This window comes from Rhizophagus irregularis, chromosome 1 (genome assembly GCF_026210795.1).
Source record: "Rhizophagus irregularis chromosome 1, complete sequence".
Lineage (NCBI taxonomy): Eukaryota > Fungi > Glomeromycota > Glomeromycetes > Glomerales > Glomeraceae > Rhizophagus > Rhizophagus irregularis.
Window position 1 is genome coordinate 7087016 of NC_089429.1, and position 72089 is coordinate 7159104.

At 27.2% G+C, this 72089-nt stretch overlaps 13 protein-coding genes across 14 annotated transcripts; 6 read left to right on the plus strand and 7 right to left on the minus strand.

Annotated features, from left to right (window-relative positions):
• Positions 1-1267: 1267 nt before the first annotated feature.
• On the plus strand, positions 1268-4723 carry OCT59_001425 (uncharacterized protein; the record flags this gene model as incomplete). The annotated part of the gene is made up of 3 exons (XM_025315766.2): positions 1268-1506; positions 1589-3856; positions 3956-4723. 3 exons carry the CDS (start codon positions 1268-1270, stop codon positions 4620-4622), a joined length of 3174 nt encoding a protein of 1057 aa, XP_025182094.2. The 3' UTR covers positions 4623-4723.
• Positions 4724-15269: 10546 nt separating this feature from the next.
• OCT59_001426 (uncharacterized protein) lies at positions 15270-17046 on the plus strand (the record flags this gene model as incomplete). The annotated part of the gene is made up of 4 exons (XM_066139556.1): positions 15270-15450; positions 15706-15783; positions 16012-16213; positions 16345-17046. The coding sequence occupies 3 exons, from the start codon at positions 15270-15272 to the stop codon at positions 16146-16148; spliced, it is 396 nt and encodes a 131-aa protein (XP_065988952.1). The 3' UTR covers positions 16149-16213; positions 16345-17046.
• Positions 17047-21370: 4324 nt separating this feature from the next.
• OCT59_001427 (uncharacterized protein) lies at positions 21371-21834 on the minus strand (the record flags this gene model as incomplete). The annotated part of the gene is made up of 4 exons (XM_066139557.1): positions 21371-21519; positions 21598-21620; positions 21706-21730; positions 21813-21834. The coding sequence occupies 4 exons, from the start codon at positions 21832-21834 to the stop codon at positions 21371-21373; spliced, it is 219 nt and encodes a 72-aa protein (XP_065988953.1).
• A 9266-nt stretch (positions 21835-31100) lies between these two features.
• OCT59_001428 (uncharacterized protein) lies at positions 31101-31638 on the minus strand (the record flags this gene model as incomplete). Its single annotated transcript, XM_066139558.1, has 2 exons — positions 31101-31227; positions 31451-31638. 2 exons carry the CDS (start codon positions 31636-31638, stop codon positions 31101-31103), a joined length of 315 nt encoding a protein of 104 aa, XP_065988954.1.
• A 9047-nt stretch (positions 31639-40685) lies between these two features.
• On the plus strand, positions 40686-42238 carry OCT59_001429 (uncharacterized protein; the record flags this gene model as incomplete). Its single annotated transcript, XM_066139559.1, has 3 exons — positions 40686-40704; positions 40772-41835; positions 41908-42238. The coding sequence occupies 3 exons, from the start codon at positions 40686-40688 to the stop codon at positions 41968-41970; spliced, it is 1146 nt and encodes a 381-aa protein (XP_065988955.1). The 3' UTR covers positions 41971-42238.
• Positions 42239-46989: 4751 nt separating this feature from the next.
• On the minus strand, positions 46990-47697 carry OCT59_001430 (uncharacterized protein; the record flags this gene model as incomplete). The annotated part of the gene is made up of 1 exon (XM_025325245.1): positions 46990-47697. The coding sequence occupies one exon, from the start codon at positions 47695-47697 to the stop codon at positions 46990-46992; it is 708 nt and encodes a 235-aa protein (XP_025182087.1).
• A 2865-nt stretch (positions 47698-50562) lies between these two features.
• Positions 50563-51179, plus strand: OCT59_001431 (uncharacterized protein; the record flags this gene model as incomplete). Its single annotated transcript, XM_066139560.1, has 3 exons — positions 50563-50681; positions 50836-51088; positions 51168-51179. 3 exons carry the CDS (start codon positions 50563-50565, stop codon positions 51177-51179), a joined length of 384 nt encoding a protein of 127 aa, XP_065988956.1.
• A 6334-nt stretch (positions 51180-57513) lies between these two features.
• On the minus strand, positions 57514-57821 carry OCT59_001432 (uncharacterized protein; the record flags this gene model as incomplete). Of its 2 annotated transcripts, none has more annotated exons than XM_066139561.1 (2): positions 57514-57574; positions 57664-57821. In XM_066139561.1, 2 exons carry the CDS (start codon positions 57819-57821, stop codon positions 57514-57516), a joined length of 219 nt encoding a protein of 72 aa, XP_065988957.1. The 2 variants fall into 2 exon arrangements, with proteins under 2 accessions (XP_065988957.1, XP_065988958.1); XM_066139562.1 differs by having other exon boundaries at positions 57522-57574; positions 57668-57821.
• A 906-nt stretch (positions 57822-58727) lies between these two features.
• OCT59_001433 (uncharacterized protein) lies at positions 58728-60299 on the plus strand (the record flags this gene model as incomplete). The annotated part of the gene is made up of 1 exon (XM_025315760.2): positions 58728-60299. One exon carries the CDS (start codon positions 58728-58730, stop codon positions 60297-60299), a length of 1572 nt encoding a protein of 523 aa, XP_025182085.2.
• Positions 60300-63267: 2968 nt separating this feature from the next.
• Positions 63268-64165, minus strand: OCT59_001434 (uncharacterized protein; the record flags this gene model as incomplete). The annotated part of the gene is made up of 7 exons (XM_066139564.1): positions 63268-63348; positions 63442-63464; positions 63621-63656; positions 63725-63744; positions 63881-63957; positions 64037-64061; positions 64152-64165. The coding sequence occupies 7 exons, from the start codon at positions 64163-64165 to the stop codon at positions 63268-63270; spliced, it is 276 nt and encodes a 91-aa protein (XP_065988959.1).
• Positions 64166-64939: 774 nt separating this feature from the next.
• OCT59_001435 (uncharacterized protein) lies at positions 64940-65595 on the minus strand (the record flags this gene model as incomplete). The annotated part of the gene is made up of 4 exons (XM_066139565.1): positions 64940-64960; positions 65040-65075; positions 65155-65295; positions 65593-65595. 4 exons carry the CDS (start codon positions 65593-65595, stop codon positions 64940-64942), a joined length of 201 nt encoding a protein of 66 aa, XP_065988960.1.
• Positions 65596-67118: 1523 nt separating this feature from the next.
• Positions 67119-68391, plus strand: OCT59_001436 (uncharacterized protein). The gene is made up of 3 exons (XM_025315759.2): positions 67119-67535; positions 67596-67842; positions 67908-68391. Exons 1-3 carry the CDS (start codon positions 67212-67214, stop codon positions 68213-68215), a joined length of 879 nt encoding a protein of 292 aa, XP_025182083.1. The 5' UTR covers positions 67119-67211; the 3' UTR covers positions 68216-68391.
• OCT59_001437 (uncharacterized protein) lies at positions 68328-68965 on the minus strand (the record flags this gene model as incomplete). The annotated part of the gene is made up of 2 exons (XM_066139566.1): positions 68328-68617; positions 68854-68965. 2 exons carry the CDS (start codon positions 68963-68965, stop codon positions 68328-68330), a joined length of 402 nt encoding a protein of 133 aa, XP_065988961.1.
• Positions 68966-72089: the final 3124 nt, after the last annotated feature.

The following is a 72089-nucleotide window of genomic DNA, read 5'->3' on the forward strand; positions in this document are numbered from 1 at the left end:
ATATTTATTTTCGGTACAAAAAAAAGAGAATTAAAGGAAAAAATATTTATGGCAAATAGATTGATAAAAATTCTGACTATGGATACAAATCGGGACACTGACTCTTTTACTCATGGGTACGTATTAAAACGTAACATCCGACCAATAAACCCTTTTTTTTGTGTCATTATCAAGTACTTGACGAATCCTATTTATTTCAAAAGTACTGTAAAACTATAGTATGAAAAAAAATGTATCTATCGTATAATTAATTTTACAAATTTTATGTTATGAAATCTCTATAGAAGATGCGGTAATTGTTTTTTATAATCGGTTCCGATACCGGGAAATTTTGCCACATTTAACAAGAAATAAAGCTACCGACAGTTACAAAATTGCAATGTTTCTTTCGTGATTAATAAATTTTAATTAAAAATATTATAATAAGTTTTATATTTTTAAAAAGAAAATAAAAAAGAAAGTATAAATAAGTAAACCCAAAATTTGTGTATAAAACATAAATAAAAAAAACGGTGGCTTAGTTGTGCCGTTGTGCCACTGATTTGGCTTCCTGATGGGGCTTGTAGGCAATTCAAAAAAATCACAATCATAGCCGATCAGCGGCTCATAGCCACGTTATTCTTTTTATTATGAATTATCTAAAAAACATACTGTATATATTACACAATCAAATAAAATTGCACATCACAAAGTTACATCAAAGCCAATGGGCTGAAAAAAAAATTTTTTTTGGATTGTAATTTAATTTAACGAAAAAAAAAAATTCATAATTAATTAATGTAAGAAGTTTCTGTCATTTTTTTTTAAATAAAAAAAATTTTTTTTCATTTGATATTTAATAAAAAGATCTAAATTTTTTTTTTATTTCAGTTTTTTTTTCGATAATTTCTATAATAAATAAAGGAGGTTAATCGATCTTTATTTGTTATTTCAGCCACATCATCTGCGTAACATCCGTTTTTAAAGGAGCTTGCAATTTAACATGGGGAAAAAAATCGATTTTTATTTGTTATTTCAGCCACATCAACTGCGTAACATCCGTTTTTATTTTGTGTTTTGATGATCGTTTACCTGTTTATTATTATGATTATAAAATATTTTTTATTATTTATTAATTAGTGCCTGTTCAAATATAAAAGAAACCTGAGATCAGGGTATTGAAGAATACCAACGAATTATTTGTTCATTTACTATATTGAATTTCTTATATTGACAAACAATAAAATTTTGAACAAAAATTCCTATCAAAAATTACTTCTTTAAAATAATGAATAAAAAAAACCCGAGAATTTCCTCTCGTACAGGAATTAAACCTCCTAGCGATTGGAAAACCTTTTTTGAAATAGGATTCAAAGTTAGTAATATTCACACTGAAGTTACTGTAGGTGAAATAAAGGGGGTTTTTGCTACTTATGGTAGTGTTTATAGAGCAAAAATTGTGACCAGAGAAGTTGATGACTCTGAAAATCCTGAACGTTCAACTGGAACTGCTTATATCTTATTCAAGTACGTATTTTTATACATTTATTCTTTTTCAACCCTTTAAATTATCATTTACTTATCCCTTTAAAAATATTTATTTAATTAGACCTGTACCCCCTCGTCCTTTCTGGAATGAATCGTTACGCCTTCATGGAAGGGTTTTACGGATTGATTACCGTAATGACTTTCGTAGTTCTGATTCTTTTTATTCCTATCCTGCTGAAAGTTTAGAATTGGGTGATTATATACTACCTAATATATTTGTATCTGAGGCTAAATTTACTCAATCGGTAAAATTTTTTATAAGTTATCAAAATCGAAAAATAATTGTGGAATTGAAATATGGAGAGCCGATGTACACCTTTAAGCTTGAATTCAATTTTGATGATATAATTAATGATATTTATTCTGAGCTTGACGTTTCTCAACAAAGATCTCATGGTTCAATTACTATAGAAAATAAATATCCCGCAAAATGTTGGGTATTACATAAGTGTCAAAAACCAAAAGATAAATTTAATTGGTGTATTGATAATTTTTGGAACCGTATTACAAAAAATGATAAAATGCCTCATTTTCATAAAGATAATGATCAACCTGGTAAATGGCTCGTCTTTAGAATAACTTTTGATTTGGATCAAATTGGAGGTCTTAATCGTTTTAAAAAATTAATTAAGAAGGCCGGTAAATATAATTTGGTTCCTAGAACTTCAAGCATTAGTAATTTTCCATTAAAAATTATTAATGGAACTGAATTATGTAAACATTTTGTGAACCGTAAAATGTTAAACTTTAAAGTTAATTATATGCTCGAATGTAATATTTCTTTTAATTACCTTAATGAATATAACCTTTGTAAAGAATTCTATTCTTTATTATCTCAACAACCTACTAAAGTCTCTCTTAATATTTTGGAAGGTATTCATTCAAAGAAGAAAAGGATCTATAAACCTTTACCATATTTACGTTCAGAATTGGAGAAGTTAAAATATAAATTGGTTAATGAATCTACATATATACCATATTATTGTGTTATGGTGCGTAAAGTTATTGTAACTCCCACTACAAGTTATATTTTAACTCCAACCATGGAAACTTCTAATAGGGTGATCCGTCATTTTCTTGATAAGAAAGATCATTTTTTACGTGTCAAATTTGTAGATGAGGCTTTGAGTAAAGTTAGTTGTTCACCTAATGGTGTTACTAATGATACTCCTAACCTTGCTTTATATAATAGAGTTTATTATACTTTATGTCATGGTATCACTATTGGTGGTAGGAAATACGAATTCTTGGCTTTCTCTGAGAGTCAATTAAGAGATCATAGTTGTTGGTTTTTTTCATCAATTGGTGATTTAACTGCTGATAAGGTTAGAACAGAGATGGGGATTTTTTCAACAAATAAAAGTGTAGCAAAATATATTGCTCAAATGGATCAGTGTTTTTCGAGTACTCGTAATATTCAAATGGATCAAATGGATCGGTGTTTTTCGAGTACTCGTAATATTAAAAAGCCACCTATTGTTAAAATTAAAGAAATTCCTGATATAGTTAGAAATGGTTTCACTTTTTCAGATGGGGTAGGGAATATCTCTTTTTCATTAGCAAAGAAGATTGCTTATGATTTCAAATTAAAAACTATTCCAAGTGCAATTCAATTTAGAATGGCTGGGTATAAGGGTGTTTTATGTCAGTCAAATAATGTGAAAGATAATGAAGTTCAAGTTCGTCCTAGTCAACATAAATTTGAATCACATCATAATGACTTGGAAGTTATCAGAGGCTCTACGTTCATCTCAGCATATCTCAATCATCAGGCAATTACATTCTTGTCCGCATTAGGAATTCCTGATAAAGTATTTATTGAATTAAAAGATTTACAAGTTAGGGAATTGGATAAAATGCTTGAAAATGAACATACGGCGTTGAATATTTTACAAAGGAATGTCGATGAATATGGAATTTCAATCTCACTTGCTGAACTTGTCAAAGCGGGATTTTTAAGAAATAAAGATCGTTATTTGATGAATTTGATTTCATTATTTCGTACCAAGATGTTAAGAGACATTAAGAAAAAGGCAAAAATTCGCGTTGATAAAGGGGCATTCTTATTAGGCGTCTTGGATGTTACCGAAACTTTACAAGAGAATCAAATTTATTGTTGTGTATCTGATCCATGTAACCCATCCAGTAGAAAGATAATAACTGGAAGGTGTATTGTATTTCGAAATCCTTGCTTTCACCCAGGAGATATACGTATAGTTACAGCTGTAGAATGTAAGGCTTTAAGTCATTTAGTAGATGTAGTAGTATTTCCAGCAGTTGGATATCGTGATATTCCTAGCGGTGGTGATTTGGATGGTGATGATTTCACGTATGTATCTTTATTTCTCATTGTTTAAGTATTTAAGTTGTTTAAGTTATTGACAATTTTTTTTTTTAAAAAAAATAATAATAATAATTTTTAATTTAGTGTAATATATGATGAACGTTTGATTCCTCCCAAAATGTGCGAGCCTATGGATTATCAGCAGGCTCAAATACCAAGAATAGTTGACATCGAGGATATAAAGAAATTTTTCGCGAATTATATCTTTTCTAACAAAATTGATATGATCGCGAAAAATTATTTATCGATAGCAGATTCCTTCAAGGTTGGTGCATTACACGGGCAATGTAGACGTATTGCCCAAATATATTCTAATGCCGTGAATTTTCCGGACGCACCACCAGTATTTCCATCTGAACTTCGTGCTATCGATTTCCCAGATTTTATGGAAGAATCTGGTGAAGAATCCTATAAATCTCGAAAAGTTCTTGGTATCTTATATCGTTCTATTAATGTATCAGAAGAGTATACCCCACAAACCAATTTAAATGTTGATCAAAGATTATATGAGGGGTTTTTAGATTATGTACGGAAGTTACTAAAACGAGAGTACGATGCAAGCATTTATTATTTTTCTGAAACATTCCCTTGGATTGCGAATGATATTTTATGTGACATTGCCGATAGAAATGAAAGTAATCGAAGAGCACTAATGGATTTATTGGGACCTTGTGACACTAACTTGAATATTTTTTCAAACGGCAATCAGAATCAAAATTATAATGATGATCAAGATTTAATTGAATTATGATGAGCTGATGGCCGGAGGGGTATTAATTTAGTTATGTATTTTGGGAATTTTTTTTATTTTTTAAATATTTTAGATTTTTAAAATAAATTTTATAATTTTTCAAAAAAATTTCTTAATTTTTTAAATATTTTATATCTTAAGTTCGCGATCATAATTAAACTCTGTTCAATAATGCCGGCCTCAAATTTTTGTCGGAGTTTGACGCTAACGTAAGGGTAGGTGATAATGGTTACAGTACGATTTCCTGAATGCCTTTTTCCTGAATATATCTTTTCCCGAAGTCATTTGCCTGAATGCCAATTTTCTGAACTGAACATTTGCCTGAAATATACAATTTCCCGAATCCTTATTTCCCGAATCCCTCCCAATATCCTGAATCCCAATATCCCGAATTCAAATATCCTTAATTCTAATATTCCGAATTCTAATATTCCGAATGGATAATTTCTTGAATTATATAATAAATTGTATATTTTCGTATGATTTATAAATAAACTATATAATAAATTTAAAAATAAAGAACTATTGATAACTATAAGTTTTATTATTCAAATATACAGTATTTATAAGCAGATATAATGTTAACAATTGTAAAAATTTTTTAAAGTACTGATTATTAAAAACTGTTAAAATTCGATTTTCACGATCTATTAGATGCTTGCGTTGTATGGTAAAGGTTCTCCACGAAGAATACTTTCTGCTAGCAAATAAGTTTGATATTGCTCTTTGCGCACCTCTGCTATAATTGTATAAACGCCAACATGTTATATATAATTTGGGGAGTGGCTTTTTCAAGCATCCCTTGCCTGTACAAGTATTACGATCAATTGAAGTAAATATGAAGTAAACATAAGGCAATATACAATCAATTAGGAAATATTACATTTTTAGCTAATAAAATTTTTCTCCAACCCACTGAGTTTAAGTGCTTGATAATATTTACCTAAACATCAAGTAAATATAATTAATTTACATTTTAGGAGAAAAAGATTGGTGCAGGTACAAATTTCAAACAGATACTTTGATTGAATAATAAAATCTGCTCGTTTTTGCATTATTTATTTTAAGTATTTGTTTTAATATAAGTTAGTTTATTACATATTATATTTATATACATTATATATAATTTATTGATTAGTATACTAAATAAAATAAAGGTTGAGTTTATGAAATTAATAATTCTAATTTATGATGTAAAATTATACAAAATAATATTAAATTCAGTAAAATGTCCATTCAGAATAGGGTTCATGATATTGGAATTTGGGATAAAATAATTCAGGATAAAATAATTCAGGATAAAAGAATTCGGGAAATTGGATGTTTCATATAATTCCAGAAATTGAGATTCAGGAAATTGGCATTCGGTAAAATGGAGTTTCAGGAAATGATCAATTTCTGGAAATAGGCATTCAGAAAATTGGATTCGGGAAAAGGTATATTCAGGAAAATGGTATTCAGAAAATGGTCCGACAAGGGGTGATAATAACTATACGTAGGGTTTTACACTAAATCTCCGACTTTTCCATAGGTAAAAAATCCTCAGGTCATAATGCAAATCAAACTTTAAAACATAACATGATGCAACATATAATTCTAATACAGATAATATGACGGTAATTAATCACCTAGCTGAGTTTATATGATTTAGCAAAAATACTCTTTTTAAAAATAATTGAAAATTTTACGATATTTGTTCATCCTTTTCATTTATCCATTTCTTTAATTTGAAATATTTGTATTAGTACATTATATTATAACTATCAAATCAAAGTTTTCCTCGTAAAGAAAATATAATTACCTATAAAAAATTCATACAATTCAAATGAGCATTCCAGGTTAGTTTTTCCAACTCCATCACATTGATACAATAAAATATATTCTTTTAAAAAATTTCTTAATTTATAAAAGAAAATTACATTCATGATTCAATATTACAGTCAAATTTTAATCATAGAAGTATTCGTGATGATCTTTACTATGTAAAGAATTGGTACGATCAACAAGCTGTGGAGAACTGCGGCTAGGGATGGAGATGACTCTATCGGTTCGGTTTCGGTTCTACGAACCAGAACGAGTCGTGACGAGTCGAATTGATGGAACTGACTCCAAAAATCGGTTTGGAACGGAGTTTGGAACCGAACCGACCAAAACCGGTTCTGATACGGTTTTTATAATATAATTCTTCTTATTATTATTTAATTTAAAACAAATTAGTTCAAAAAAAACGATATTTAAGATAATAAATTTTATTAAATGTTATCTTTATTATTATTAAATGTTCAATAATATGATTTAATTATCCGTTAAAGTAAATTACTTGAAATTTTTATTAAAAGGTCTTTAGAATAAATTTATTAATGTTCGCTATTTAACATGATTATTATCAGTTATTCGCTATTTATACTAATATCATTATTAAGTTTTATTTTACTGTTCAATCATTTACGGTTATAGAATAAAATTTTTATGATTAAAGAACTTTACCATACCCTTATCTATTCAACTTTTCGCACATGAACTTTCCTCGCCGTTTCTGATAATAAGTCTTTGTAATCCCATTTCCGGCGATCGAAAGCGCTTGCTCTGATGCGACGCTCCGTCGTTGCTTGTATTTTTAGATAGTCTCGGAGCCATCTTACTTAAAACTGAAAACGAGCTTGCCATCACAAAAGAGGTTCAGCCTCTTCATCAACTGGTTGTTTGAGATAATGACTTAACTCCGTTTCTATTTCCGTTTCTATATTGACAAGTATACGGTTACATTTTAAATTTTATTGTTTGGTAAAATAAGACGAACAAAACCGGTTTCAAACTGACTTTCAGAGTCGACTCTCATAGAACCGTTCGTTCCGCTCAAAATGGTTCTGACATTCGGTTCCCGACTCAAGTCACTCTCCATTTGGAACTTTTTCCATCCCTAACTGCGGCACAGCAACTTCACATTTTCCAAATTATTCCATTTTTGAATTTGAAAAGAATGATCATTTTTTCCAACAAACGCTTTGATATATTAATTCATGAAGGAAATTTTTTGAAAAACTTAAATTTAAAGGAATATATATTTTTTTTACAATCTATTTTTAAAAATGGTTTTCTTAAATTTTATAATTCAAATACTATGTAAGTTCTTATATATATTTGAGCCATGCTACCCGATATTAAGTTACTAAATTAAGCCAATTTACTCTATATCAATTCTTATTTTATTTTTATTTTTATTTTTATTTTTTTTTAAATGTAGACAAACAATTTCTTTTATCAATAACTAGTTAAGTTATCGCGTCCCCTCAGTCATGTGATACTACTAATTTTACATGTGATTGGTTCGGAATACAGTATACTGTACATACCATTTTAATCCACAATTAAGCAGAGATTACATTTATCCAACGAAGTGTTTAACCTTCATTATTCAAATGTAGCCAATCTATTCGTGATAGTGTTACGCAGTAAAATGTTGCGCAGCAATCATGTGATATAACTGGACCCGTGATGCCGATCAATGTAGCAAATGTCGAATATGTTTGACATGTTCGATATGTTGCATATGTCCGATATGTAGAATATATAGAATATATGGAACATGTAGCATATATGAGATATATAGAACATGTAGCATATATGGGATATATAGAACATATGGAATATATAGAACATATAGCATATATAGGATATATAGCATATGTAGCATATGTTAAACATTTTTAGTTTGGAAATTTATGTATATATAGACCTCTAATTAGACCTGTAATTAAAGAATTCAATATAAGAACGTGTGTGAAGAATTTAATTAATAAAATGTTTACCCTTTAGTATACACCTTAATTTTAAGTTTGGTTTTATATGGTTAATCTGCCTTCCCTTATTTGTGTCTGATTGTATGCGCCAGTGTGAAGCGATACTCTATTCACATCTGATTGGATTGATTTTAACATATACGTTGATCCTTAAAATTACCTTCTGCTTTATTAAATATAAACATTTTTTAATGTATAGCTTAGTATTTTTAAGCTTATAAGAACTGACCTCTAACAATAGGTCTGATAGCAGCGCTGTTCTTGAGTTCGTATTATTATTAAGAAAAACAATTCTTTTGGAAAATATCAGATGATAATGATTTTTTTTTAGAAAGGATGCAACACTTCTTGATTTTATGGTTCACACTTGGATCATTAATTTTAACTAACGGAAACAACAATACATTACTTCTCTTTCATTAGCGATCGTTGTTTCATTTTCTGATAAAATAAAGTTCACAGACTAAACGTTACGATGCATATGCACCGTATAAAAAATTTTATATAATGTTATCCATATAATTGAAATGATATATCAAAAAGGATAAACTTTCATCATATATATCTACTAGTAAGTAGTAAAGGTACCGATTCTAATTGTTCCATTTATATACTATGAATAAACAGCTTTAAAAAAAGTGAAAATCTTTAAAGTGTGTAGCAAACTTTGAAAATCGAATTAATAAATTAATAAAATCAAATTTAGTAAAACTAATATTATCGGTTTGATGGGACCATTCATGCAATTTTTATAATAAACTTCCGTTATTACCCAATAATTTTATTATTATGCTAATACATAGTAATATGAGATAATCGACCTATATAACAATTATGTAAAATCTGCATGAACTTATGAGGATAACTGATAATATAGTATATTACTTTCTTTTTTTGTATTGTCATTTATTTCTCCCTTGAATTGTATATTTTGTGATTAAAATAAATTGATTAATTTTTATACGTTTGCCATCAAATATTAAATACATTCATCGTAACAATTCCTCTACCATCATAGTACCCTCCTAGTATAACGTGGCGGTGGCGTGGGTACTGGTGATATATTTATACAAACAAAAAATTTCGACTCTTGATATACAAAAAAGAAAATTTTTTTATTTATGATCCAAATGGAGTAGAAATCCTAAACAGATTGGGTATTTTAAACTCATGGTAAAAAATAACATGATTTACTTTTAAAAGAATTGTAGGACAATGCGCAGGAAATACAAAATAGGAAAACATATCAAGTTTTTTATGAGTGATGCAAGGTGCATAAATTCGAATGAGAAAATATTTTTTTGTTATTTTAATTAATGTAAGAAGTTTCTTTATTAAGTTATAATTTTCTAAAAGAATATATGAGAGTGGATTTTTTTATTAGTCATTCTTGTATCCCAGAAAAAAGTCATTTTTTTAATAAAAAAAAAAAGATCTAAATTTTTTTATTTCAGTTTTTTTCCAATAATTTCGATAATAAAATAAAGGGAGGTTGCAATTTAACATGGGAAAAAAAATCTATTTTGAGATTAGATTTCGCCCCTGATGTCAGAAAAGGAGATGGCTGTTAGACAGAAATCAGGTATAAATATACCTTCTGCCAACTCACCGATAGAAGTACGGTAGTAGTGTTAATTAGTTTAATATTAAGTAATATACCACTATCAGTTTTTATCGTTTCGTTGTAAAACCTATAGTCCTATGTTTATTCAATAAAATCGTCGTACTTCGGTAGTATTGAAAAAGAATCTCATTGGTAATTGTGTGTTTATACATTATAATATCACTAGCTATACGGCTCTTAATTACCGATATAACTGGTTAGCAAAATGATCTGCTTGCCAAGATTCTCACACATCCCAAGTATCGAAAGAAGGATATCACTACAAATATTCGTCAGATATTACCTTTAATCAAGGTTTGCAAATATGTTTCACAAGTCTTATCATAGTAAGGATGGCCATCGGTCCTAAAAGACCGTGGTCCTACGGTCTTGCATCTTAAAAAGATGGACCAGTCCTAATAATCATGATCTAAACAGGTAAACGATCATCAAAACACAAAATAAAAACGGATGTTACGCAGATGATGTGGCTGAAATAACAAATAAAAATCGATTAACCTCCTTTTTATTAAATATCAATGAAAAAAAATTTTTTTATTAAAAAAAATGACAGAAACTTCTTACATTAATTATGAAATTTTTTTTTCGTTAAATTAAATTACAATCCAAAAAAAAATTTTTTTTTTTTCAGCCCATTGGCTTTGATGTAACTTTTTGATGTGCAATTTTATTTGATTGTGTAATATATATACAGTATGTTTTTTAGATAATTCATAATAAAAAGAATAACGTGGCTATGAGCCGCTGATCGGCTATGATTGTGATTTTTTTGAATTGATGGTAACCCCTACAAGCCCCATCAGGAAGCCAAATCAGTGGCACAACTAAGCCACCGTTTTTTTTATTTGGGTTTACTTATTTATACTTTCTTTTTTATTTTCTTTTTAAAAATATAAAACTTATTATAATATTTTTAATTAAAATTTATTAATCACGAAAGAAACATTGCAATTCCCTATAAAAAATTTTTATCCGAATATTTCCATTATTTCTCCGTGTCTTCCGTAAAAATTCCGTGAAAATGATACATTCACGGATATCCGTGTTAGCGAGATGAAAATTTCCATGATTTAAGGCTATAAATTCCATTAAAATAATACATTCGCGGAAAAAACATGGAAAAATAAAACACGGATCAGATTTTTTACAGGGATTTTGTAACTGTCAGTAGCTTTATTTCTTGTTAAATGTGGCAAAATTTCCCGGTATCGGAACGATCATAAAAAACAATTACCGCATCTTCTATAGAGATTTCATAACATAAAAATTTGTAAAATTAATTATACGATAGATACATTTTTTTTCATACTATAGTTGTACAGTACTTTTGAAATAAATAGGATTCGTCAAGTACCTGATAATGACACAAAAAAAGGGTGTTACGTTTTAATACGTACCCATGAGTAAAAGGGTCAGTGTCCCGATTTGTATCCATAGTCAGAATTTTTATCAATCTATTTGCCATAAATGTAGAACAAGATGAGAAAATCATATTTTGTAATATTTTTTCTCTTTTTTTTTTGTACCGAAAATATATATAACAAATTTCAAGAATACTTACATTATAACTTTCGATAAATAGTGTATATTGCTCCTTCAAAAATTTTTACAAACAATTTGAACGTTTCTTTCAATAATTAAAAATATTTGAACATGTACTTTCGTACTGTAAATAGTATTTGTAATTGCCAAAATTAGAGACAATACAATATTTTTTAATTACCAAGTCATTAATTACTGTAATACTTGGATCGGGTACAAACGCTGTACAAACGAGTATTACACCAGTTATTTCCTTATCCGTAAAAAAGGCCGTAAAAAAGGCTTATTTTGTGTGAAAAATTTCAATAAATGATTACTGATTAAATTTTATTGATATAACAAATATTATGAAAGTATAAAGGAAATATTCCACAACTACTCCACATCAAAATCAATAGATTGATAAATCAGTCGGCATTACAAACCAAATCATATATGGCAATCTATTATGACACATCGATAGACGATCAATAAAGTTTTTAAATAATAAAAAGCGTTCGTTCTTTATAATAAAATTCTACAATCGCTCGAAAAAACTGTCATTAGATCATCCTCAAGCGTTAATATATATATTGAAAATTTTCTATCATTTCGAACGTTTTAAACATTGAACGTGTTCACATGGAAAAACATATTTCCAAATTGGAATATGCAAGCCATCAAGCCCCTAAAGCCCTAATAAAATAAATTATTGTTTTGATCACCAGATATTACAGTATAAACTAAATCCATTTTAAAGTTATTTCTTTTTATTTCTTACATTTTATTTTTGTTTTAGGAACGTTACCAACGTTACTAACATGTCCTTATTTTTTTTAGGAACAGCTTTACAGAAACTTCAAGATCGTAGCGATGGCTTAATGCGCAGTAACTGCGTTATAAATACAAAGTGACCACATTATGTAATCGTAAAGAAATTACATATATGCAGTTACTGCGCATTAAGCCATCGCTACGATCTTGAAGTTTCTGTAAAGAGCCTTTTAAACTTTGAAATTGGGTGAAATGGAGGTATTTTCTTTATTTTTTTACATTTTATTTTTGTTTTAAAAACATTTCTAATGTTTTTTTTTCTTTGTTTTTTAACGACCTCCATTTCGCCCATTAAAGTTCAAAAGGCTGTTCTAATAAAATAAAGAAAAAGGAATGTTTACCTAAAACGAAAAAATAAAAATATAAAAAAGAACATGACCACGTAAACTTCAGATGTGAATCATTGACATTTATGTAAATTTACACAAGTTCACGTAAATTTTCATAAGAAAATTGTATCTACACATATTTACGTAAGTTTACACTCCCGTCGCATGGTTACGCCTAAAAAATTTCCTGACGTTCATCAGTGCTAGCTTTATTTCCTTTTTTATAAGATTTTTAATTATACTAATTTATTTTTTATTAAAAGATTCCTTTACCAAATCCCCTCCAATAAATAATGATTACTCTGATTGCTAAATTACATTTTAAAATTTATTATATAAATTAATTCACAGTTTGAGCTACGTCATCTATCATTAGTACGTTCTATTATTGAGTTTTAATTACAGCAACAAATACTTTTAAGGTCGACTTAATTGCCCAAAATTACCAAGATTAACCATAGGTATTGATATTATGCACAATTTATGACTCATTCATGAGAAACACTACAAATAATATGAACAATATTAATTTCAAACTAGTTCACAGTACATTAAAATTTAATTTCAGCGCGAAAACTGGTTATATCGATTAATTTAGATTAAACTCTTTTTTATTAATCAAAGTTTTTCGAGAGTATTAGAAATAAAATTTTTTTCCTAAAAAGATTTTAGATTCCGTAGTGATATTTAAATAAGGATATAAAGTTTAATTTACTCATAGGATTATCGAAATTATTGGTTTTATCAGAAAGATTCGTGGAATAAAAATTTATTTCGTACAAAATGTATCAATGTAGCGCGACATATTCTAAATTAGCCATTGATAGTTTACAAAATAATAGACACTATTAATAAAAAAATATCTTTTTAAAGAAAAATACAAAAATATTAATTTGCATTTACATATACAGAAAGTTCAGTTTTAATAGGCAATTGTAAAGATTATTTAGTCTAGGCGCAGTATATAGTTAAATCATAAGATATTTGTGAAAAAGATGTTAACAGTCGACCCTTTATAATCACATCATTTACTAAGTGTGACTATAAAGAATAGTAAGATATAGTCACATGGATAGATAATATATTTTTAAATAAAATATTAATAAATTTAATAAATTTATTTTTTAAGTTATCATATATTATTAACGTGTAGATTTAATTTATTACCTTTTAATGAATCTTTGATTGTAATAATTGAATGAAAATTCATGAAATTTTGTTATAACTGAAATCATTGTTAACTTTCAATAATAAATGCATGAAAAAAACTTTAAATTTTCCACCCGTATGCAAAAAAAACACGTACAACGGATGTGTTAGGTGTAATTACACCACGGTTAACCAAATTATAAATGAAGCATTTGAGACACATTGGAAAAAAAAGATATTAAAATAGATCTTTGAATATATACTTTAGAATTATTTGAAATTATGAACGACAAATCAATGATGATTTTTAATGGAAGAGTATTTCATAAAGCGATAAAAGGTCTTGTCAATAAACGCTTATTTTGTGGATTTAAGGATAAATTATTCAAAGAGATATTAGGGAATTTGTTAAACATACTATTAAAGAATTCGCTAAAAAATTTATCTGGTTACCAAGTTGTGAAGAAGTAAACAAATGGGAAATTAGCCATGGCATAACTAAACAAATGAAACGCAGGGGTACCACAATATGAGGTGATGTAAATGTGCTAAAGAACGGTTTAGTAAAGATATACGTGATAGGTGGATAGGTCATTATTTGGAAGTTGGAGGAAATCTAGATGACATTTGGTTTTCTTTAGATATTTCGACATATCATAGATTAATAATGTTTAGGAGTTCTCAATATGTAGAAAATTATTCGATACTAGATTAGAGTTAATTTGTAGATAGATACTTTATTGATATGATGTGTATATGTTATGACTGAAATTGATCTGATATATGAAATTAAAATTTGATGATCAATTAAAATAAAATCGAACATTTCATATTTAAAGATCAGCTAGATTTCAATTTCAGTCACAACACCGATAACCTAATCTGAAAGTCATGATTTAAACCTGATCTGCGCCAAGAACTGGTCACAGATCGAGCAGATCGATCAGTTGCCATTCAGGTTAAAAATCCGTTAAAATCATAATTTACTTGGTAACCCTTCATTCCGTCGATTAGTGTACAGAGTTTCACCTTTTGGCATTAATTTCAAACAACCTTACACTACATCATATTACATTATAGCATTATTATGGTATTGCAACCTAATTCAGATAGTTGTATTTCCATTAACTGGTAGATATTCTTCTGATCATGTTTTACATTTTATGAGTTAATTGTGCTTTTATTGTCTGATGGAATTGCCAATTGTGTTTGGTTATATTTTTACATTAGACTTTTCATCTGGTGAAGATGTAGATTGGGTTTCCATTAGTTGGTAAGAATTTCTGGTTGTACTTTTTACATTTGATTTTGTTTATTTTATTTGGAGTTGCTGGTTGTATTTTCATGTGTGATTTTTTATCTGATGGAATTGCTGGTTGTATTTTCACACATGATTTTTATCTGGTGGGTTGCTGGTCGTATTTTCATACATGATTTTTTATCTGGTGGAGCTGCTAATTATATCTCTTCATTTGATTTTTTATCTGATGTAGTTGCTGGTCATATTTCTACCTTTGATTTTTTATCTGGTGGAATTGCTGGTTGTATTTTCACACGCGATTTTTTATCTGGTGGGTTTGCTTGTTATATTTTCACACATGATTTTTATTCTGGTGGAGTTGCTGGGTGATTTTTTTGCATTTGATTCTTATCTGATGGAGTTGCTAGTTGTATTTTCACGTGATTCTTTATCTGGTGGGGTTGCTTGTTGTATTTTCATATGTTATTTTTTGTCTGGTGAAGTTGCTGGTTGTATTTTTACATTTAATCTTTATCTGGTGAAGTTGCTAATTATATCTCTTTATTTGATTTTTTATCTGATGTAGTTGCTGGTCATATTTCTACCTTTGATTTTTTATCTGGTGGAGTTACTGGTTGTATTTTCACATGCGATTTTTTATCTGGTGGGTTGGTTTGCTTATTATATTTCACATGTGATTTTTATTCTGTTGGAGTTGCTGGGTGATTTTTTTGTATCTGATTCTTATCTGATGGAGTTGCTGGAATTTCTTGTTGTATTTTCACACATGATTTTTTGTCTGGTGAAGTTGCTGGTTGTATTTTTGCATTTAATTCTTTATCTGGTGAAGTTGCTAATTATATCTCTTTATTTGATTTTTTATCTGATGTAGTTGCTGGTCATATTTCTACCTTTGATTTTTTATCTGGTGGAATTGCTGGTTGTATTTTCACACGCGATTTTTTATCTGGTGGGTTTGCTTGTTATATTTTCACATGTGATTTTTATTCTGGTGGAGTTGCTGGGTGATTTTTTTGCATTTGATTCTTATATGATGGAGTTGCTAGTTGTATTTTCACGTGATTCTTTATCTGGTAGGGTTGCTTGTTGTATTTTCATATGTTATTTTTTGTCTGGTGAAGTTGCTGATTGTATTTTTACATTTAATCTTTATCTGATGAAGTTGCTAATTATATCTCTTTATTTGATTTTTTATCTGATGTAGTTGCTGGTCATATTTCTACCTTTGATTTTTTATCTGGTGGAGTTGCTGGGTGATTTTTTTGCATCTGATTCTTATCTGATGGAGTTGCCGAAGTTTCTTGTTGTATTTTCACACATGATTTTTTGTCTGGTGAAGTTGCTAGTTGTATTTTTGCATTTAATTCTTTATCTGGTGAAGTTGCTAATTATATCTCTTTATTTGATTTTTTATCTGATGTAGTTGCTGGTTATATTTCTACCTTTAATTTTTTATCTGGTGAAGTTGCTGGTTGTACTTAATTCATATAACTATTAATTACCGATTTGCATGAGATAAATAGAAAAATTATCGCAAATTTAAAATCTGTGTTTCCCTATAGATAAGTTGATTAATTTTTAACCAAATCATTTGAAATTTTTATTGAATGAACTTTGAGATTTAATTTTTTTATTCAAATGTTTAATATGATTCTTATAAAACTCAAAATTTTAAAATCCATTTATAAATTAAACAAGTCAAAATTACATATGAAATGTGCATTTCCTTCATAGATAAGTCAATCAATTTTTAACCAAATTACTTAAATTTTTGTTGAAAAAACTTTGAGATTATATTTTTTTATTCAAGTATTTAATATTAATACTATAAAATTTAAAATTTTACAAAAAATTCCTAAATATTGCCAATTAGTCAAAATTTAGCAATATTTTGAATAAATTTGCACTACTTTTTTTTTGCTTTATAAAAGTATCAGCTAAAAACCTCAAATTTTACATTTACATACTTTACATATGTATTAATATATTTTTTAAAAAAAATTAATTGAAAAAATACAAATTTTTTTTATATTTGATATAATGATTTTAAACTCTGCAAAAACTACATTTTTTTGCGATTTTTTCAAATTTTTCAGTTTCAGTTTTTAAGTTAATAACTCCGCAAAAATAAATTTTGATGCTTTATTAAAATAATCTGCATCACGCTTTAAATCACATATTCTGAATATAGTATACAAAGTATTTATTTTTAGATTATTAAGTAAAATCAGGGTTTCAATTAGTATATCATTCACATGTGGACTAGCAATTAATATTTAAATTACTTGCTAGTATTGTTTTATTTTCTAGAAATAATATGTACACTTGCAATAATAAAATCAAGATTATGCAAATCTGTTAATATTGCACTTTGCCATCCAGTTCATTTATTTCTTCTGATATTGAAATAAATAGTACAATTGATATCTTTTTATATAAAATAACAGATTATAATTAAAATTATTTCTGATAAGTAATTTTTTAATACAATTTAATATGTTTGATTTTCAAACAAATGGTTTCTTTTAATTTGGTTTAATTGTAGTTCAAAAACTTTAATAATATCATTTTTACTTATAAAATTTTGAAGATAAGAGAAATTCAAAAAGTTATTTTAAATTATACTATATAATATAAATAATAAACTACAATTAATTTCTATTACTATTATAATAAATATTAATTATAAAATGGTTAAATATCTTATGTATAATGTTCCAGAAAATCCAATGCTATTTCAGTATATTTGTTATACAATTTTATTCTCCAAGTGGCAAACTATCTGCAACCTTTTTTTTAATATTACCAGCTAAAGATGTAGTATATAATTGATAATTACTATTTTATGTTGTAATAGTAAGAGTTGCAACCTATTACTATTTTTAAATTTAAAGTATTGTAATAGAACTGAAAAAATTAATAATAAAGGTCACCAGTTTTTTTGATTTAAATTTATAATTAATTTTTAAAAAGATTACTATAAAAATAATTAATAATAAAAGTTACATATTGGTTCGCAAGAATAAGAAAATTTGAGTGAAGATCTTTTCTTTCTATTTTTAGAGCGAAAACATATAAATAAATAGTCAATTATTAACCAATTATAAAATAGTTCGCATTTATATAATTTCTGAATTTTTTTCAGTAATCTTTATATATAATTTTTTCAAGTTCTATTGTAATATTACAACACTTAAAATTTTTTAAAAATTTCCTTTTTTGAAAAATAAAAATTACAAAAATAAGTTTTATTAAACAAATATTATTACAAAAAAAAATGATTGATATATTATAATATATATTTATATAATTAGCAATAATTACAATATTATATAATAATTACAAAACTAGTAGTAATTATAATACTATATAATAATTATAATACTTTACTATGATAATTATAACAAAAGTGTTTTATATATATACAATATTATAATAATTGCAACCTTACAATTTTCTAAAAATAATTATATATTATATCTTTATTGCTAGCATTTATATAGTAATATCAGATATTTAGTATATTCTCTGACTAGTGTTAAAATTAATTCTGGTATTGGCTTAGGGAAGTGACACATATGATGTAATTATTAGAGGGGGGAAGGAAATAATTAAAATCTGATGTTACACTTATTCTATTTATATAAATTGTATAATTAAATTTAATTGGTTATTAAATCTGACAAGGGGGGGAGGGGGTAAAATTCATAGTAAAATGAATATGATGTAATATGTGTCACTTCCCTTATATATACAAAAAAAAAGAATTTTTGATTTATTAATAAATAGAATCATAAATTATATAAATTGGATCTATAAAAAAAAATTTTTTGATTATTATTAATTGAAGTTTTTTTCATTAATAATTTAAAACCACTTACATGCATTATTATTATTTATTTATTATATAAATATTATTATTTAAAGAAAATTGATCTAATCTTTTAATAAACTGTTATATTAGAATTTTCACTATAATTATTATAATTTAACTTTTTTTACTAAAATTAAAAGTTAGTATCAGGTAGGGATTGGAATCGATTTTACAATAATTGAATTTATCAAAAATCGATAAGAATCGATTTTAAATCGATTATCGAATAAAAATCAAATTTACTTATTGTGGCATAGTAGCGTTAATAAGATTTCCACTGCGTAATCTACAAGTATTAGTTTTATTTCGGTTAACAAACCCTATTTGTCACACATTATTTGTCATATAGTTAATTTCTTAATTTCTTAATGCCGGCCATTTTGTGACATTTTGGAGTAGTCCATTAATAAGAAGTTAAGTTGTTATCACGTAACATTAACAAAAATCCAAAAAAGAAAATTTTGTTGTCCAATGAAATTCAAGTTATATTGTACAAAATTCCCAAAAAGGAAATTTTTATGTCAATCTTAATAATTTTGATAGTCACGTGACCGGCAGTAGTATAATTTTGATTAACAATTAATTAATGATTAATCGATTCTAAAATTGATTCTAATAATGATAATCGATTCCAATCCCTAGTATCAAATTATAATTAATATAATAAAGAAAATTTAATCTCAATTTTTTTAACAACTAACGCTAATAATAAAAAGTACTAAGATTTTTAATATAATTGGCACTTTTAATTTATAATTATCTAATAATCTTTTAATAAACTGTTATATTAGAATTTTAAAAATTTTTTATAAATTAAATATTTGACAATTTTTTTTTTTTGAATTAAATAATCAATTGTGAAATAAACAAATAAAATAAAAGGCTGATACTTTATATAGTCCACTTGCTTTATAACGAATTTTGATTTAACAAATTTCTTAATATATAGTGAACCTTCAGTGTTGTACCAATTTTATAAAATAAGTTTATGACCAGTGTATATAAAATATATATAAAATAACTCTTATTGTAACAAATTTTTGTTTAATAACGAATTTTTATTTAATATAATAAAGATATTTGTGTATCTATCCCTTAAACTGTAGAAGTTAAAATTAATTTTAAAAATTTTTGAATTTTTAAAATATCTTAAGATCTAGTGATCATAGAAAAATGAAATTATATTTGTTAGATTCCTCTTATTAAGGCGCATTTAATGGTAATAAAATCATAACTCTAAAATTGATAGATAAAAAGTTATATTAATTTATAAATTTTTAGATTTTATAAATTATCCTGTTACATAATATTTGTAGTAGGACAATTTTATTTCTATCAGATTCTTCTCATTAAGACGCATCAAATAGTGGTAATTTTATATTTCTAGGGTTATTGGATAAAAAGATATTTCAATTTGAAAAATTTAGTTATAATTTGTCGATCATTTACTTTTAAAAAATCATTAATCAAATTGCTTTTTTTCAGAAAATACTTAGAATTTATTATAAAAATATTGGTTTATGTAATAAAATATTTTAAGATATTTAAAAGTGTCTTTAATTAAAAAACAAAATTGCAGGCAAATTTGGCTGCAAACAGTTTAAGGGATAATATAAGTATTATACAATTTATCACAATATACAAAATTTTTCTGAATTATACCAGATTTTCATATTATATTAATAATTTTTTTATAATGAAGGCCTGACCACACTTTTGTTATAAAGCGTATAATGGTTGACCTGTGTTTGGAAGAATACAAAGAAATTAGTTGTGGTTAGCCCTTACTTGGCACTATTACCAGCCTTCAACCAGGCTTGTTTTAATGATTCCTCTATATTATTTTTGCATGTAAAATGGGAGGATTTTTATTTGGAATATTCTATGATTATAATAATATTAATTAGAAACTTGAATGATTCATAAAAAATGTGTTTATATCGTTTTAAATTATTACCATTCCATGTACTAGTTTCTCTTAAGAGCGCATTATTAGTAGCTGCAGTTGATTGAACACCAAAATCTCTTCATGGATCTATTTCTAGAGGAGAATTGGTTTCCTTTTTATTCTTTTTATTCTTTAAACAATAAACTTTAAAGTAATCATCTATCCATAAACCTACTAAAGATACCTTCTCCGTCTCTATCCATAAAATCAAAATAAATAAAATTTTCATTGAATGAATACAACTTGACGAGGGGAGGTAATGAATAGAACTCCGGCATCCACCTGTAAGATTAAGTTCGCGTTATTGAAAGATAAAATTATAATCAAAGAATTATTTATTTCTATATAGCAATGAACCTACCACAGATTTCATTTGATACTCTAACTCCGAACTGTTGAGTTTAATCATCATTCCAGAACCGGAGCTGAATCGACAGAGTTGTTTCCTTTCGTAGGACGCGCAGATTGATAATATCCTTGCCCGATTTCAGCACCTTTGGTTTGTAAAGGGAACTCCTCTGGCGTATATTGTCCTCCAAAAACTTTTTCTTTATTTTCTTTAGAAATAAAAAAAATGAATCATTAACTTTCTAATCTTCCAACTGAGTGTAATCCATTGACTGACCATATCGTACCTAATACAAATAGCCAAAATTTCCTTTGGCAATACGGGCCGCCAGTAATATGACGTGCTCCTTCCGGGGTAAAGAATGATCTACTACAGTAACATGTGCGGTAGAAACCTGATAATGCCTAGCGCCATTATTGCTTATTACATAAATGATTATAATCCATTAGGAGATTCATTTTTTATTAAAAAGAAAGAAAGGAAAATAATAAAAAAACTTACTCGTTTGGCAATTGTTGGTCATGGGGACATCTTGTAAAAAATTGAATTAATTCAGCCGTCACGATGTGTCCAACTCTTTTTTTATTTTAATCATGAATGATTATAATCCATTATGAGATTCAATTTTATTAAAAAGAAAGAAAGGAAAATAAAGAAAAAATTTACCGTTCGGCAATTGTTGGTCATGCTACTTCTTGCTTGTAAAAACTGTTCTGCCATCACTATATGCTCAACTCTTTTTAAATTCTTGTGGTGAACGACCACTCGTCACGAGTTTGTTTTCTAGTTGCACCAAATTTTATTGAATATAATTAATAAACTTTTTTGTAATTTCAAAAGCCAAGAAAAATAAAAACAATAATATTTTTTTTTTGAAGTTAAATCGTAAAATACATAGTAACATTTCGCTTTGTTTATTTCAATATTGGCACATTTTTAACGAAAAATAATTATTTTTACGTACCATCGAACTGGTCTCGCGCCTCCAAGGCAGTACCATTCTCTCTCTATTACTAAACACCAATTTCTCGCCACATTAAAGAATAGACTAAAGAAAACCAAAATCTTTATGGATCTATTTCCAATTTCCAGAGGAGAATTGATCCTTTTATAGGCAAATATCTTCATATTTAATCCCAGAGGAGTCTGGGTGTAATCTCGATACATCATAATGTATAATATTATCAACAATTTGTTCTAACTTTAATCGATCTTCTTTCACGGCCAACACTTGGTCTTCTTAATCTCCATGATGGATAAGAATATAATAATAATAACAAATATCCATATTTCATTGTTATTAAGCACTCTTTTCGGGAGTGCTTAATAACAGTAAAATAGGTATTTTTATAAAATTTTATTTAGGAGGGTAAAGGATTTTTTTTTTTTCTGGTAGCTTGGGCAAAAATGAACGATTTTATAATGCAGTGGATTGATTGTCATACATAATTTTCGTGTGAAAATGTGATTTGTAAATTAATGGCTAAATCCCATTGAGCTTAGTTCAAATGCATTCGTAAGCCTCATCAATGAAAAAAACATCATGAAAAAACATCAATATATGCATATTGAACCATATGATCAAATCATTTGATTAAACTTTAAATTTTTTTTTGATGATTGATCTACACAAAAGAATTTCCGTTCTGGTTACTGATTTTTTTTCGATGTTTTTTTTTTGATTTAAAATCATTTTAACAGTATGAATTAAAAACTTTAACGCGCTTTTATTTTGTGCATTACAAACAAGAGAAGTTGTTTAAACTTGTTGAAAAAACTTACATAATTTTACGTAAATGAAGATTAAGACGCCAACGAAAGTAAAAAGATTAAGAAATCGCTTATATAATTAAATTAATTAATGGCGTAAAAAAGAACTATGCCAATTAAGAAATGTCATATTTCTTCATGAGGTTACACCGTAACTCTGTAAGTATACTTTACTTTACCGAATATAGGTCTTCATAATATTAAAATAATTTACTGTAAACGTATTTTACTATAATATCATTATATATGTTATCTCTCTCTTAAATATATACTTATTTGTATTATTCAAACAGAAAATGCCTCAAAAAAGATAAAACAGCTAAAAGACAAAGAGGATATATGGATTCTATTCAACACATTGAGCTGCATCACGATAAATATCTTGTATTACTATATGCTATCATATGGTGTTATTGTGGATCAAACCCTTAATGTAATAACCAGCAGTAAGATCGGCATCACTAAATATTTAATATGATATACAGTATAAAAAAGTATTCAAATTTGTCACATTGATGTATAATGGCTATGTTCCGTGTGAAAATATTTTTTGTCTTACTTATCTCCTGCAGGAGAAAATGTACGTTGACGCAGTTGACGCGGCTAACCCTTTTTACATAATTCTATACATTTTTAAAACAACCTACTTTTTTATGCATATCGCTATTATGTATATTCCAAATCGGTTTTAGACCTGTTTTTATTATGCTATTAATATTGTTAATAATATTTAATATCTAAAAAATGAAAAAATGAAGATATTAGAATAGTTAAAAGATAATTCAAATTAAAAAGATAAAGGGAAAAAGAAAAAAGAAAAAAGAAAAAGAAAAGATTCTTATATTCGACTAAACCTAAAGTGAAATTTTTTAATATAACATATTGAAAAGTCGGAGTTCGGGTATATACATCCGTTAGTCTCAAATCTTATTCATTAAAGGAATACCCAATTTTGAGTCGTGATTCTGTGCAGAATGTTGAAATTGAAATATTTACATACAATAAAATTCGTTTATAGAAAATTAAAAATAAATTATCCTAATTCTTTAAAATAATAACATTAATAATGATAAAAAAAAATGGTTTAAACCTAAAAAAAGGACCTCCGGTGGGAAAAAAAATTTTTTTTTTATTCCCATTTTTATAAAATCTTTTCATCAATCAAGTCAAGAATCAGGGTTTATTACAAGTTATTCTATATTAGTATAGATATTCTATTTATACGTTTTTATATAATTCTATCATCTGATCCTTCATATATCCTTTATTCATCACCTGTTATCGATAGTATAATTTATTAATTCGGTAACAAATACAAAGTAAAGGCGCAGAACAATGACACGTCATAATAGCAGCTGTGCCACCTTCACGTGATCTAAATTTACGATATATTACGAAGTTGTTACAAAAATAACGGATATTTCAAGTATTTTAATTCATTCATTAGATTAAATAAATGATACCATTTAAGTTGGGGTGCGTGATTGATTTAGGCAGCTACGTCACAAATCATGATAATTGATCGCACTAACTTTTAAGAATAAAACATTAGAAGAGCATTCAATATATATAAACTTTTGTAATTGAATAATTAATATGTGCATTTAATTTGAAAGTCATGAGATTAGTAGAAAAACATAATTAATCATAATTCGTGTATATAGCAGAATATACTGTTTATTTTCCTTAATTATTATCATAATTCATAATTACAAACCTAATTACAATTTTATGGGACTACTGTAGTAATTATACTTTCATTTTTTTTAGAACTATAAATCTTAATTAAAAAACAATTTAACTTAATTGTTAAACATTAATAATAATAAAACGAAATTTGAAGGGGTGTTATCTTCAAAACATAATCACTTGGAACTATTGCCTGAATAGTCCAGGAGTGTTTCTTAGGGTTCATAGTTGGAGGGAAGTCCGGTCTCATCTATAATCCGGCACAAAAAGGCAAACGCAAATGATAAGTAATAAGATTTATTAAAAGTTTAACATGGAATGAAATTATTATAAAGCAACAACCTTTCATTATTAGATTATGATAATAAATAATGAGTGTATTTAATTAATGAGAGTAGATATTCCCTATAAAAAATTTTATCCGTTATTTCTGTGAAAACTCCGCAAAAATGAGCCTTTCGCGGATCCATTCACGGAAAATATAAATAATACGATAAATTCCGTGATATAAGGTTATTAATTCCGGAAATATGAGCCTTTTACGAAAAAAAAAGATGGAATATAAAAAACGGAATGACTTTTTTTATAGGGATTATTGATTAACATAATCTAAATATTAAAAGTGCTTTTGTCTTTTGAAGCACAACCGGATGGATAAAATAAATAAAATTTTAGCAGGTCTTCTGGAACCTCAATTTATAACTTTACGAAAGAAACATTAAATCAGCAAAGAAATTATCTTAAACCAATAAAATTTATATTTAAAAGAAATACCTTGTTTCAATAAAGTTTATATGGCCAATAATTGAACTCATTAAAGTTTACAATAAGAAATCAACTGAAACAATATTCAAAAATTAACAATATTAAGAGATTCGCTTTAAATGAGATATACTTTCTTATTCTGTATAATTGATTATACGGATGATCATCCATTTAGATGAACGTACGATTGGACAACTGTTCAAAAGTACTTATCCATACTGTAATGTTTGTGATTGGTTCTAAGTTTTGAATGAAATAATATGAATGGATAGTCCTATAACCTATATTTGAAAATTATTTTGTTGAGATGAAACTTCCAGAAAGATTCGCCGATTCATATTACTGTGAACATGACTGGTCACGAACTAATTAAGTTATTTCTCCTTGTTTCATAGATTACGGTAATAATCTATTTATGAAACATTACAAGCCTTCCTAATTTTGGAAGTTTATCGAAGAATGAATTTCATATCATTAGACTTGTTTAATATCTGAATAAAGTGCAAAAATTTCGCAACCAATAGGATATATAATCTTTATTAGTATAAAGCTTTTAAAAGTATTATTTATCATAAACTTTTTAAGTTTCGTCATGTTTATATGATTGATAAATTGGTCGTTGCTTATCAGATACTTTAACGTTGGAATAATGGTCGATGTTGAATTGTGGCATTACGTGCAACATGACAACAATTATTCGATATTGACGAATAACAATAACTTTCCGGGACGGGAATAACATATTAGTTTACTAAGAGACTCGTGTTTAAAATTTTGAAATAAATCTTTCAAATTATTTTCAATGATAAATAAAGATTGTATTATTTTTATCCTAAAATTACTTTATTTTTATCTCAAAAGTTTTTAATAGGTGCAATTGCATGTTACGGATGACAAATGAAATTATTAATTGTTCAGCTTATCATTCTTACAATAAAGTATTTCTATGATAAATAATTTATTATTTATATAAAATATAATTTGAATACAAAACATAATATTCTAAAATTTGAAATAAAATAAGATCTGCTTTTTGCGACACAAATTATATTATAACAGATATACTGTATATAGTATAGTACGGCTTCAGCGAAATAGACTTCAGCGAAACGTTACCGTAACCATATTATAACAGATAATGCATTTTAAAATTAATTACTTTTTATTAATGTTGTATCATGCGAATAAATTATTATAGTATATGTAGTAAAGCATATCTTATATATACTGTTTGGTTCATATCATGAATTAAATTTGAGAAATTTTCTATATACTAGTGATGAGGATCGTTAGCGAAGCGGGTTCCATTTTTTTTTGTTTGTTTTCTTTCCCAATCATAAGCTTGATGCGTTCAGGTATTTCATTTTCATTTCCAAAATGCACCAGTATCACGATGCATATATGATGCTTGTTTGTGAGTTTAGGCTTTATTAATAGAAAAGTTTCTTCAATAATCAAATGAAAGAATATACAATAAATTTATTTATTTCTTTATTTCTTTATTAATTTTTATTTCTTAGATAAATTAACTAACGCAAAATAGTCTACAACATTTAATCTAATAATAATAATGTATTTTACTATATTTAAACTCAATTAATTAATGTATTTGTTAAGCTAATCAATTAAAAAATAGTTTAATTTTAAAGTTTAAATTATCTACGCGAAACATAAAATTTGGTCTTTTCCTAAATTGCCTTCCTATCCGTACCCTAAACGGTGCGTTGGAGGAAAGTATTACAAGGCTTTCCCAACTAAACCTTGCTGTAAGAAAATTTCGGGTACAAATTCCTCCACTTTCTCCCGCATTGTATATAAAATTATCTTCCACTTTCTCCCGCATTGTATATAAAATTATCCTCCACTTCAACTTCTCCCGCATTGTATATAAAATTATCCTCCACTTCAACTTCTCCCGCATTGTATATAAAATTATCCCTCCACTTTCTCCCGCATTGTATATAAAATTATCATCGACGTACTCTCCCAAAATTCTACTAATATTTATAAATAAAATTATCTTAATCTGCCTTTTTTTTATATATATATTATAAATTTCAGATCGAATTTTATTTTATATATAACTTTACGTTATATATTATTTTTGGCCTATGCCTTAACTTGTTTCTTGCCAAAATTTGTTTGGCCATGATATTATTTTGACTTTCATGAGCCAAATCTTGTTTTGCAATACACTTATATGGATTTGCCTATGTTTGGCCATATTATTTCGACTTTTTTCAAACAAAATCTTGTTTGACAGAGTGTTGAGCTGATGTATTAACTTTTTTCTTGGAAAAATTTGTTTGGCCCATGCTTTCATGAGCCAAATCTTGTTTTGCCGTTTCTTTTTAAGTTTGGCCGGTGTCACTTCGACAAAATCTGCGAGTTAAATTTTAAGATTGTTGCTTGGTCATTATCAAATTTAAACCAGATTATTTATAAAATATTTTTTTAAAACTATTATAAAAAGTTATTATAACTAATATGTTGATATGATCTTATGAAGGTTTATTTTTATATAAAATATCTCTCCATCTGAGATAAAAATATTTTAGATTTTAAAAATAATATATTAAAATTTAAAAGTTTAAAATATAAATTAATTATAAATATCCATATCAATATTTTTTCATTGATTATTAATGGATAATATTACGTGTATGATAAGTATAAGTGTTAGGCAAGAAAACTTTGTCATTGAATTTTTTTTTTAAAAAAAAGGGAAAAGAAAAAATTGATAGAAATAACCAGATTTTTTTTTGATCTTATTTATATTTAAATTTGCATATAACATCAAATAAACGTAATTTTCTCACACTTTTTTTGAATTTCTTTTGTTTTACTAAAAAAAATCTGATAATGATTAAGGGGCCAATTTCCTTGTGAATATTTTGAAATAATGATACATGTTATTAATAGACATGTCTCAATTGTATTAAGATCCCTTAAAATAATAATAATGAAATTTAAGAATTTTTAAAGAAACAAATTTATTAACATATTTAGAATTTTATTTTATTGTCTGCATCATTTGTACTTTTTATTACAAGATTAAGTTGATCAACAATACGATACGGTTAATATATTGTGAATAACTTTCGTGCCAACAATAAGTTTAAATGTTAATGATATCATATTCATGAAATTTAGTAGTTAATAATTACATTGTCGTTTAAGGTTACACGCGTTAAAACATTAATATAATAAACGTACACGAAAAATTGACGTATGTTACTATTAATAACATGTTACTGATTCATATCAATTTTAAAGAATTTTAATTAATAACATAATTTAAATTTTAAAGTTCAAAGTTCATCTATATCATCAGCTTCAAACGATAGTTGGTATGTGATCGTCATGAAATATTACATTTGCCGCAGTTTATTAGTTGTTAATTTTTAAAAAATACTATTTACATTATTGTTTATAAAAAAATAATAGTTAATATTTTTTTACCTTTGTAATCAGGATGAATATAATACGCTAAGAGATATTCGTCGAAATCATACATTTTAAATCGTTCGTTGAAGGATTTAATTGAATCTGACGAAATCATCTTCATCAGGAATCTTGTTAATCGATTGACCAAGATATGCCAGAAAAAAAGTAACAATCAGCTAGCGTTGATTTATTACTTTCAAGACTTAGAATAGCGTCTCTGATAGGTATCATAATGTTTGTCAAATCATAAACATCATTAAATTAAAAAATCCACGTTTCCGATTAATAATTATCTTAACAGCCTCACTCGTAATAATATTAGAGTTTTCACTGATAACCTAATAAAATATATTTAACAAAAAATAAAATCAAATTGCAATTTTGCAATTTTTATATTACAAAATAAAATAATAAAGTTGTACTTTGAGACAAATTTCCAGCCGAGAAATTGAATCTAACATCTCATAAACAGTCGTCCATCTCGTATTCAAATATGTGTTTAATCCACCACCTCCAATTTGTTTTTCTTTAATTTTCAATTCTAGTAGTTCTTTGGGGCGGAATTTAAAGTCTCAGAACTACTAGAGGTGGATCTGTTGCTTGAACGGATATTATTGAAGATCATATTTATAGATAGTGACCCACATATTTAAATGGTTTAGCAGGTAGTCATTAAGGGTATCCAAGGTATTTGGACTTTTTGCCGAAGTCCATTTCACTGAAACCCATTCCGCCGAAGCCATTTCTCCGAAGGGATTTCACCGAAGGGGTATTTCGCTGAAAGAACGTTTCGCCGAAATACCATTTCACGAAACTCCATTTTACCGAATCCATTTTTCCGAAGCCATTTTATCAAAATGGACATTTCGCCGAGTGGACATTTTGCCTAATGGACAATGGTAGCGATTACTGTAACATTTTAATAAGTATTCATCGCGCAATGAAATTAAAAATTAAATTATTTTTAGAGATTTTTTTTTCTCAGGATATTATCACTTTAACATTCAAGTAACTGATATTAATTGTTAAGAAATAAATAAATAACTTTATTTTCCTGAAACATTTATTCACGAAAAAAGTAAGTAAAAAAAAGACTATTAATATATTATAAACAAAGATAAATTTAATAAAAATCAGCTAATTCAAAAATTTTAAAAATTTTTCTAGAAAACATTTCTTTATGTTATAAAATAACCAAATGGAATAAAAAATTTTTCGGCGAAATGTTCATTCGATAAAATGGCTTCGGTGAAATGGAATTCGGTGAAATGGTATTTCGGTGAAACGTCCTTTCGGCGAAATATCCCTTCGGCGAAAAGGACTTCGGCGAAAAGTCCAGATACCGATCTGTTTATAATTTTATACGGATTACAATCCGTTAATCCAGATGATCTCCCATCCGTCATCCGTTTTATAACAGATTAAATCCGTCCTAAAATATCAGATTAGGATATCCGAGCTGGATCCATAAAATAGGATCTATCGGATCACTAAATATTTTATTTTATCATTGATCTCACTATGTTTATTCAATTAACTAGCTAATGGTCATAAAATATGGAATTTTTATTTATTATATTGTCTTGCATTTATTGATTGATCATCTGAAACGTGATCGTGACCCTTGGAGCTACTGGTTATACTCGAATAAAAATAGCTAGTTTTACTAATAAATTACTGCGTCATGCGCATGAACAATTGTTCACGCCGATCACTTTTTTGCAAAAAATACTGTAAACATAATATCTTAGTACAATTTTTATTAATAATATGTACAATCTATCTATTTTAACTTAATCAGATGTTACCGTTGAACTATCTTCTAAGTTTCTACGTAAGGAAGTACTACACAATATGTACATGTTAACAATTATAATATTTTGTAAAATTAACAAAGTTTTAATAAACTCAGCCAGAATAGAAGGATCATTTGAATAATTAATCGGAATTGTAGATTCACACAATTTGTAATAACGATGCACTTCAACATCATCTCTGATCAGAACATTCAAATATAGCTTTGGTCCTGCTACTTGCACTCCTACAATTCCAAATTGACCCTTTTCAGGTTTTGACTTTCTCGAACCTAGTACATTTCTTCTGCTTGTTACAACAAATTCATGAACATTCTACATACATAAGTTCATAAAGTTTGTCACTTTCATTTGTTACAAGCATTATATCTGGTCGTCTTCCTCGTCCATCGCCCTTTCTATCTGAACTTGCTATACTTTGACGTTCAAAACTAAAAAATAAAATTATATTCATCAATCTTAGATTCATAGCATTATTATATCAATATATTAATATTATGACAACTTACGTGGTGATTATTGCATTTTCTCCAAAGGGATTATCAAATAATGTAGCATGAATTGCAGAAACAATGAAACAATTACATTATTGACATAGGTATCCTCATTTAATGATTCAACAAATTGAGGGCAAAAAGCTGGATTACACCAAACGTTTTCAACGTATCAAGAATTTTCAACACAACTTCTTTAAGCTTATCATCACTTTCCACCATAGCATGATGTTTTACGGAAAAATTATTGGTCCATTCTCGTTGTTCCAATTCCTTAATATAGTTAGTATAATACTTTTCGAGCCAACTCTCTAGTGAATTCTTAAAATCTTCGAAAGTGGGCCACATGTTGTCGCCTTCCAATTCCCATCATGTCGTAATCCTTGTGGCAGATTTGGATCAAGAAATTTAATAGATTATTATCAATTAAAAATTCTTGAATATGCCTAACAAGTGAATAAAATTCAATTCCTTGATCATATTTAAATTTGACATATACAAATTCTTTTGCTGTTGAGAATATTAGATCCCCAAAAACGTACTTTCCATCCTTTTTTTCCTTTAAATTAGAACGAAAATAATCTGACTAACACCATTTTACAGAAAAATTATCGGTCCATTCTCGTTGACCCAACTCTTTATTTCAACAAGATGACCTTTCGTTATAAGTTCTGACCAAAACTTTGACTCCATTCTCTAAAAAATTTTGATCACGTTTCTGGGAATACAAACTAGAAAAATGATCATTTATCGGTTTTTTCCATAATTTTTTTATAGGGATTTCAAAATTTTTTTTTAAAAAAAAAGTTTTAAAAAAAAGTTTTAATTATATAGTAATAATTTTCATTTTATTTGACCAATGTAGTAGTATATTAACTAAAGTTTATTCATAGTATCAAATAAGCTATATTGAATTATGTTGAGTTTATTTATAGTATCAAATAAACTATATTGATTTATGTTAAAAGTAATATTATATACACATATAATACATATTTTACTATTGATTTACGTTAAAGTAATATTACAATTATTAAAAATATTTCCTTGTAAGAACTCCTTAATAAGAGTCATTATCCAATTGGATATTTTGCGACTTTTGAAGAAATAAATGAAAGAAAGAATTTATCATTTGATTTAAATAGATTTTACTGATAGACTTCCTGTGCATTAAATCTGATGTGTGGTGCAGCGATTTTTTTGTGCAATGTTTGCCACATGTCGGATAAAAATCAACTTTTGACTTTTTTTCGTTTACAGTAATACAAAAAATGATAATCTCAATTTTTTTTTCCGAATGACCGGGGTCTTGTAGATGATGTCATGTACTCACTAAATTTCTAAAAAAAGAAATTCGCTATCCTGACGATAAAATCGTAATAAACAGAAAATAAACGATAATGATAATTTTCGCGTCAGGTCATTTCTCACGTTTCCTGGTTTTTCGTTCAAGAAATAGTATTCGAGATGGTTGCAAATTATTCACCAAAAACATTTTCATGAATTAATATTATACAATTATTCACAAAAAAACAATTCAAAATTAGACTTTGTACATCCAAGAAATTAGAATCATTTTTTACAAACTGGAAGAATAGAAAATTAGAAAATCAAAGAAATTACTATTAGTGTAAATAATTGTAGCGTTGTAATCCAAACTTACGAAGACGATGATGTAAATTATTTAAATCAAATTTATGAGTGTATTTTTTTTTATATGGTATATTAATATTTTTTTTTTTAGAAAATAGACTACTACTGCTACATGGTTAATTTGGATATTCAAAAAGATTAGGGATGTTTATTAAAAAAGAAATCATATAGGTAGAATTGCAAAATCAAATTCTTTGGTTAAAGAAGCTGCCAATAACTTGCCAAATGGACCAATGATGATAACCCGGGAGATGATGATTGCTACAGGCAACAAAAGACTGCAAATATGGGGTCAAAAAACTCGAATTCGAGAAGGCAACCTTTGCAATCTTCGTTTCAGAAGTCAGACGGGGATAAAAAGAATTCGTAAAGTAGGAAATTGCCTTACAAAGTAAGTGGCGATGTCGCTACTGGCGTAGATCCATTCTAGAGCAAACCAAGAAATTAACGGTTAAATTCGCAAAGTATAAGCTCAGAGTTCTTCACTGTCAACCAGGGAAATAATTACTTTAGGAAGTTCAGATTTTTCTTCTGATTATTCTGATGAAGCTGATAACTTTGATAATCCCGATAATTATATACGCACGCCCGGTGGTTGCTCAGCAACCGAAAATCCTTATGAAGAGAGGATATTGTAAGATCCTAGCGGTGTTATCAATTTTGGTTTCGCATAGATAATAGTATGATACATGGAATAATACTATCGATATTAAATGTATGTGCGGGAAGGTAAACCCGCGGTATTCAAAGATATTGGAAACCCTTATGATTGCCTTCACAGATTTTGTTCTTGGAAGATTAAACTGGGAAACTCGATAAATTATTCTTTTTCATCAGGAAACTTTTTGTTATGTCGAGTACACTCGTGAATTCGTAAATTGAAGCTCATAATCATGCGACTATATTAAGATTGATGCCAAGGAATCATTAAACCCATTAAAGGGGAAATTGAAACGAGGGGGAAAAGAAGCTACTGCAATACCGAATAATCACCGAAATCAAAAAAATTTTATGTAAGAGACCTTTTTGTAATATTATTATAATTTTTTTTTGATAATAATTAAAAGACATATCATATAAAAGAAATGTAGTAGAATCAATATAATTTGATTTTTTTTATATATTTAATGATAAGATCATACTAAGATTTTTTCATAAGTTTGAAGAATTTATAACAATTTTTTGTTTATCTAAGGATTCAGAAATCATATATATATATATTACATCTTACAGAATGTTTATAGAAGATTGCTCCTTTTACTCCATTTAGATATTCATATGTATCTTCTTTGGTGGTATAGGATCTTATGATGGGATGAAGAAATCCAGATTTTACTTCGCTGAAATCGTCTAAATGTTTTCCAAAGCAGCATTTGAAAATTGAAGGTATGGCAAGATTTGTTGCATTTAATTGATTATTATGGTTGTTCTAAGCTAATAATAATAAGTTTTAACTATTAAGAATATCATTATACGTGATGTGGAAGGAACGTTAAAGTTCTTATTGAAGAAGTTGAGATATAGAGTGTTCGGACGTTGAGACGTTTTCGTTCGAAGCCCATCAGGATACCCATCACCTCACTCAAAAAATTTATTAGTACACAACAAATTGAAAGATGGAACAGGATCACACGTCATCTGACGACAAAATTGACGATAAATATACATCAAATAACCGTTTAAGGGTCCTATACTAAAATTTACTCAAAAAATTCATCATAAATTATATTCCACCGTTATCGGATGCTCAAAAAAAAGCTAGATAAAAACGCAAATCAACGTCACTGAACCGATACAATAAACAATATCGCAAACGCGAAGCACGTTCAATACGAGATGAAATCGTCTGGACAACATTTATTGCAACAATAAAATTAGACGCCCTTCCTATATAAAGACACCCGATTCGAGTCATGTAATTCTTTCTCCTCCTCCTTCCGCAATTGTGGCACCTTATATCCCACAAAATTATAGATTTTTCTGGTTGGAAGATCCAACTTACTATTATCTACCGGTATTTACATATGGCACCGATGGTGAAAGACCAATACGGACTTGCTCTGGAATTTCAAACTTTTCCAAATCATTCAGAAGTAAGTTAATTAGAGTATTTACAAAAAATGGAAGTCACAATAATGATCTGTTATTAGCGAGAGAAATGATGGAAAGAAACCCGAAGAAGTATGGCTATTACTCTCTCAAGTTTTGAAGAGTGTAGGCCAACTGCTGAATCGTTAAAATGTGAATAGAAGGAACGAGAAGTCAGTCCCGAATTTAAAATAGACCAGTTGAAATAAAAGAGCATGTGATGTTTCAAAAGAAATATGGATGGGAAACTGGAGCATGAGATTAGTATTTTCCATGCTCTTGCGAGGAGGGAAAAAAATTCACGCGTATCTTTAAGTAATGGCAATATATACGCTAGTATTTTCAAACATATAAATATAGTTCGATTCATTATTTATGATTTATTTCATTAGTAATTTTATTAATGAGAAATGTTATCTTTTAATGCATTAATATTATTTATCATGTTAGAGAACCAGTAATTTCAAATTAATAGTGAATCAGTATTGTGAGGTAATACAGCACTAGCACTTACAAATTACAAAATTTTTTGATTAATTAAAGCTTAGAAGAAAACTTTTTTGTTAAAAAAAAAAAATTTCGTTACCGAGATATAACTTTCCAATTAAGAATTTAAGTCAGATCCTCGTAGAACTAAAAGGCTAGGGTTCTATGTTCTTAACACTTCAATTCCCTTTCATATCCCAATTTTCTTTACCCAGTTCCTTACTTTAATCAATTTATCCTAATTCTCTTACTTTAATTCCTTTACCCTAATTCCCTTATTTTAATATAATCTCTAACTCTAATATCTTTCTCTTACTTAATGCAAGGTCTGATTAATTTATACCGATTGTCAGGATGATGTGAAAGATTAAGCTATGCCAGGATTTTATATATAGCAGATATGCAACTGACCATGATTAATTGGTAACTCAAATTAATAAAATATTTATTATTTCATATCTTTCGATTAGAACTTGAAGGTGGTTAGTGTTTATTTGAATAATTAATTAATAATTTATGATTAATTTATATTTTTAATTTTTTTATTCCAAATATATTATGCATTATTTCATCTTTCTGGGAATGTATGCAAGTTCAAGGAATAAAGCGAAATTCGCGAGGTAGAATACATGGGTATTAATCTAATTATGATCCAAATTTTAAAATAAGGGATCCAAATGCATTGAAATTAGATTAAATGACCGAAAAGTCATTAAAGAATGGTGGAGTTATTTGCATTTAGTATTAATTTTTTAGTGGTAATAGAAATATTTATTTTGCTGAAATATAGTGGTTTAAAATTTTCAAAGTCTTATATTGTTTTCGATTAATGAATTGGAATTTTTAGAATGGTTGCCGGAGAAACTATAAAGGCCAAATATTTTATTGTTGGTCTTTAGCATAGATAACAAAGAATTAATTGAATTCACATAATACTTTTGAAATGATGAGTTAAAAAAAAAATGTAATTCATGTATTAGCATACCAATACTCTGTATGTACAGTCTGCTGTGGCCACCATCGCCAAAAAAAAAAAAATCTTTGTTAATAAGGTTTATTGGATAATAAAAAATTTAAAATTTTTAAATTCTAATATATTGATCATTTTATATCTATAAAGTCACATGTTTAGTCACATGTCAATCGAAGGTACGAACATTTGTTATAATAGCATCATAACGAAAAAAATATTTTTTTCCGAAATAATTCTAAAAAATTTCCAATAGTACCCACGGATAACATTTATTTTTACACAATAAATAATAATTGATAAAATTTCGTCATAAATATAATTTTGATCTATCAACATCGAATACTTTTATTTAATTCAACGCATATTTTTTTTCTTTTAAAAAAAAAATTATTATAAAATGTCAATGTTCGGATTTTGTAAAAAAAAAAAAAACTTAATTATTTCGTTCCTTTATTATTATTATCAAATACATTATTCGATTTCAGTAATACTATTTATAAAAGAAATAAAAGAAATACATATTGCAAGTAAATGTACATATATGTATTAAACCGCTCCCAAATCTTTAATTACCTCACATAAACAAAATTGATTATAGATTGATTATTTATCAACAAAGTCTCTTCAAGAATTTCTTCTAGCCCGCTATATAATTCTATATTTGAAGACGAAGATATTTGACTCTACGAAGCCCCATCTCTGCGACCTATAGGCAGTGATGTTCGGAAGTTTCCAATGAAATTGGACTTCCAATTTCTTCCTTCCAATTCCAATCCTTTAATAATTCTCAATGTTGAAGTAAGATTGGAATTGGAAGATTTGGAAGTCCAAATATGGTTTCCAACATCACTGCCCATAGGTGAATGGATGAGGCTCTAAGATAAAATCTTCAAATATTAATAATTCTACAGGAAAATTGTCTTTGCATAATATTATTATCTAAAACCAAAAGTAATATATCCAAAATATTATAAAAAAAAAAAAGAAATTGAATCGATAAATTGTTGATTGTTTCTTTTTTGATTATAATGTAATTATAAATGACTTTATCAAGACAATCAGTAGTAAATTGTATATAATTCCATGGTATGGTAAGTAACTAACTTTTCATCAAGGTCGCCTCTCTATTGTTCCTATAAGGGTTCTTTTTTTGTATTTTGTTAAAAATAGAAGACAAAGAAGCGTCAGTTGGACAACGGGTGATGGACGTTCTCTTCAATTTTGAATGTCCTCCCATATTTTCTTTCACTTCCAAGGGAACGCCACTTGTAAATACTGGTAAAAGTAAAATGAAATAAAAACTCTTATTATTTGTAGATTCCACATTTTGATGTCTGAATCTCTTAAGCACGTGAACGGACGAAGCTCTCCCGCCTCTCCGTATAGTTGCGAATTTCTGAGTGGAAAGCAGGAAACTAGCTTGCTTGTAATAGTGTTGATAATAAAGGTAGTAAAGTTATAGCTCTTTAAACATAAAAAATTATTGAATAAATGCAAAAATATCTTTCGCAAGAAAGAATTTTTTTTAGGGGGAAATCGATAGATTACACATAGTCATATGTGGTTATTGCATTAGTCGATCTCCAAGTTCTAAACAAGTTTATAATCTCTTTAATAATTCCTTTTTTAGTAAATTACGGACTGGCATTCGAACCGGTTTGATATAAAACCGGTCTCGGAGTCGCTCGGTAAATGCATGTTATATCACGTGCAAATAACGAGAGTATGGTAATTATGTTCACTACAACCTCTATGTTTGTTTTATCACTTAATTATAAAATTCTTGTGCAGTTGATCATTTGAACATTTATTTGTTAAGCTTAAAATTAAAACCAAAAATTAATAATATTGCATAATTTTCAATGGCACGAAACTGCGCCTTCGCGTAAATTTTAACCGGGATAGTCTCAAATCAGTAAATAATTTCCTAAATTTGATTCAACAAACTTTTAACTTTTTTAATGAAGTTTAAAAAAAACAATAGTAATGTTGTAAAAGGAACAATAGTTTTACTTTTTTATTGCTGTAATATTGTAAGGACATGCAGTACATAATAATTTCTCAAACCTCTTCATGTTTTAATTAGGACACAATGGGCATTTGTTGTATATCGGATATGAACGGATATTACACATAACACATATTTATTTCCATTTATAATTTTATTGAATAAAGTTTATTATGTTTATATCTCTTAAACGTAAAAAGGTATCATTTTTTGAATTTCAACTAAACGAATATAGTAATTGATTATTAGCAAATTAAGGTTTATTTGTTTCAATCAATAAAATGAATGTCACACAATTGTACCATATCTTAAAATTGTTATTAAGATTTAAAACTCATGTTGTAAGAAAATATTGATTGCCTTTGTTAAAATACCAAATTAATGTGTCAAAGTCCAACTTATTATCACATATTTGAAACAAATATGTAAGCGATTTGATACATTGATTATTAATAAGTTTCTTTTACAAGCAAGCATATACAGTATATGGTTAAAAAAAATATATATTTTTTTTTTAATCGAACTCCCTTTTCTATTTTATAAATGAAACGTGACGCAAGATAATATCTAATTACGGCCGAGACAGGGGAACTCGGATTATAGAAAAATTCCTTAATGTAGAAATTATTCGACCATCATGTGTACAATTTTTTTTAAAAAAAAAAATTCTGAACGTGCTCAATACCATCTTATGATTTGATAAAGCATATATTTTTTCTGTATCAATGGATAACAAATTAATTTGATATAATTGACCGATTTTATTATAATAAATTGTTATAATACTTTCTGTAAAAATTCTGTGAAATAACTAAAATAAAGAAACTTAATCATAATCAATTACGTTATAACATTTAATAATTCTTTTCTCCGACTTCTCCGATTGTGAATTATACATTTTGAGTTAGAGAAAATAATATGCGAAACAAAAAAATCTTTCAATCCTTGAATTTTTATAGAACTAAATATAGAGGCGACGAAACATAAAAATCAAGAGAATAAAATTGCACAATAGTAACAAATAATGATGATACTTGTTTCAATGTTCATTAATAAAAAATAAATCTTTTTTTTAAGAACAATAAGAATATTCTCTGTTATTATTAAAACTCGGACGTAGAACAAATAATTTATGGTGTATTCATAAAATAAACGAGGTGTTATACATTATTTATTTATATTATAGATTTAAAAAAGAAGTTGAAAAAATTTTTTCTATTGGTTTGATAGTATATTTTGATAAATGATGATACAAGTTGTAGTTATGTTATAATGCATATTATAATCCCAAAAGAATGTTTGAAAAGTGCCATAATTAGATACAATTATCATACTCATATATTTGCCGCAGTCCCGTCATCGGTTTTGATCTCGTCATTTCCAATTGGCCGAATAAAAAATCGAAGTCGTATAAAGTTTGATTCTTAAAATGCGACTCTATATTTTCAATAGTACCATATTAAGCAACTTTAATTTATTAATTATATTGTATAATTAATTAGACTGAGTTGTCGCTTGATTACAAATATAGTAACTATGTTTATTCCCCCTTAACCTAAAATTGTACGAAAAAACATGAGACTTTTCCGTAACGCCAATTCGCTTTTTTTTTTTAATTATGATTTAGTCGATTGTATAAACCTTTATTCGTTAAATAATGAGGGGAGCATCTACGCTGCTAACATAAATCATAATTCATAATTTTATTTATTTTATTCGGGTATTCTTATTCATCTATTTGTTGCACACTGAAGTGTATCATAAATATCTGAAACATTGAATGGTGGGTATAATAAAGTAATAAACTTTTGCAAAATAATATAGATACGGCCGAAAAAAACATTTTTAAGGTTGTCATTATATAATTCTAGTCAATGTTTCAAAATGAAAAGATATACATGATTTATTCCTATACGAAGGGTACAAAAGATAACCAAAAAAAGTAACAAATTAAACGTTGCACTTGTTACAGACAAATATTATTTATAGGGCCTTTCCTTCCGTTCATTTTCATTAAAAAAAGTGAGATAAAAATCTTATTACAAAACTTAATCAACATTTTTAAAAAAAACGAAGAACCCTATAAAAATATTACCGTCGAAGTTGGTTCAAATATAAAAACATTTCGTGTTCACAATAGTAGACCAAATATTGAATCAACTTCAAAAAGACCAATTTGAAGAAAGAATGAGATACTCTACTTTAGGTATTTTTGGACTTTAATTCGTACTTGATCGATCTACAATTACTAACTCCAGTAATATCATCTATAGCAGATCCTCAAAGTCCGGATAATTTACCCAGTGAACCTATATTCCAGGGTGCACAACAAATGCAAATTCTAGAAATACCTAGACAAATTGAATTTTTCATCCCTTTTCGAATAGCGCAATATAAGATCAAAGCGTTATTAAATAAATTGACGTTAAAAAACTTTGATTCTATATCAAATCAAATTATTTTCTATGCTAACAATAGAAGAGATGGATATATGTTTAGGGAAATAGTTCGACTTATATTTGAATCTCATGATGAACAGAATTTCAGTGCAATATACTATGCTAAGCTTTGCTCTAAGATGATAGAAAGAGTCGATCCTAAAATAATTTCCTTCAAAAAATCCAGGAATAAGTTTCTTAAAGGCGGTATTTTATTTAAAAAGCATCTTATTGGTCGTTGTGAAAACGATTTTAAGAATGGTTCCTGGAAGGTTAACATTGAATTGCCCCTCAATAAAAATGGGGAACCGGATCTGATGTCAAATGAATATTATGCGGCTGCGAAGATTAGACGACAAGGTCTTGGTTTAATTAGTTTCATTGGCGAATTATTTAATTTAAATATTATTTCCGAGAAAGTCGTATATGAATGTATTGAGAAATTTTTAGAATTACCTGAGGAAGTAGAAATGGAAAATTTATGTAGATTAATGAATATAGTAGGAAAACAACTTGATCATATCGAACAAAACAATCATGAGGAATCAGATCAAAATACGGAATCCCAATCAGAATGGGAGTGGGAGAAGGAGGAGGAGTGGGAGTGGGAGTGGGATGAGGATGAGGAATGGGAGGAGGATGAGGAGGATGAGGATGAGGATGATGAGGATGATGATGAGGATGATGAGGAGGATGATGAATGGGAGTCGGAGGAGGAGGAGGAGGAATCAGGGGAAAATACGGAATCAGAGGAAAATACGAAATCAGAAGAAAATACGAAATCAGAGGAAAATACGAAATCAAACAAACGTGATCAAAAAATGGAATCATACTTTGAACAAATGGAGGAGCTATCAACATCTCCGAATTTGTCAATCCGCATTAAATTTATGTTAATGGTAAATTTTGTTGAATATTTTTGTATTATATTTATTATATTATGTTGCTAATAATTAATTTTTTTTTTTTAGAATGTTATAGACTTACGAAATAATGCTTGGGAACCTCGAGAGTCGAGAAAGAGAAATATTTAAATTGCAAAGTAATGAATGGGTCAACTTTATTTGGTATGAACCCAAATAGTATATGTTATTTCTTTTTTTTACATTCTGTATTAAATTACCAGTAATGATAATGTTTAACTATCATACCCCCTCCCCTGTATTTCAATAGATAAATTATTACAATTTACAGTATATGTTTTATTTTTTTTATATTAATTTACAGTATATGTTTTTTATTTTTTTTATATTAATTTACAGTATATGTTTTTTATTTTTTTTATATTTATATTATAAATAAAGATAAACTTTTGTTATTCATTATTAAATAAGGTGATAAATGATCATTTTTCTAGTCTTTACTCCAATAAAACTCAAACATGTGAAATTTTTTTCGTGTCATTGTCTTAAACGATTTTTCATCTCTTTATCGAAGTATAACTTTCCGTCAAAATAATATTTCAGTCATCATATCTAAAGTAATGAATTTTCTTATTTGATTGATTTACGATGCATGTTAATGCATGTCAGACCCGCCCGGGAAAATTCCATTTTTATAATATATGAATAAATCGGAATTTTTGCTGTATTATGAAATAAAACGGAGATTTTATGATTTTTTAACAATTTTATTCCGACACGTGACAACTAGCCAATCATTATTGCATATATCGTGATAGAAATTGTAAAAAACTAGTAAATTATTGATCATTTCAATCGTTTTTGACTAAAATTATTGTCGTGTCACTAGCGCAACCTACATTAAGATGTAAGCTAGAATTATCAGATGTTTCTTACTATAATTGGTAATTTTTCATCGGAATAAAATCGGAATTTTTTCCGTTATCGTGATAAAAATTTGCGATTTACTGCTGTTTTCATAAGACCTGGGACAAAATAAATTTTTGAACCCGACCGCCGACCCGCCGATCCAGTATTTTAGCTGGCACGTGATCCAGATATGATAGTTTGATTTGTAAAATAACAATTGAACCGGATCGGAGGGTCGGCGGTCGGGTTCAAAAATTTATTTTGTCCCAGGTCTTATGAAAACAGCAGTAATATCGGAATAAATCCGGGTCTCTGATTTTTTTTTTTATTTTTATTATAAGACTCGTGAACTGGACTACAAGCAACTGCTAGCAGTACGAAATACAAAATAACGAAACAAAACTAAGCTAATGCCTGTTCATCCAATCCCCCAGGTAGCTGGAGAGGAACCGCCAAGCCTCTTATTCAATTGAATCCTAGGCAAAGCCAGATCAAACCAAAGTACCGGTGGAGCCACAATAATATACCTAAAGAATCCGGGTCTCTGATGCATGCGCATCAGCGCATTTCAGAAGTTTATAAAAATCACATGACCGATACGCAGTATTTAGTGTATTCACGTATTACAGGTATTACAGGGGAATGAAACTTTTCGTAGTGATAATAGAAATATATCACATATGTTAATTTGTTCAATCTGTACAACAAAGGTGATATGAAATAAATAGTGTGATATAATCGTATTCGTATTTAAAAAAAAACATCCGTAAAAAACCTGTTAATTTTCTTTGAAATTACCACAAAAATAAAACATTTCTTGAACCATTTTTTTTTTTTGCTACATTGCATCACATGTCGGGTAATTAAAAATCACTTTTGACTATTTTTTCGTTCATTACAAAAGATGATAATCTCGATTTTTTTTTTTAACCGGCAGATGATGTCATGTACTCACTAAATTTCTAAAAAAAGAAATTCATCAGCCACAAAACTTGTTATAGAACGTGACGATAAATAAACAAAATAAACAAAATAAACAGAAATATAACCATTTAAATAATGATAATTTTCGTTCCCACGTTTCCTGGTTTTTTATTTTTTTCATTCAAGAAACAATATTTGAGATGGCTACAAATTATTCACCAAAAACATTTTCATGAATTATTATTATACAATTATTCACAAAAAAACAATTCAAAATTAGACTTCGTACATCCAAGAAAATTAGAATCATTTTTTACAAACTGGAAGAATAGAAAATTAGAAAATCAAAGAAATTACCTATTAGTGTAAATACTTGTAGCGTTGTAATCCAAACTTACGAAGACGATGATGTAATTATTTAAATCAATTTATGAGTGTATTTCTTTTTTTATGGTATATTAATATTTTTTTTTTAGAAAATAGACTACTACTGTTATATGGTTAATTTGGATATTCAAAAGATTAGGATGTTATATTGAAAAAAGAAATCATATAGGCAGAATTGCAAAATCAAATTCGTTGGTTAAAGAAGCTGCCAACAACTTGATCCTAATATTGACCAAGTTCATTCAAAATGGACCAACCTGGGAGATGATGATGGCTACAGGCAACAAAAGACCTCGAATTCGAGAAGGCAGCCTTTGCAATCTTCGTTTCAGAAGTCCAAACGGGGATAAAAGAATTCGTAAAGTAGGCAATTGCTTTACGAAGTTGTAAGTGGCGATGTCGCACGCTTGATTACTGGCGTACATAACGTCCGGCGGGCTTGATCTATTCTAGAGCAAACCAAGAAATTAACGGGTTCCTGGGTCACATGTACCTCTTACGTTTGCCTCCGCTTGTCGCCTTTTTTCTTCATACAAAGCTTGACTCCGTTCTTTAATTAAAGTAGAAAAAGGTGTTTCACCACATACAAAATTTTTCTGAAAGATGGAGATGTAGAATTAGGATATTATTCTAGTTTTAATAAAAAAATTCTTGAAACTAGTAAATTTCTTTTAGAAGATTACGAAGTTTTTCAAGTAGTTAGAAAGACAAATTAAATTTATGAAGTTCCGAAGCTGAGAGTCATTCTAGAAGCCGCCAAGAAATTAACGGTTAAATTCGCAAATTATAAGCTCAGAGTTCTTCAATGACAACCAAGGATATAATTACTTTAAGAAATTTGGATTTTTCTTCTGATTATTCTGATGAAGCTGATAACTTCTATAATCCCGATAACTATATACGCACGCCCGATGGTTGCCGGCAACCGAAAATCCTTATGAAGAGAGGATGATTTTATCGTACGCTTGATTACTGGCGTACATAAAGTCCGGGCTTGATCTATTCTAGAGCAAACCAAGAAATTAGCGGGTTCCTGGGTCACATGTACCTCTTACGTTTGCCTCCACTTGTCACCTTTTTTCTTCATACAAAGCTTGACCCCGTTCTTTAATTAAAGCAGAAAAAGGCGTTTCACCTACAAAATTTTTCTGGAAGATGGAAAGGCGTTAATTTTTTGTCGAAATAAGATATACGATATACCGTATAACGAATAAAGAATTTACGCGTCCTTAAATTAATTCTATTTTCTTTGAATATTTAAGGAGGTTTATATTTAAGGGGTTTGAAAAATTATTTTGAAGCAGGAGTAATGAAACCAAGTATTTGTATTCTAGTTATAATAGAAAAATTATTGAAACTAGTAGATTTATTTTAGAAGATTACGAAGTTTAAGTAGTTAGAAAGACAAATTAAATTTGGAAAGTCCCAAAGCTGAGAGTCATCCTAGAAGAAACCAAGAAATTAACGGTTAAATTCGCAAATTATAAGCTCAGAGTTCTTCAATGACAATCAAAGATATAATTACTTTAAGAAGTTTCTTCTGATTATTCTGATGAAGCTGATAACTTCTATAATCCTGATAACTATATACGCACGCCCGATGGTTTCCGGCAACCGAAAATCCTTAATGAAGCTTGATTACTGGCGTACATAACGTGGAGGCAAACGTAAGAGGTACATGTGACCCAGGAACCGGTTAATTTCTTGGTTTGCTCTAGAATAGATCAAGCCCGGACGTTTGTTGGCTTTTTTCTTCATACAAAGCTTGACTCCGTTCTTTAATTAAAGTAGAAAAAGGCGTTTCACCTCATAAAAAATTTTTCTGAAAGATGGAGTTAGGATACGATTCTAGTTATGATAAAAAATTCTTGAAACTAGTAAATTTCTTTTAGAAGATTACGAAGTTTTTCAAGTAGTTAGAAAGACAAATTAAATTTGAAGTTCCAAAGCTGAGAGCCATTCTAGAAGAAACCAAGAAATTAATGGTTAAATTCGCAAATTATAAGTTCAAAGTTCTTCAATGACAAATCTTGAATATTACGATGCTAAAACTGGTTCACGATTACTACACTTTCCTTGACCGATCACGATGAGATGCTCAACTATATCAAAATGAAAAAGCAGAAAATTTGAAAGAAGCTTTTGTAAAAAGGAAGGGCCGAAGGGTTGTGGATCATACTGAAATACAGATGAATTGATTTATATCATAAATCAGCATTGCGAAGTTTGTTTAGCATGTAAATTTATTCCTTGTATTAGTTAATCTATATAGAAATTTTTTTTTCTTTTTTTTTGGTAATGTAAATAATTAAATTTATTAATAAACTCTTAACAAATTATTCAAATAATATATGCTCTTAACAATTATTTCTAATTAATAATGCTTTACCTACAACTTACAAACTCACTGGTCGCGAAGTACAACAAAATTTCTTATTAAAAATTATTTATTAAAGAATTCTTTAACTATTGATCTTAAAAGATTTTAATTAAGTTTATTGATGCAATAATTTGATTCATGTATCGAAAAAAAAAAATGTTTAATTTTTTTATGCTTGTATCATTTGTTCATTTTATATTAATTTTATCAAATTCTGCTTTAGTTGCTATTCAACCTCAAGGTTGCCGCGTGACAGTAGTAGTAATTCACTGTATGATCGATCCATTTCAATGTTTTGATTCAAGCAAAAAATAAACAAAAGTATCGATTTAAACGCACATTATTCATAAAAGACAAATGAATATCGACTCGTGCAATTGTATTTGGATTAAGTTGGAACACCCATTACTAGTTTTTATTTCGAAATTTCTGACATGAATTTTCTAAAAAAAATAAATGATAAAAAAATAAAAATAAAATATTTACAATAATAATAAAAATAACGTAATAATAATAATTAAAATAACATAATAATAATGATAATAAAATAACATAATAAAAATAACATAATAATAATTAAAAATAAACCCCTAATAATTATGTTCGTAATTTTGAATCCATTTGGTTTGAACAAACCACTCCCACAATTTATTTGTCTTGTTAACATCTATTCTAAGGAGTTTTTGTGCATCACACCTGCGAAATGGTAATGATTTTTCCATAGCCGTTCTGGCAGAGGAAATTAGTATGTATTTTGCTAAAAGGTATTGAAAAGGCGTAAGCCTTAATGTTGTAGCTACGCAAGCTTCTTTAGGATGTAAATAGTCATAATACGGGAATTGTATTATAGACCGAGGTTCTGAACTCCAATTGACTTTTGGGGTTATTTTTTTAAGTATTGACTTGTCAAGTTTTAATAGTTCAATCATTTTCCATAATTCATAGATTGAAATATTGAGAAGATGCAGATTTTTATCAGTTACAATTGATTCGTACCATCTCCTTCTGCTTTTCTTATCAAGTTGATTAGAATTTCCTGATTTTCTCGAATAAGGGCTTTTTCTAATTTTATTATTAGGGGGAACTCCACATAGAAGGTTAGAGTGATTTACGTCAACGCTAGAAGAGGTAGATTTATTCGATAAAGGCTTTTCATACTCCTTTTCCGAATCTTTAATCAATTTTAGTAATTCCGGAGATGCGTCGCAAAGTCGCATTCTATATTTATTCGATTTACTAATTAATGATGTTGATGGTTGCGCGAAAGAATTGACGTCGTTGGTAGTAGAAGATTGCATTATAAATTTGAAAAAATTCTTTCGATAAAGAATAATAATTTATTTGTTTTTTTTTAAGAAGTAAAAAAATTTTTTGGTTTGTTTTTTACAAGATGGATACTTTTTACGCGTTATTTATACATGAAATTTTTCATAATCAAGATAAATTAAAAGTTTATGCAATTAAATTAAAATATATATATATATATTGTAAATTTTTAATAAAAATATATTCATAATTATTTATTATATTTGAATAATTGTTAATCAATATATATATATATACCAAAACATTATTCAAATATAGTATTCAATATATTTATTATAGCAATTACAGATAATTATGTAACATAACAATCGATTTAAATCGGATAATAAACGCGGGTTTATATTTGAAATGTTTCTTCCATGATATTAGTACAGGCAAATGTTTTATTGTAAAAAGGGAGTTCATACGAAGAAAATCCATACTCATGGCCAACTTTACCATTATTTTTTATTATTATCAGTTATTATTGATCTATAAATAAAATTCGACGATATATTTAATATATCTGTATTCTTTATTTAAGTATAAATAGGGGTTAGCACATAAGATTTTCTTACGGCAGGCCGATGAGGAGATATTCCTTTACTATGGATACACGAGTAATGAAATTACAAGGGCATGTGAACATGAGTACCAGCAGATTCTCAATGACAAAAAAATATTTTACCAAAGAACACCACGATTTATTTTTTATTTCATGGTAAAATAAAAGAACGTGACGTGCAGATTATATTCTACAAATTCCTTGTTTAATTGAATAACGAATTAAAACCACCGACATTTCCTGTCCAATGACGACCATTTTCATTGTCTTTCCAATATTTTATTAATTATTAAAATATATTTCGTGAAAGATTAGATCATGATAAATATTTAATACTTGAACCTGTTACTTTGCTAAATTGATATCAACAAGGATATTACCATAATATTACCATAATTTGAATAATAACTTGCCAGATATGAAACAAAAAAATTCTTTATAATACAGTAATAATTATTATTATTATTACAAATGTGTCACATCAGCGATCCCATCTAATATGTTCTGAACTTATTAAAAAAAAGGTAAAGAATTCATATTTTGAAACAAAACAGTAATTTATACAATTTATATAATAACTATATTAGGAATAGTAACGTAAAATTTTTAAACTTAGTATGGTAGTACGTAATTACACACTTGGGACAAAGAAAAAAAATTTTAATTTTAGGAATTTCTTATTTTAAAATCTTTTCATTTTTCTTCTCTCTTAGTAAAATGATATCATATGCGATAAAAGGTGCATATAATTGATTTTATCAACTTTAGCATATGAATTACATTTCTCGTTGATTGGTAAGATATGCTGGGAATTTATTCACCCGTGTGAAACCTTACATCATTTGTACTATTATAAAGTTATTGCATTGTTTTAACAGCACATAAAACTATTGGATAATTATATTTTCGTCGTAAATTACTATTATTAATTTTTAAATTAATTTTTTCATTTGGATTAGAATTTTATTTACCGATTTTGAGTAAATATTTTTTTGTATCATTCAAAACTTGTTTTGGTGAAGTATCATTTTTTAAATTGTGAGTAATTTGAAACATGACTGAAAATGATCTAAATAAAGATCTTGACCGGCTGATTTATTGATGACCCATGTAAACATTCAAGGTTCTAAACATTCTATAATTTTATAACTCTACGTTTATAATTAGCCACCCCATTTCCAAAGTGAAATTTACTAAGATTCGAAATTTCGATGCGCGTACTTTGAATATTTATTGAAATGTATATTTTTGGTATTTCTTTCCATCACTCTTTTATTCCAAAAGAGTATTGATCGATAAAGGCTTAACCTAATTTAATTAAGCGTTTTGGACATGAAAAAATGAAACTTTTTAATTTAAACTAGTTCATTTTAATGGTGCCCATTTTAATTCAGTGAATCATAGACAACTTTATCAATTAGTCTATATATGTATAGTACAATGATACTGACTTAGCCGAGCGCATCGCAGATGGAAAAGTTCTAGGCGACTAAATAATGAATTGCGCAGCATAATAATATGATCATCGAGGACGTATTTTTTGTTAGTTGTAATAGTGATTTAAAAAATTATTTATTATTCGTAATTATGAAATATATGTTTAATTATAATGAAATTAAACGAATAAAAACGTTTTGCATGACTTTAAAAATTTACAATGAAGTTTTATGGGTCGGTTCTTGAAATCAGTTTGGTTCGGACTTCGGAACGGTTTTTATTATGGTTAAAAATAGGTTTAAACCCAGGAGACTCAGAGTCCTCCGAATTTAGATCGATTCGAGAATTGACTACATCAATTTCCAAATTAGAGTTTTTGTTCTGCGGGCGATGAAACATTTCGGATTTGTTTCGCCTACTCATAAAGCCACTTCTTTTGATTTACGGAAAAATAACTAAAAGGCAACTTGATAATTTTCATGTTTTAAGTAGAAGTTGGATCGGTTATCCAGCAATTTTTTGAAATCTTTTTTTTTTTATTATATGCAATATATATATATATTTATTATTATTTAAATTATATTCATTTATATGCCCTTGAATAAATTTTACGATAATTCATTCATTCATTATACAGTATACTTCAAAATATTTTACTTTTTTTACGTTAATTATTTCCGTATCTTCGTTATCCATCCGTATAATCCAAACAATAATTATGTATGAAATTAAACACACGCATATCTTTCTTTGAAAGGAACATAGAGGCGTTATTATTTCGATTAATTTAGATTACAGGCTAAATGATTTCATATTTGTTTTTCTTTAGTTGTTTCGTTTCATAATTTACACAAAGATGTTGAAATGGCGCGATATTTCTTTATTTATAATATTTATGATTTATTTCCGTAATTTCCGCGATTTTCCACGATTTCATGCGTACCCTTATTCGTTTCATTTGTCTTTTTATGGTTTGTATGTTGCTGCGCAAGGTTTAAAAATTAAATATAAAAGCAACCATAACAGTCCCGGTCAAAAATAAGAATATAAAAAGATATTCTAAACAAAAATTTAAGATATTAATTATGATTTTATTTCATTAACAAAAAAAAAAAATCATTCCCTCAAGACCATCAAAACCGTCTCCCCCAAACCATCCTCAAAACCGTCCTCCTAACCTTCCTAACCTTCCTAACCTTCCTAACCGTCCTTACCGTCCTTACCGTCTTCAAAACCATCCTAATTATCCATCAAAACCGCCCATCCTAATCGTCCATCAAAACCGCCCATCAAAACCTCCATCAAAACCTCCATCAAAACTTCCATCAAAACCTCCATCAAACCCGTTCTCAAAACCCGCTCCTAAGAAAAAAAAAATTATGGTTAGTTAAGATGAATTAATTAAAATGAATTTATCCAAATTACAACTCTCAACTAATTTAATCTTTTTGCAATCTATAGTATACGAAGTAATCTGCTTCATTCTTTTCCGTTTTCGTTTCACTTTTAAAAATTTTATCCAAAAATAAGATTAAACAAAAACGCTTTTTTATATGTAAAAATAAATTTTCAATCAAATAAAATATTAATATGATTTTATTATAAAATGTAATGAAATGTGAAGTTCTTATCCATTGCTGTGCCATTATCTTAATCACGAAATCTCTAAAAATTATTAATTTAGGTACAATATCTGCTGCGCCATCTTATAATATTAAAAAATCAAGCTGATGATTATCCTACACGAAAAATTTTAAATATAATTTCATCATGACATACTCAAAACTAACATTCCTTATTTACGTTAAAACCTGAAAATGCAAACCAAATCGTCGAAATTTTGTAGCAACAATACCTCCATTTACCCTCAATAGTCAATGCGAAAAATATAAATGTAAAAATTAATTCTTATCAAAATAGTTTCGACCTTTGCAACAACCTTTTAGAAAATAAAAAAATCCAACTAATAAAAATAGATGTGTAAGAATTAGAATTCAAAAGTTGTGGCGTAAGAAATTACAAGAACATTTCTTCAAATACTTTCGAAAAAATTTAATGATATGGCGATTATGGCGTGTTTGTGTGTCGTATGCATTTCCAATCATAAATCAAATAAATAAACTGGTTGAGAACAATCAAGCCGTTTTAATTTTTTAAAAGACTATAATAGGAAAATAGGGATGGTGTGTACCGTAATAAGCGACGCAAAAATCTGAGTTGATTCTTCAGACGAAATAGAATATTTACGGGATGAAAAATTAATGTTTCAAAATGGAACAATAGACCTCTTTTCTTTTTGAAAAGACTGATGATATACAGTAAATATTTACTAAAAATAAGAACTTATGCCTTTGGGTAATAACTAATTATCCAAGGTTTTGCACAAATAAAAAAATGAAACGAAAATTTAGAAAGGGAGCATAGTACAGCATACCCTGTTATATAAAATAAGATAAATAATCATCAATTAAGTTTTTTATATGTATTCATTGTTCCTGAATTCAGTTTTTGTACAATAATTTTGATGCAGATCGTACAACGACAAATGAACTAATAATATGACGGCTCGGTTGACTTAACATTTCCTGAAATATATTACAAGAATTGTAGGACAAAAATAAAAAGAGAATATTTTAAAACAAAGAAAAATATTAACCACGATTTATTTATTTAACCAATAATTATTATTTTTTCATGATAACAAAAATCACTACCATTGATAGGTAGAGATAATAATAATATAATTTAAAATCTTTTTTTTTTTAAGTACTGTAATTAGTAATATTACGTAGAATTTTGAAATTTAAGTTCGCTTAGAATATATTAGTGACGTTTGATTAGGGGTCTAGATTCTCAATTGTTTAATTTATTCTTTAATCTATTTGTAATACAAAAAGATTGCGAAGTAAAATTGGGGAGAAAAATTATTTCACAACTAAGAATTCTTAGAATTTTTACCTTGTTAAAGGCTTTTCTGCTTCGGAGAAAAATAAAATGCCGATCATATGATAATGTCAATGCAACAAGAAATAAAAAAAGGCTGAAAATTCTATGGATTTTTCGTGACCCGGGAATCCGATAAATTTAAATCCACCATTATAGTAGTGGCGCAACAATTACGATATCCGGATAACAATTCTATATAATATAGACTCAATTTTTTATTAAAGTTGTACATAATTACTAATTTATGAGTGAAAGTGGAAAAAGTGGAAAATTTACAGAAGGTTAAAAAAAAGTTGCATACGCGTCACGCGCGTCACGTCTAATGAATTAATGAATTTTACTAATTCACGACTTCGCGCAATTTGTGTTACAAAGTATTATAGTATTACACGTGGGTTAAAGTCAGTTACGTATTAAGTCAGTTACGTGCTTTTCCTTTTACAGTTACGAATCAAATTCTTCACAACAAACACGATAATTCCAACAAAGTACAATACGAAACACGATCCTAATTCAGAAACTGTATATAAATAGAGGTCTTGGTCTAAACAGTGGTTAAACTAACTTCGAAAAAATTTTTTTTCACAACTACCCGCACAACTATACATTTTTTTTCACAACTACTCGCGAACGTTTTGGTGCGCGCCATTTTCCAAACACGCTTCTGTGTTCTCCGGAAATTATTATTAATTTGACAACTTTATTATTTACCATTTGACTTCAGAATAAGATTATAAAGTAGAAGAGTATAAGTTTATAATAAATTTGTTTGAAAGTTACTGAAAGCAACGAGGTAATTTATGATAAAAAATTATTTATGTCGTCTTTCATGGTAATTTGATAAAAGACTATTTACTGAAAGATCAATGACTTCTTTTTCTTTTGTTAGAATTGCTCGGGTCTACGAAAAAAAAATATCGGCGCTCTTCTCGCGTTCACCGCGTCCTCTTGAGAAAAAAAAATCGGATGGAGAAAATCAGAGAGAAAGAAATCGGAAGTAAAATTGGAACAGCTTAGCTTAATTTTACGAATGAAAAGGGACTTACCCGGAACCAAAGTGCAGATCAAACCAACTTATAGTAAAGAGGATCAGGCACAATTAAAAAAAGATCTAATGTTGGCGGGCGGAACGCGCACCTATAAAATAAAAATCTTACGGTCCTTCAAGGTAATTTATGATAAAAAATTATTTACTGTCAATGACTTCTTTTTCTTTTAAAATGTCGTCTTTCATGGTAATTTGATAAAAAATTATTTACTAAAGATCAATGACTTCTTTTACTTTTGTTAGGTCAAGAGTTTTTAAATAAAGAATCAAATATCAAGGCGCATAAAAGAACATTGTCTTCTTGAAAGCTAGATCTTGTTGGCTGTATTTATTGATGAAACGTTCAAAAAATGAAAGAAGTTTACCTAGAGCTTATAAATATACCATAAAACCAAGAGAGTTGAAAAGAATGTTTCATAAAGAAAAGGACAACTATTTTACCAGAATTAACGCGATGTCATTACAAATTGATTTTATTTTAAATGAATAATTGTACTTTTATCTGTTTCAAGTGCATATTAATTTTATTCCGTCCACTAGTTACTAGTTTCCTTTGCATTCTTTTCTAGTAATTTCTTATTATTATTTTTGGATTCCCTCCGATTTTCTTCATCTTCCTCCCGATTCTTTTTTCTCATGGTGAGAATTGATTTTTTTTTTACTATACTTGGCATGAATTTTGTCGAACCTGTATAAGATCTATAGAAGCAAATATTAACAAAAAAAATAAAAAAAAATATGAATTAGATATTAAACTCAGAATTTAAAGAATAAATCTGCTATATATTATATTATAATAAAACGTTTCTTCATAAAAAAATAGCATCACTTTTAATTATTTGCATTATTTGTTAAGATCGCATTATTTGTTAAGATCTAAAAGCAGATCATGTAGAGATTATTAGTAACCATGCGTGATATAGAAAAAGATAATCAAAAGTTGGTTCACCCTCAAGGTGCACCCGCGGTTTGGTTTACAGTTTGTTCGACTCTAGTATATAGTTTCTATGTAATTGTACTGTAACTTAGTTCACGTTGAAAATAAAAATAAATAAAAAGATCATCTCAATAGGTTTTGAAAAAGTAAATCTATAAATTAAAAGAAAGGAAGCTATTTTAAAATAAAAACAACAAACCTAGTGAGTGTCATTGTTGATATATAACGCATATGATACATTATCATAACTGTAAGCTGTAATATTGGTGTTGCTTCCTTCTAAGATTTCATTCAAAATTTCGGCTTAATACATTGGATTTACTACTTTGTTAACGTGTTCAGTTCGACATGCATTATCAAGTGAATGGGCTTTTAAAAGAAAAGCAAAAAATTTAGAAAGTCTAAATGATAAGAATTTTATATTAATGTTTTTAAAAAAAATTCAGAGTTCAAGTATATCGAATTAATTGTAATTAATATATTTATCATTGGCAGCGTCCCTAGCAGATAATGAATCAATTTCGTCTCTCGTTCGATCACTTAGATATTGATTGCGACACAACAAACTAAAAGAAAAAGGAATTGGTGTATTGACTAGTGAAGGCATAATGACAAAATGTTCTAATGTAGAAAAAAAAATATACAAAGAAGATTCATAAGAAACCCAAGTTATGAGATATAATAAATGATAATTGACGGAAATTGACGATGTCATATTGTTAAAGATTCATCACTGGGTATGAACGGTAGAAGCAATTTCACGCGGGTTTGATGCTTGATCTATTTTATTAATACGCAAAATCAATTAAATTTATTAATACAATAGTGATGATACGATAAAAAAAATTTGGTCAAATTAATCGAGACTTTCTATTGTTATTTTAGTACACTTGTTAGTATAATAAAGAAGGTATAATTTCATGAAAAATATTATCATCAATTTTCTTGATATTATTAATATATATATTTTTTTTATTAAAAGTGATGTTGAATAAAGATCAAATATATTAAAAAAGACTTTAATGATTTTTAGGAAGGATTACAGCTGAACAGCCAACACTGTTTAAACATCCTATAGTGGTTGTGTAGGATATATTGACAATTATATCATCAACGTCATCACACAGAATTTGTGAAGGCTGTTGATAGAGTACAGCTTTAAGTCATTTATGGTTTTGCCATTTGAAGTTATGAAGAGATTAATTGTGGTTGGCTTGTAGTTAGATATATAATTATATGATTTAAATATATTACATACTTAATTTATAAGATCAGCAGCAATACCGTGTCTTCCATCAAGAAATATTTATCACCGAAAAACGTCATAAGATGAGATCTAAACAGCCGAAATTAAATAATTAAAGAGAGCTAAACGGGTTCAAATTGTTTCAAACGTTGTATCCAACACACTTGATTTTTATTAATAAAATCTTGATAATATGGTTAGAATAAGATTATTGAGAAAATCAAGCCATTGTCCTGCTCTTTCATGAACATTCACTTACAAGCTCAATTATGACAAGTGATTAGGACCAGCATAATTAGGCAATGTACCTAGTGCGTTGGAGTTCGTTAAACGAAAACAATTTAGACACAAATCACGAGTTAGTGGCTCATGATTTTTCAATTATGTTATCAGATTTGTTACTGTAGCAACATTCAAATTATATATATATTGAAGGGATTGATGTAGAAACTTTAGCTTTAATTATTTATTATTTATTATTTATTATAGATTATTTGGTATACATAATCGTGAATCTAGTGAAGCAGTTACGCAGTAGTACTGATTCTTGCTGTAACAACTGCTACAGTTATGGTTGTAGGCATACTCAGGATTTGAGCTGATAAAAGAAGCCGCAGGTGACTAGCCTTGATTTCTTGGATATAATTAAATTCTATTAAATTTACTTAATGTTCGGCAGTGATATAAACAATAAAAATTCGAAACCAAATATATAATAATTTTATAAAGTTGTATATTTATTACAAGTTTACAACGGATTCGGGAGAATTTGTTTGACGAGTAAGTACAAATGTAAATTTTTTATTTACCGTTATAATTAAAATAATTAAAACAATTACCTTTTTTTATTAGAAATGAAATAATATTAAATCAAGAACATCAATCAATCAAAATTCTCTTGTTACTTGCAAAACTAATAATAATCAATCAAACCCATCGCGATATAGGCCTATTCTACTATTCTACCACGCTCTCCTCTTCTGATTCTTTGCTTATAAGTTATTCTCAATTCTTTTGTGTTTGTTGCTAAATGTTATTCCATCAGTCTTTCATATGTTCAATATCTAATCCATATTCCTATTAAGCTCCTATATGATTGCGTTTTTGGCCGATTTATCAAACGTAAAGACCCCTTTTTCAATTGATTTTTAATCTCCTCTTCTTTCTTTTGGTCGCTTCCCCAATTTCCAATAGCTTTTAATCCCACGTTTCTAACTTCTGAATTTCGGTAGTGTAATCTCTAAAAATATTGCCATATTTCTTTACCATTGTTCTATTTGTTTTTTTTCCTTCTGTATTAATAAAATAAGGTAGTTGAACAATTCTCAGCAAACCATAAATAGTGATACAAAACTCTACCTTTTGCCCTTACGAGAAATTGTAATGAGATTATCAGTTTGATTGAAATATTTTTACGGATGTGCCGAGTAGCAAATCATGCTCATCTGGTAACCTTTCGAGCGCAGTGAGTGCGGCGATCTTGTAATTAAGAAGAGTACCCTCTTACATGGTTTCATAAGGACAAAGTCATATCTAATTCTGGTTAGAAGTTGAATGCGCAACAGCAACTTAGAATCTTTTAGAGACATACAACTAAAGTGTATCCGCTGTGTCACTGTGTGTTTGTAGTTTAGAACATCATTTCGATGTAACTAAAGCCGTGAGAAATTCCATTTTCTCTTCCATTTTCCCTAACAGATATTTGAAGTATTATTGCCTAAATTAATACAATCTGATGAGGGGTTTGCATCAATAATAAATAAAGAAATAAAATAATGACCGACTCATTGAATGCATTTTTCCTTCCATCGACTTTTTTTTTGAAGTTCGAGAGCTTAGAAAGCCATTGATCTCTAACCTACGATTATAGAACGAGAGTCTCCAATCATAAGAAGGAAAATGCATATTATTGTTATAATAACCAAAATTTTGTATCATTTATCTAATAGATCAAAGAAGATAAGAATGAAAAACATCTCGGAATGGTAGTGAATAAATTACCCCACATCCAATATCTATGATGACAGGAAAATGGTTGAATTAATTTTTGGATGACAGAAAAAGCCAAATAGATTCTTTCTCGATCCCAAGATTTTTAGATGATCTTTCAAATTACTTTTTCAGGTATTTGGAAAAAATTCCCGTCTTTGTCCTTTTAATAAGTTTTGTTTATAAGTTATTTAAAGATGAAATGTGTGATACGTTAGGAGCCTTTTGAACTAATGTTCTTGAACGTTTTTTATCAACTTTAGAACGTGCAGACTTATTTCGCACCGAAAACAAACCAAGATGCTTGGTTTACCATTTATCACCTGATTCCTGTTTTTTTAAACAATCCTAGACTACAATTGAGATAATAATGTGCCCACTACCATAACTCTAAATTAATTTTCGCTATTTATAACTGATATTAATGGTAAAACACCCGATCTGTACGGATCATATTCGTTGAACAATTTCTTTGCCGGATTAAAATCCGTTTTTAACCCGGATATTAACTGCGGTTAAACAGATACTAATAAATATAGTTCATATTTTACAATTGTTTCACAAAAAATATATTTGTTTTAAAAATAAATAATAATTTTTTTTAAAAAAAAGAAATCAAAAAGAGGTGGCGTTCAAACGTTGATCAGATTATCATTTTTAAGGCTGATCCCATCCGGTTTTAACTCGTTCGATGATTACCATGATAACAAAGACAATAACCAAAGTTTTTGTTGCAAGTAATATTTTATTTCCATTTATAATATACAATAACCATTTATCATAATACGATAACAAATAATTTATATAAACCATTTTTTTTTTTACCCCAAATTTCCACACCAAATTTTTATCATTATGCCTTCTTACTTACCGGTAGAAGTTATTGATATAATTATAAGTCATATTGACAAATCCGATTCATCAATATTACTAAACGTTTCTTTGATCAATAGAGAATGGTGTCTAATTGGGATACTTCATCTTTGGAAAAATCCATTCATTAAAATAAATAGTAAAGCGCGCTTCAAAGTTTACTCAAAAATTATCACAATTCTTTTATCTCACTTAGACGATAAAACACAATCCTTCTTAAAAGTAAAAGATTCATTTGGTATTCCACGTCGAACAACTTTTAATTACCCTTCCTTTATCAGACAAATTGATTTCGTGATACTATGTAATTTAATACACTCTTGGTTAGATCAAACCAAATTTTCTTCTCATTCGATAAATCAAGAAATTGATTATAATAATGAGAATAGTGGTTTGCTATCTTACGATTATAGTAAACACAGCGATGGATTTCAATTTAAAATTGAAAATTTGATATTTTTTGAGGTCTTATTTAAATTAATTATGACAAAAACCCAAGGAATTGATACCCTTCGAATTATATCATTCGAACACGAATTTCCGGTATCATATCTATATACTCTAATCAATACTGAAAAAACACGAAGGAGCTTATCAAGACTTAAACAATTTAAATGCAAGGGAAATTTCTTAAAAAGAGATTTGATAAGTCTTATTACGGAAATCTCACATGAAATTTCAACCTTTTCTATATCTCTTTCAGATGATTTTGATCAAGATTTGAAGACGAGTCAAGTGTCAAAGTTCCTTAAAGATCAAAAAAAAATAAAAAAATTAAATGTAAAACCAAATAATTTGGTTACTCCTAAGTATATAAGGAAAGTAAGAACGAAAACTTTACTGGAAATTAAATTATTTGAAGGCAATTTGGATTATATGTTAGAAAATTTATTAAAATGTCCTAATTTAAGAAGGATCTGTTTTTGTGATTCAAATTTATATAAAAGTCAGAATTTAAGTAAAGTTGTTTTTCCTAATCTTTTAGACTTGGAAATTATTAACTGTAATGTTTTTTCATCGGATGATTTATCATCACCTATCATACCTTTTCTTATTCATAACGGAAAGAAAATTATGAACATTCGATTATCATCAATTTCTGGTGATCAAATTGGATTTCTTTTAAAAATTTCTAAAAAATATTGTTCAAACCTTGTAACATTATCTGTGGATATACAAGATGAACCCGAATTAGAAATTTTTAGTAAAGTTCTTAAAAGGTGTCGTAGTCTAAAGGTTGTCGATTTTGGAAACAAATGTAAATGGCAATATTTTGTTAATAAAAATATTCTTTACCTTAACAATATTAGCCCAAGAAATCTTAGAAAGTTGAGAGTAAGGTACTGGAAAGTAGATATAGATGTTTTTAAGGAGTTCTTTGAAAATTATGGTACTTTCCTAAATGAATTTGAATGTTCATGCACAGGAGAAGAATCTGATATCAGAACATTAGTAATAAATTTAGTGAAAGGAATGAATAGAAATTTAGTTTATTTATTAATTGAAGAAGTGGAATTTCAGTTGATTCATTTGGTGAAAGTTAGATTAAATTAAGATTAATATTTTCTTTTTTGATATTTTTAATTAATATATAAGGTGATTTCATTAGAAGTTTGTTATTCATATCAAATGTACAATCAAACTAAATTACATGTGAAAAATGCAAAAATAACCAATAATTCTCCTTTGAATTTTATTAGTAATAGGAAATGTTTTTTTGTAATATCAATAAGACTTTTTATATTTATCAATAAAGCATCATATATAGATTATTAAAAAAAAAATGACTTTTATACTTGTGATAAGCAATGTAATCAACATTCTTGGACATTAGTTGTTGTAATTATAAGTTCCTTGTACTAGTGTAGCTAATGTATACAGAAATTTAGAATCTTTTTAATATACAAGTTATTCATTCTCCTTCAAACCCAATTCAAAAAATCCTTACCAAAAGAATAACTCATATAAAGAATTATCATTTTTAGAACTACTAGTGAATAATACAAACAAAAGAAATATTAATAATACTATTCAATAATTAAATAATTGGAATGTAGAAAATAATTATATATGGAATAGACAATGTCAGTGTAATAAAATGGATACAAATATGAACCCTTAATGATGAATTAATAAAAGAAAAATAAGAACAAAATAATTAAATCTAAAAAATAAATTATTAGTATCAATATTTTATGATTTTAATATATTTTATAAAGAAACATATAATATATTTACCATTATTAATAAAGGATTTTTATATTATCAGCAATATAATATTATATATATATAAACTTTTGATCAAATTTTACAATAATACTACATTTATATTGATAATTAATATTTTATGTAAAGAATTTTGTGAAAGAACTTATATTAATAGAAGGATTTCAATTTAAAGGTCAAAAAGTTATAGAAAAGCCTTATATATTAAAATATTTAAGGAAGTAAAAAATTAATGCCATTTGAAAGTTTATACATATTACTTTAATATATTTTAAAAAAAGTTATATTTTATTAGTTATTAAACCCAAATGAAAATAGGCCAATTTATGTAATTTAATTAATGATTGATCCTGTACTGAAAATGTAATTGATAAATACCAATGTTATATTATTGGTAAATTAATATTGATGTAATTGATATACAATTTAAAAATTAAGTAATTTTTTATATAATTTAATATTATTTATTATTTTTTAAATTCAATTTTAAATAAATCATTTGTACTATTTTAATATATTTTAAGAATATTTTAATATAAGAATATTTTAACCATAAAATCTGTGCATTTTAAGTATATATATATTTTTATAAGACTAGTAAAAGTAGATTATAATTAATCAAAATTATTGTTTTATTCAGAAGTTAATATATTGATTTTAAAAATTTTAGAAAATAATCAAAGGAATAATGCTTGGACTTTTGAAAGAGTTTTATATTCTAAAGTTACTCATTTACTAAATATATTATATATATATATTTTTTTTTTAACTAAAAAAAAAGTGAAAAATTATAAAACTAACTATCATTTAAACCATTAATGAGATCATAAATAATAGTAAATATTATTTAAGTTTAACAATCTGATTATTATCATTATAGTAGGTGAGTAAAATATTATTTTTGAGAGTAAAATATTAATTTAGACTTTTAGGTAATATATATATGCATACCATCCATTTCAATTCAAAAAAAATAAATATTATATATTTTTAACCATTTAAAAATATATTATCAAATTGACCTATTTCATAAATTGTTTTAACTAATAAAATTATGAGTTCATGCAATAATAGTACCTTAAAAGTTGAAATCACTATAATGATATATTATCTCGCAATAACAAAACTTTTGATTCATTCTTATATATAATATATATGTAGAAAATTTCCCTTTAATTACCTATAAATATAATTATCAGTTTAACTAAATAATATCAACTCTGTTGATTAATCAGTTATTATAATCTATAGTTTCAAATTCTTAATTTCATCAAATGTTATATAATCAACTCATATTCGAATTTTAAGTAATAATGAAAGAAATAATTCAAGAAATTGATAATTCCTCTAAATGACTTCTACTGAGATTTTGATCAGTTATTACTATCATGAGATGCCTTCTATAAAAGAATATTTCTACATTATTCATACTATTTTGATATGTATTCATGTATTTATCATCTCATATTCAATAGTTTTCCACAAAGCTGTAATTGTCATGATAAACTACAAAAGCTATTGTAGAGTTACCTTTAGTAAGAATTAAAGTACAATTTTGGCTTTTTTTACTTTTTTAATTGCTGGCATTATTTGCATCATCTGTTTTAATAATAAGTAATAACTATGAATTACCATCTTACTTTTGTCAGTTTTTTTGCTTTGTTGATATTTAGCTTTATCCAATATTCTCTTAATTACTTTTTGTTTTGCTTGGATTATATTCTGAAGGTGTCAATGTTAGATCCGCATTTGTTCTATATACTTTGTAAATAATTGATAATTACTATTCTCTGAAATTCTTTTCCACTTAAGATTTTGACATCTTTTACACATTCAGCCAGATCATATATACATTTCTTCAAAGTGCTACGATATTATTATAAAACTCAATACATTTCTGAAAATTAGGCTTGAAATCTATTATCATATACCCCTCTTCTGAATAAGGTGAAATCTTGAAATATTCGGTGCGCCCATCACGAAGTTAAACTAAGCATTTACCAACTATTTATTAAATGCTTTTAAGAATATTTAATTTAAGGCTTATTAAACGGGTTTCAACGCAGCTTGTATTTGATAAGGATTATTTTTTTATTGCTAACAGATTAATAATATTATGTATTAATTTTGCATTATAATTTATAACTAAAATACTTAAATTAATTATATAATAAATGATAGTATATTACGCTATTCTAATATTGATATTTTAATATTATTTCACTACTCAATTTTATTATTATATTTATTATATATATTGTTATATATTACATATGATATATCTTTTACATTACGACTAATTAAATTTCCAACACTTCCAAAGACCTTTCCTGCTATTAAAATTAAAAGATTTCCATGCATCCGGAGACCAGGTTGTCTAATAAAAAAAAGATAATGAAATTAAATTAATAAAACTAGTTCACTAAAAGAAATATATTCAAAAAAAAAAAATACTTTGGATTTTTCTTACCAAAATTCTACGCTTCCAAAGACCTGGTCATCTGGTCATCTAGAAAAAAAAGATAAAAATCAAAACGTTAGTAAGACGTTTCATTAAAAGAAATAAATCAGAGAAAACTCCAATACTCACTGAAATCTACGTGTCCAATAAACCGGTTGTCTAAAAAAAAAAGAGAAGAATTGAAGTACCTAAATCCAACGTGTTCAGACCAAAGAGTAAGCCATCTAAAAAAGGGAGATAACGAAACGTTAGAAATAGTTCATTAAATAAATAAAACTTTCCGATTTCTTACCAGAATCTAGAATACAAGAACTGTCTAAAAAAAAATAATAATGAAACATTAATAAACGTTTCATTAAAATAAAAAAAAAACCCCCATCAAAAACAATGTAACTAACTATTTTTTTGATGTATTACTATTAGATGAAGTACGAGAAGTAGGACGAACCTGTTTTTCACTTTCAACTGTATTATTACGTTTATTATTATCCTTATCTTTATTAAAATTCCTGATAGACCGGCCGCCTAAAAAAATAGAAAAAAGAGAAACCAAAACGTTAACAAACGTTTTGTTAAAAAAAATCTTTTAAAGAAAAACAATTACCGAAATCTCACGTGTCCAGAACCGTCTAAAAAAAAGAAAGAACGAAACGTTAGAAAACATTTCATTCGTTTCGTTAAAACAAATACTTGTCAATATAATATTGATTTGTACTAACACAAAAAATCCCATCTTGATTTTCATCAATAATCTTTTTTTTTTAGTCGCGGATTGTACCGAAATGATTTTATTCAAATAATGCATGCCATCAAGGTTCGAAGAACAAGCCGTCTAAAAAAGGAAGATAACAAAACGTTAGAGACAGTTCGTTAGATAAATAAAATTAAAAAAATCTCTTCTGATTTCTTACCGGAATCTAAAAAAAGAAACGTTAGTAAACGTTTCGCTAAAATAAATAAAAAAAAAAATAAAATAAATTGAAGAAAAAAACTTACAAATCCGTGTCAAAGAAGTTTTGAAGAAGCCGACTAAAAAAAAAGAAATAAGACGAAACATTAATAAGTGTTTCGTTAAAATAAATAAAAGAAAAAAATTACTTACCGAAAGTCATGTCCAAAGAGCCAAAGACCTGCCTAAAAAGAATAAAAAACGAAATCGTTAAGTTAACGTTTCGTTATAGTAAAGAAGTTTAAGAAATCAAACTTAAATACCGTAATTCTGCGCGCTTTAAAGACCCCGAAGAAGAAGCCATCTAAAAAGAGAAAGAAGACGAAACATTAGTAAATGTTTCATTAAAGAATAATAAAAATGGCCCCCTCTCCTACCAAATTTCCATTCATTCAAGTACTCGAAGGTCTAAGCCGTCTACTAATGTCCAACCCCCGGAAACCTGAAAGATCTGCCTAAAAAAGAAAAAGAAACGAACTGTTAGTATAGTTCGTTAAAAATAAAAAAATTAGTATAAAAAAAAAATTAAGACTTACCAAATTCCAAGCCATCATCAATTTATTTTATTTTTGAAGAGCCCTAAAAAAGAAAAAAAAGTGAACTGTTAATAACAGTTCGCCAAAGTAGCTAAATTAAAGAAAACAAAAAAAAAATGTACCAAAAATTCGCGCGTCAAAAGAAACCAAGAAACCGTCTAAAAAAAAGTAAGAAAACGAGTCATTAGAAACTAGCTCGTTAAAATAAATATAATTAAAGAAAAAAAAATAGTTTACCAAAATGTCGTGTCCAGGGAGACTAAAATAACCGTCTAAAAAAGGATTTTTGGTTTTTTTTGTGGGTGATTTTAACTTTTCTTTTAAACAGAAGAGGGAAAAGAAGAAAGAACGAAGGAAATGGAAATGGAGAGAGTGAAACTGTGAAAGGAAGAGAACGAAGGGAAGGAAAATGGGAAAAGTGAGAGAGAGGAAAGGAAAAAATGAAAGAGTGGAAAAGGTAAAGAAAAAAATTTGTAAAAAAAGATTATCGATTTGTTAGTCTATAATATCACGTGATATTTTTAATAAATAAGTATTTTAATAATTTGTAATCTTTTACAATAAGCATTCAGTAAATACAAAATTTAAACATTTATTAAATTTATTAAATAATTTGTGTTTTAATACAAGTCCAACTTTGTGATAGTCTATTATTGACATATTTCTTTTCGTTACCATAATAATTAGAATTGGATGATGTTAAAAGACGACCAAATAAGTTTTGGTATTCATCAATGTCAACCTTTGTGATTCCATAAAAGGAACACGAATTTTGCTGTCATCGTATTTATCAAGATTTCTATTAAATATAAGTTCTGTGGACCATTGTTCATTACGCGAGTCGTAAACTCAATTTTTTAGTTGACGCTTGAATGAGTCAATCATGTTAGTTGATTTAACACGTTTTAATGTTACTACCGTATTTTGCGGGCCACAGTACCCCCCCTATGCACAGTACCCTACAAAAAAGAACTCCCATTTTCTACCGATTTTATTATTTAAAATAATTTAATAAATACCTAGGTATTACTCATGATAAATACCCAATTATTATATAAGTTTTATACATATCTACTAATAATAAAAACTCACACAATGGTGGGGGGTATAAGGTCAAAACCTCTGAAATCTGTATCATACCCGGGGTACTGTGGCCCCCGTTATACGGTAATTAAGTATCGATCTTTGATAGGTCAGGTTATAGATAACTTTAGATTTGTATTCCTTTAAGTGTCACCAGTGTATGATACAAGATTTTCACAAAATGCACGTGACTATGATCTGTGCGCAAATCGCACAAAATATTTCATTCACAATTTTCCTTATCTATGATTCAGAATATTAAAAAAAAGATTTCCCAATTCTGAATTTTATCATTCAATGCGGATTTTTGATGCACAACAATTACCTTTAACTCAAGCTTTAATTAATCAGTATGGCGAAAAAGAGATTAAAATTATCAGTGAATTTTATGGTAGCCAAAAAGTTGATGAAGATGGTAATCAGGTAATGTTTACGAACCAATAATTGATAAAAAAGAATTAGAAAAGGAATGGGTGTTTGTACGACAGTTTATAACTAATTTTAGAGAGTTCAAATTTGTTGAACAATGGTTTAGAATTTTTTCAACAACAAATTTTCTTCTTTATATCCTAATACCTCAAAAATTATTCATATTATTTTAATAATTCCACTTTCCAATGCTTCAATAGAAAGAGTTTTTTCACGTCAAAATTTAATTAAAAATAAGTTACAGAATAAGATGAAATTGGAAACACTTCATTTTTATCTAAATATTTTAATTAATGGACCGTCATTAGATTTATTTGATTTTGAAGCGGCATATAATCATTGAGCACAATTACCTCAGTTTAAATTAGGTTATTAATATTGCTGTAAATTTGGTAATTTGAGTTATAAATTTATTAAACATGAATTTAATGAGCAAATAATACAAATTACAAATAAAAAATTTGTGCAAAATATGTTTGAAAATAATTGCGGGATCAATTTTGTTTTCCGCAAATTACACGTGACATTTATTGAATTTTATTCACTGAGTGTCACTAGACCAGTTCATTTCTGATCGTTCGGATTTTTGATCGGGTTTTGAGTTGATAATTGTTGATAATTATTGGCTGACAAATTGCGTGACCTGATCAACGAGTTGATCAACGATCCGAATTCCGAACTTAAAAAAGGTTGATCAAATTTTTATGAGTACCCGACTGCGTAAAAAACACGAAAAAAAACAACACGAAAAAAATACGATTTTAACAAAGTTTTAAAAGAACATGAATCAATTACAATTTAACGGAAAAACTTCAACTAAACGTCCTAACTCTTCTGCTTCTTCTTATGGAGCTGAAGCTCAAAAGAAAACGCGTTTAGTTTCACGAAAACCGCGTTTAATTTTACCTAAACCAGTTCTTACTGAACCACAACCACAAAATATCATTCTTCAACCTCAACAGCAACAGCAAAGTGTTCTTTCTGAACCTCCTCAGCAGCACCAGCAGCAAAGTCAGCTTCAAAAGCAAAAGCAACGTATCTTTCCTTCTCAACATCCTCCTTTTCAAGAGCAATATCAAATACCTCATTTGTCTTCCACTTTAATGGTAAGTTTTGTAATGCATATTTTAACTGTGAATATAAATATTTATTGAATTTTATTTTAGATTAGAAATGATGATAAAATTTCTCAACCTAAAAAGACAAGTATTTCTAAACAATCTAAGAAAAAAGATGACGATGACAAAGATCAAGAACCTATCGAAAAATCTGGTTGGAAGAATAGTGAAATTGAGATTTTACTTGATTATCTTCAAGAAAATTTCACATCTTGGTCTAAAGGAAATAAAACTAAATTTTATAATAATATGGTAAAGAATATTTTACCAAATAAAGATGCAATTGCAATAAAAAGTAAGTTTTTTATTTTAAGCAAATATCTTAATTCTTTTAATTAATCTTTTAATTATTTATTCAAGATAAAATTGCACACTTAATAAGAAAATACGAAAGTGTGAAGAAGTATAATAATCAATCTGAAGTGGAACGTAAAGATTGGGAATGGTATGATATGCTAGATATAATTTTTGAAACACGTGAAAATATATCACCTTCATTTTTGGCTAATAATAATAAGTCAACAGATATTATCGAAACTAAAAAGGTAAATAATAAAAAACAAAAGAACAAAAATAATTATGAAGTTATGACTGAAGCAATAACTGAAATGAATCAAACACGTGAAAAAATTTGGGAGCAGAAAATGATGTTAGAAAGGAAAAATTAGATAAAAGTTATGAGTTAACAAGAAAGATTGGCATATAAAAGAGAGCGTAAAAGGTAAGAATGAAAATGGAATTTGATTTAAAGGGGAAGGGATTAGAGATTAATGTAATATGTTAGTTTTTAGTTTTATAATATAATAAAATCTTTTTCATTTCTCCTGCTCTTTTTAATATATAATTATAATCATTATCATAATCACTATCATCACTGTTATTACTATTATTATTATCATTACTATTATTACTATTATCATTATCATTACAATTATCATTATTTGATTCCAAAAAATTATGTAAAATTATACAACATTCAGTTAAACAAACTGCAGTTGATATTTTTCTAATATTTAATTCTTTTAAACAACCAAATCTATTTTTAAGTCTACCAAAAGCATTTTTCACTACTACATAATGTAATATTAAATTGTATTTGTAAATTATTTTGAGTATTAGTAAAAGGTTTAATAAGAAAATTAGATAATAAATATGCTAAGTCTCCTAATAAATAATCCTATTCTTTTTTATAAATGTAAAAACATTTTGATAAAAAAAAATGAATTTTGATATATCTTTACATTATGAACTAATTCTGGCTATCCTATTTTATAATAAATAAAAATACTATGATAATTAACAATACCTTGATTCCAATATATTTCAGGTTGTTTTAATAGTAAGATTATATGATTACCATCAATAGTACCAATAATATTGCCAAATCCTCCAATATCTTTAAAGCCTAAACAAACCATCTTTTTTATTTATTCTGTTGGCCATATAACTAATAAATTTTTTAATGAAAGAATAGCTAACATGACTTTCTTACAATAGAGAAAACAGTACTTTTTGATATACCATAACATGTGTAAATATATACTAAAAATTTCATTCTTTACTAATTCTTTATAAAAAAATAGCTAGTTGTAATTCAACTGAAGTTTACTATTTATTACCAGTTGATTGAAAAATTAAATATGTTTCAATATTAGTTATAAGATTTTAAAAGTTTTGAGAATCCATTCTCATAATTTTTTTAAATCTAATATTATCATATTTAGAAACAATTAAGTACTATTACTCTTTAGATTTAGCAATATTACTTTGAAAATGTAACTTTAAATAATGAGATAAAATCTAGTAAAATACATAATTCAAGAAAAATTATTTCATTATTTTTAGCATTAAATAGTTCTTCTTTAGAATTATAATTATTTGATTTATTATCAGAATCATCAAAAACTTGACTTGATTTAATAAAAAAATTTATTAATAAATTTTTAATAGTTTATTAATATGTCATTTTTTGAAGAAAAAAAATTTTTTATAATCAAAATAAGTTAATTAAATTAAAAATTGGTGCATCATATTTGTATTAATTCTCAAACAATTAAAAATGAACTGGTCTACTAATATTACTATAGAACCCAAATAATACTAATATAATTTACAAATAAACTTTAAGTATCAAAGTAAAAATATATTTTATAACATAATTCTGTTAATATTGAAGCTAGAAAAGTGATTTACTATCATTAAAATCCTTTCATCAAGATGAATCCAATAATATAAATTTATTAAAATCAAATCACTAGTTGTATTAAAATAAAGGTATATAGGATAATAAAATTTTGAAAACACCCCTATAATACACAACTTTTGAAAAATTTTAATATATATTCTAATTAAACTTAAATGTGAATTGTATCAGTATCCTATTATTACAAATTAAATTTAAAAATCTAAATTTGTTTTAGTAAATCTAAAAATGAATTGTTGTTATTTTATTTTATCCTGTTATTTATTAATCTGTTAACTATTTATTTTTATTATATAATATATATCATATAACAAAACTAAATTTATACTTAAAATCTATAAAGTATTTATTTTATTATCATAATGTTTATCAAAGCATTTATTAAATATTTATAAATAACACTTATTAAATACAAGATGTGTTAAAAAAGTGCCTATAAGTATTAAATTAAAGTATTAAAAAAATGCTTAAAAAATTAACTATTTAATAAATAATAAAATATTGCAGTATTTAAGTATTAATTTTTTTATTACTTAACAGTTAATAAATGCAAATTTTTAATACTTATTAAATACTGGTAAATACAAGACTCCGTCCATTTAGTTAAACTTTATAATAACTTATTTATTTTAGGTTTAATAAAAATATATAAATTTTAGATGTAAATTTAAATAATTAATGTATTCATTAGGTTCTGATTTTATATTGATATCTGTTAAATTTGCAATTATAATACTATATATTATAATACCATAATTATAGGAAATATGAAAAGATAATCAAATGGACTTTGCAAATAATGTTTTCCTTTATTTATTAGATTAAAATTTCCTTTATCATCCCTAATAAAAAAAAGGATGAATTAATTTTTATAATTACCTTAATATTATCAAAATAAATATTAATGATGATATAGTATATAGTTTATTATAATACTTTCACATTATAATAGTATCAGTTTTATAATTTGCAAAAATAAACCCATATTTTTCATAAGAGATAACCGTCAGTATATATATAATAGGACTACGTAATCACGTGGAATCTAAAAATAAAAATGAAAATAAAAGTAAAAAAACGAAGTATAGTACTTAACGTAAAAAATAATATTAATAAAAAATTCAACAGATTTAGATCATAAATTAGTAATTATGCACCAATTTTAATAAAAAATAAATTGAGTCCATATTATAGTATTTCGATCTGGATAGAACAGGATAGAGCCGTTATCTAATTATCGTAATTGTTGCGCCACTACTAACTACTATATAAATGGTGGATTTAAATTTAAATTTATTATCCGGAACGTTAGCCTTTTTTATTTCTTGTTGCTATTCACGCATTGACATTATCATATGGTCAGCTTTTTATTTTCTCAGAAGCAGAAAAGCCTCTAACAAGGTTGTGAAACAATTTTTCTCTCCAATTTTACTTCGCAATCTCTTTGTATTACAATATGGATTAAAGATTAAAGAATAAAGTAAACAATTGAGAAACCTAGATCCCTAATTAAACCATTTTTAGCCATAAATCAATAAATAAACTATTGGTTGAGAACAATGCCATAGATTATAAATGATAACGGAAAATGTGGATGCTGTGTAATAAGCGACGCGGTCCGTATTTTCAACCTATCGGTTATTCAGACGGCAAAAAACCTGAGTTGAGTTGATTCTTCTGAGTTGATTCTTCTCTGAGTCGAAATAGAATATTCACGGTGAACCAATAAAGATTAATGGAACAATAGACCTTTGAAAGACTGATGTGATTTACAGTAAATATTTACTAAAAATAGATTTCTTATCGCACTATCAAATTAAACTTAATAATTTTTATGCCTTTAGTAATAACTGTTTTACACAAATAAAAAAATGAAACGAAAATTTAGAAAGGGAACAATAAAATAAGATAAATAATTATGTTCCTAATCAATTAAATTTTTTATATGTTTATTCATTGTTCCTGAATTCAGTTTTTTGTGTTTTTTGTACAATAACTTTGACAAATGATGCAGATCGTACAACGACAAATGAACTAATAATATGACAGGGTTGACTCTGAAATACATAGAATATTTTAAAACAAAGAAGAATATGAATTCTGACTACATTTTATATTTTAAGAATTCGATTAACCGATTAACTACGATTTATTTTATTTAACCAATAATATTATGCCATAAAGTATTGAATACGATCAACGGTATTCTAGTTTTAAATTCCGAAGAAACTCAGACACGGGATAAATTTTTTTAGGGTTAAAATAATTTAGGTTTAGAATCGTGTAATTATATGGGAGAAATGTGAAAAATAAATTTTTATTTTTGAATTGAATAAATA

What these genes read in the sequence shown, in the direction of transcription:
- OCT59_001436 (XM_025315759.2), top strand. Translation starts at nt 67,212, where the DNA reads ATGAATCAATTACAATTTAACGGAAAAACTTCAACTAAACGTCCTAAC. An exon ending in ATTTGTCTTCCACTTTAATG is followed by an intron (nt 67,536 to 67,595) that starts GTAAGTTTTGTA and finishes ATTTTATTTTAG; the next exon opens with ATTAGAAATGATGATAAAAT. An exon ending in AGATGCAATTGCAATAAAAA is followed by an intron (nt 67,843 to 67,907) that starts GTAAGTTTTTTA and finishes TATTTATTCAAG; the next exon opens with ATAAAATTGCACACTTAATA.